Here is a 72,089-nt window from a genome sequence, read left to right as displayed (position 1 = left end):
TCTGTTTGGTCATGATTGCAGAATATATATCTAGAGAGAAGAAATAAACATGCTGTAAATTCCATTTTTTGGGTGTTTGAGGCTCATTAAGTCCTATACAGACTGACATAGCCTCCCTGTTAGAATGTTCAGAAATGAGGCTAACTGGGGCAGTCTCTGTGTCAGATTTGCGATGTCTGGTTGATTAGAGGCCCAAGTAACCACAGAAAAGGTAATTAACTTAATCAACAAGTGTTGTGCCAGGCATTGTCCTAAAATAAAAGATGAAGATAAGTGCCTATTCTAAAACGGTTTGTGATCAGGTGAAAACACCAGACAAAGCATGCTAGCAACTATCTCAAGTCAGATGCAACTCAGTACTATAATGGAGGAATAAACAAAGTATTAATGACTGGCCAGAGCAGAGGATAATTAACTCTGACTAAGGAAAGGAGGGCTGACCAGGGGGAATCTTAAAGGATGAGTGAGAATATATGAAGGAAGGGGCTGGAGTGTACATCCCAAGAGATATGAAAAGGAACAGAGTCATGGACAAGGAAGGAAAATCACCCAGTGAAAAGGACCCCAGAGCACTTCACAGATGAAGTGATGCTTCTATTGAGACTTGAAGGATATGGAGGTAGCAGATAGTCAGATGGAGAGCAGGGGAAGGGCATTCTAAAAAGAGGAGGCAGCACTGCACAGAGTGAGGTGAAAGAACATGACAGTGTGGGATGTCATGTGATATGGTTTGGCTGTCCCCACCCAAATCTTACCTTGTAGTTCCCATAATCCCCATGTGTCATGGGAGGGACCCACTGGGAGGTAATTGAATTGTGGGGGTGATTAACCTCATGCTGTTCTCGTGATAGTGAGTGAGTTCTCACGAGATCTGATGGCTTTATAAGGGGCTTTTCCCCCTTTTGCTTAGCACTTCTCCTTGCTGCCACCATGTGAAGAAGGACGTGTTTGCTTCCCCTTCCACCATAATTGTAAGTTTCCTGAGGCCTCCCCAGCCATGCTGAACTGTGAGTCAATTAAACCTCTTTCCTTTATAAATTACCTGGTCTCAGGTATGTCTTTATTAACAGCGTGAAAATGGAGTAAGACACTGGGGATGGTAGAAGATGAGGTTAGAGAGGTAGGCACAGCCAGGGCATAACAGAATATTTTTGTAGTCAGCTGAGTACTTTGTATTTTATCCTGATGGCTATAAGAAGCCACATGAGGTGGTCCAATCTATTTGACTTGGTGACTAGTGGGATCTGGGGAGGAGGTGTAAAGGAACCAGGTGAGATATGATGAGAGCCTCAACCAAAGATATAATTGACAAATAAATGGCCTCATGTGATCTCATAGGTTTCACTAGGCAGGAGAAAAAAATAGAATAATTCTCCTTCAGTAATATTATTATCCAGTGACTACTCAGCACCTTTTTTCATTATTTATGCAAATTTTATTGCCCCTATTCAATCATCAGGTCCTTGAAGGAAGATCAGAGAGACCTGTGTCTAATTCATGTTTGTGTTGCCCATACTTTCTAGCACAGATCTTGCACATATCAATGATGCTGTAAATATATATTGAATAAACAGAAACACAGAACTTATGTGGGGGGAGTGGGGCGAGAGTCAGTATTTAAACCAAGAGAAAGCCCTTCAACTTCCTCCTTTGCAGAGAGATTACTCATTATGCCATACTGCACATCCATAAGACATTTACAGCCTACCAGAAACCTTTAAAGGTTTCATAACATCCCTGCTGACCATCTTTTTGGAGATGGTGGGTACTAGAGTCTATATAATTTCTAGAAGATTCTAAAGTAGACTGCCAGACATTAGAAAATGATCTGAATTTATGAGTCAGTCACCCACAAGAGCTACATGCTTGTCAGTGGCAGGGCCAAAGTCAACAGGACCTTCTTGCCAAAGTTTCAAGTTACCCACTCACCTATTTATTGATATCTAAGGGTTTGGGGTCACCAGTATTCTCTAAAGTCATCTATTTGCAAACATGTTCCAAGACCAGCAGTATTTTGTATATGAAAGGTATCTTGCAATATACACTAGCTGAATGCAATGTCTGTCTTTGCCATGAACTTTCATGTTTTCATTTCAGTAATGCAAACCACAACAGTGCTATGATCAATCCTTATCATCAGCATAGAAGAAATTATCTAGTCCTAACCCATGTTCTTACTGGTTTAATCATTTATTTCCAGCTTTCTGCTCTTTGTTTATTATTTACGTAAGATGTTTTAGCTCTTTATGCTGAGTTAAAATGTAATCATTTTATTAATATTTTTTAAAAAGTTAAATTTCCAACCACAAATTATAGAATGATTAGTTAAAGACAGAAATCAGCTTTCAGCAAAATAACTAAGGGCATATCCTCTTCCCAGCATTTTTTAAAAAAGAAGTGTTTTATTTTAAAATATTTCTAGACTTACCAGAAAAATTACAAAGATAATGCGGAGTTCCCATATATCCTATACCCATTCTCACTTATTAATATCTTACATTAATATTGTCCATTTGTGATAAGTAATGAACCAATATTGATATATAGTTTTTAATTAAAGTCTATTATTTATTAAGATTTCCTTAGTTTTTAGCTAATATTCTTTTTCTGTTCCAGGATCCCATCCAACATAACTCATTAAATTTAGTTGTCGTGTCTCTTTAGGCCCTTGTTTGCCATGACTGTTAAGACTTCCCTTGCTTTTTATGACCTTGACAGTTTTGAGGAGTACTCCTGTCATTTCTCCTCACGTATTTTGTAGAATGTCCCCTAATTGGCAGTTATATGATGGCTTTCTCGTGATTAGTCTGGAGTTATGGATTTATGAAATGAAGACCACAGAGGTAAAATGTCATTCTCATCATATATCAAGGCTGCATACTATCAACAAGATTTATGACTGCTGATATTGACCTTAGTCACCTGCCTGGGGTAGTATTTGTTAGTTTTCTCCACTGTCAAGTTACTCCTCTCATCTTTTATTTGTATTTTATATTATTGTTATTATTTATTTGTTTATTTATTATTATTTTAGAGTCAGAGTCTCACTCTGTCACCCAGGCTAGAGGGCAGTGGTGTGATCATAGCTCACTGCAACCTTGAACTCCTGGGTTCAAGTGATCTTCCCACCTTGACTTCCACAAGTGCTAGGATTACAGCCTTTCTCCCCCACCGCACCTCCCCACATTTTTATAATATACTCTGGAAGGAAGTCACAATGCATAGCACACAATTAAGAAGCAGAGATTTATACTCCACTCTTTGATGGCAAAATATCTACAGAAATTATTTGAAATTCTTCTACCCAGGAGATTTGTCTATTGTCCCCCACTGATTTATTTATTCAATCATTTATTTGTACCAGTTTGGTCTCATGGATATTTATTTTGCACTTTCAATACTATTTTATTTTGTTACTCAAGCTGTTCCAGCCCTGGCCATGGAGAATACATCCAGTTGGCTCCTGTGTCCCTGTAACATAGCCCTGTCATTATTGGATTTGATTGAGCACTTTCTTACTTTTAGGAGCTACAAAATGGTCTAGGTTCTTCTTGTATATTTCCTGCTCCACCCTACAGTCTACGTCTCCAAGGAGCTTGGTTCTTTTATTGGAGAATGGTATTAGAAATACCTTGTTGCAGAGGTGTTACTGCTTCTAGGCTCAGCTGACAGAGAAATAACTTATATGTGTGTAAATTAACCCATGTCTATACACATATATCTATAAATCTTTCTCTTTGTAACCATCTGTATTTATATTAAGCTAAATATGAGTTGATACTGATGTCTCCTATCCCAACCCAGTAGCACATAGATAATTCTAACCTTCTCCCCCTTGCTTGTTTCCTCCCCCTCCTACAATGAAGAACCTGGCTTCTGCCGTCAGAAGGAATAAAAAGGATAGCACATGACACTGGGAACGAAAAAGAAAGCAGAATACAAGATGATATACAGATAAGGGAGATCTGTAAATATTTAGATTCTCAGGCAAGTGGAAAGATGTGAGAAGTGTTAAATTTATTTCATTCATTTATTTCGTTGTTCAATTCCAGTGTCCTGTATAGTACTTCCATAATTGTTAAGCCATACCCACATAGAAATAACTTTTTAAGTTTGAGTGCTTATATAGAGCTCTTTTTGCCTTTAATCTTACAGACTCGATTCATTTCCAAACTTACTTAGGTAAGCATTTTCTCCCACATCCCCTTCAGTAAGCTTATTTCATGTATTTGTAATACAGTTAGATTATTTTGTCATATTTTGCATTTCATCCTGGAATCCTCCAACCTTCTAAATATTTTTTAAATTTTGTGTAATTAAGTTTCTCTCTGTATGCTGTAAAGTTCTATGGGCTTTGACAAGTGCATAGTGTCATGCATCTAGCATTATCACAGTATATAAAAAAATAGTTTTACCACCCTTTAAAAAATCCCCAGTAGTTGACCTATTCAATTCCTTTCACCAAGAGTTTCTGGAAACCACTGGTCTATTTGCCGTCTCCATAAGAGTTTTGCATTTTCCAGGATATCACTTAAATGGAACTATACATTATGTAACCTTCTAAGACTGGCTTTTTTCACTTAGCAACATGCATTTAAGATTCATCTACATCTTCCTGTGGTTTGACAGCTCATTCCATTGTACGGATGTCACAGTTTAGCCATTCACCTACTAAAGTTTACTTCTAGTTTTTGGTAGTTATAAATAAAACTGCTATAACCTTCTCATGCTGATTTTTGTGTAGACATAAGTTCTCAACTCAGTTAAGTAAATACTTATGAACATGATTGCTGGGTCCTATCATGAGGCTATGTTTAACTCTAAGAAACTGCCAAACTATCTTCCAAAGTGGCTGTTACCTTTTTAAATTCACACCAGCAATGAATGAGACTCCTGTTGTTCCACAAAGTTCTGTTGATCCTTGCCAGCAAATGGTATTGTCAGTTATTTTTGGATTTTAGCCATTCTCATAGGTGTATAATGGTACTTCATTGTTGTTTGACCGCTTTTAAAAATATTAAAAGTTTGTCAAGAGTGGGGAGTAAAACTTAAAAACTAAATAAGAAATCTGAGTCACCAGCATGAGCCATGGAGAACAGTGTTGAGATAGCTCAGGCTATAGAAGAGGTGCTCCTCTTCCGGGTCCTATAAGAAGCGGAATGTAGAAACCACCACTTGTTTCCTCCACTTGACTTTAGCTCTTATGTACTCCATTATCAAATAAGAGAGCAAACAAAGTTGTGGGAGCTAATAATGCTTTACAGAAAATAAATGAGAAAGAGAGGAGAGAAATGCACAAAGTAACTTCTCAGAACACAGAAGAGATTATCCTTTCCAAACCAAAATGAAAAACATGCCCAAAAAGAGAAGAGAGGGCTGTCATCTAGATAGAGGAGATGATCCTAGAAACCCTGATGGCTCCTTTTTATTAATATAAGAGTACCTGGGATTTGTTTTAATCAGGTATGGTAAGACATGCAGAAAAGACAGTCATGAAGGAATAAGTTTTTGTACTTACAGATACCTAATAACAGGAGGCACAGCACCCTAGGTAGGGCTACATGGAGAAGGGTGAGTCAAGAGAAAGAAGGAGTGACGGGGGATCATGGACAAGAGCCTTTATTGAGAAGGGAAAGGCAGAGTAAGCAGGTTTTGGATTGGGTCGTTTGAATAATTTCAGCAGGATCTGGGGCATAGGGGCTGTCTCTGGTCATATGGTATCCTGTGCTGGCCTAGGGTGATTAGGACAGCGGGATAGTGGGTCTGCATATAAGAGCCAGATAAAGGAGGTGGTAGAGGTGTGGACTTTGGATTGGCTGGTTTGCATATGAAAGATAGGCTCCCAGGCAAATTGCTATCTCTAGGAATTTCATAACCCTGGGAGGGGCAGTTCCTTTCAATGTCAGCTAGACTCGAAGATGTTGAAGAATCAGACTAAAAAGACATACTTAATACACTTCTTACATAATTTTTATTGTTGGGTCTATTTTTGCTGAAGCTGCCTGTGACTGTCCTCAGTCTCTTCCCCCTTGACCTCCCTGGTTCCTGAGATCTGAGCAGTGTAAGCTTCTCCAGATGCTTGAGGCAACATTGTCTTCTTGAAATTTTAGTAAGGTGTGTTTGCTTCTGGTATTGATGGCTCCTATACACCTGTTTTGCACTTCATGCTTTGCAATGCATGTCAAGTACACCTGTTGTCTGACCCCCTGTGGCCACCCCCTGGAGGTGGAGAATTCATTTTTTACTTTCATTGCTCTTTAACACTTCTCACATCTTTCCCCTTGCCTGAGAATCTAAATATTTACAGATCTCCCTTATCTGTATATAATCTTGTATTCTGCTTCCTTTTTCGTTCCCAGTGTCGTGTGCTATCCTTCCCTCTAGGCCACTCCTGATGCTTCATTCATTCAACACATTTTGTCACACACAGACTGGAACAGGAATTGTGCCAGGGCCCAGGGACAGAGACAAATATGGTATCCTTGTGTGGTGGGAAGAACAGATAAGAGCATATGTTTTGAGGCCTGATAATGTGTCAGTCACATCGGTAATAATTGTTTCAGTTTCACTTAATCTTCACATCACACTCAAGGTGGGTTCTGTGATAACACTTAATCTTCACATCACACTCAAGGTGGGTTCTGTGATAACCTCCCCGTACCACCACCATTCTTACAAATAAGAACTCAGGCTTAGTGAGCTTAAGTAATGACCCAAGGTCACAGGGCTAGCTGATGGAGAGCAGGGGTCTGAACCCAGGTGCCTGACACCAGAGCACTTGCTTTTCATCTGGATTCCATGAGCCTCCCGCAGACGTAACTCAGAGCACTTTCCCATCCTAACCCTTGCAAGGATGAACCTCTTTTTTAATATAGAAACAAAATTATTTAGCAAAACAACCTGTCTACAGTAGGAGCCTCTGCTACTAACTAACTGGACAATCTTGAGAAAATCACTAATTTCCTTTAGTCTCTGTTTCCTCTGCTGTAAAATGAGAGGGCAGGACTAGTTCACCTCTAAGATCTCATTAAGCACTGATATTCTTTTAATTGATCAGCTACATCTGCGCCTCTATTTTAAATAACCATTTTGCTTTGAGGTTCAGGAACACAGGAGAAGGAAAGCCAAGGATGGCAAGGAGCTTACTTGGTGAAGAGAAACATCTTGAAATATTTTTAGCTGGTTTCTCGACAAAATATGTCCTTTAGTGTTGCAAACTTACTGTACTAAAACCATTGTATACTGACACCAGGAATAAAACAGAAGTGAGCCAAGACATTTTAAAGACTGGCATTCATTGACTTGAAAACATGCAAAATACAAACATCTCCTATTACCAAGCCACCACCTCCAAGGCTGACCGAACTCACAAGGGCGATCCTAGGGGTCATTCCATCCCAGCACCCTCATGGACTCCCCTCTGCCGGCCTCCCCAAGGCCAACAACAGCCTGGTGAAATAGCCCTGAACTACCAGTCAACCCGGGCTCCATCTTGAACACAGGCATGTGTTCCAGCCTCTGAACATTCTTCACGCCCTTCTCATTGCTGCATCACTATCCTTCTTGTCTTCACAATTTTATTCATTTCCTAGGGTGGCCCTAACAAAATATCACTATTTGCTATGAGTCTGCAATTAGGAAAAGGAAAGACAAACTGAAATAATCACTAGGTATTTCGCTAGGTTGCTTGAACAGCAGCAATTTCTTTCCTCATAGTTCTGGAGGCTGGAAGTCCAAGATCAAAATGCCAGCAGCACTGGCTTCTCCTGGGTCTTCTCTCCTTGGCTTGCAGACAACCATCTTCTCGCTGTGCCCCTCACACATACCGCTGGAGTCTGTGTGTGTGTGTCCAAATCTCCTCTTCTTGTAAGGACACCAGTCACATTGGATCAGAGTCCACCTATATGACCTCATTTAACCTTAAGCCCCTTTAAAGGCTGTATCTCCAAATACAGTCCTTTTAAGGTACTGGTGGTTAGGACGTCAACGTATGAATTTGCTGGGGGAGACGCAATTCAGCCCATGCAGTGTTGGAATTCTACCCATCCTAATCCTCCTCAGATGCATTTCCCTTCAGGAAGCATGAAACTCAGCCAGCTGGAATCTCTCCTTCCTTGAGACCCCATTTCTCCACTCCACCACTTAACAAAGGCCCAAAGGAGTGTAAGTTCCTTAAATGACAGAACAATGCCTTGTTTTGTAAATAGTGTCTTATGTTATTATGTCTCCCAATGGCATATAGTTTAATACCTCATTCAGAGTAAGAACTTCACAAATATGCAATAAGTGAACAAATAAAACACTGTGGTACCTCCATACAATGAAATATTATTCAGTGCTAAAAAGAAATGAGTTATCAAACCATGAAAAGATATGGAGGAATCTTAAGTGCATATTGTTAAGTAAAAGAAACCAATTTGAAAAGGCTACAGACTGTATGATTCCAACTATATGACATACTGGAAAAGTCAAAACTATGGAGACAGTAAAAAAATGAGTGATTGCCAGGACCACTGGGGTGGAATTGGGGAAGGAAGGGAGGAATGAATAAGTGGAGCACAGAGGATTTTCGGGGCAATAGAACTGTTCTGATACTAAATGGTAGATACATACCATTTTACATTTGACAATTCATAGAAAGCACAACATAACAAATGAAACCTAATGGAAATGATGGGCTTTGGGGGATAACGATGTGTTAATGTAGATCCATCAGTTGTAACAAAAGTACCACCCTGTTGTGGGATTTTATAGCAGGGAAGGTGTGCATATGTAGGGGTGGTGGGAAGATTATGGAAACTCTGTTCTTTCTGCTTAATTTTGCTGTGACTCTAAAACTGCCCGAAAAAAATAAAGTTTACTTAAAAGGAAACCCCTCAAAAATACAGTTTGTAATTGAATTGAATTTTCTGCACAGCCCTCATATTTTTGAAAATATGAGTATGGCTTCCATCTTTGGGTTTTCCATAAGCCCTGCTTATGTCTACCCCTCATGGAGTTTATATTCTAGTGGTATGGGGAGCGGGGAGGCAATAAACAAATAAATAGACAATCAACAATGTCAGGTGTTAAGTGCTATGAAGAAGAATAAAGGGGGTACTGGGATAAAGAAGGCCATGGGTGATACTTTATCTACAGTCCTCTAGGAGCTCAGATTTAAGTAGACACGGGAAGAAAGCTAAGGAGGGAGACACACAGGTATGTGGGGAAAGAGCACATAACAAAGAGTACAATAGGCATGACTCAATCAATTATACTTCAGTAAAGCTGGGAAAAAAAGGAATGACTCATTCTATACAAAAGCCTTCTACGTTGCCTCAAATCCCTTCCGGAAAGAAGAAATGTGTAAATCAACCATAAATGCCTTACCTACCCAGCAAGAACAAAACGACCTAAAATGAAGATGAAATGAAAAACTGTTTTTGGAAGTATAGAAGGCTATATAAATATACAGTAATGTTCTTTATGAGTCACTGGTTTGCACTAACAGGATCAAGTATGCATCTATATTTGAGGGTCTTATGCACAAATTAAATTGGTGCTGGCCCAAGTTCAAGAGCTAATACAAATGCCAAAAACGTATTTGGTGGTTATGGTGAGTGACTGTGTAACCTGCTTAGAACTGTATCCTAGGCCCATAGTCCCCATGCAGACATAGCCTCTCGTAGTATATCTCATAGTATACCATTTCCTGCTGCATTTGATTGGGCAAAGCTGAAATCTCCCAACCAAGATGTGACCTAAATTTCTTTCTTTACAAGGAAATCACTGGTTAGAAAATTCCTTAGCCTTGGCAATTAGTCAATCAAGTTCATTAGCACAGGTTGACATATTTCCAGGACTGGTGAAATTTTAATTGGGTAGCAAGGAGGGGAATACTCAAGTTTTAAGGAAATTCTCATCCAAAATGTTCTAACCTTCCAGCTTCTCCTACATTTTCCTTAAATCTAACTTAGGGCGATAATCGAGACCATACACACACGAATTCAGTCTGGATGTGGCATTTTGGAGGAAAACCCCAGCTGAGTACACACGAGTGTGCTTCAGCTTTGCCAGAAGAAAAATAGTTATGCATTATACATGGACTCTACAGACATTTTTTGTAAGCCTTACTTTAAAATGTTTGAATTTTCAAACTTAAAATGTTCCATGTGTTTAGTATTTCTTGTTTCATTAGACTAAAGAGAAGTGGTTGAAAATTCAGTCTCAGCAAACATGCGGTATATTCCAAGAATGTTTCATATATTATGATTTCTGTAGCTATGGAGTTTGTAAACATGGCTTTTACACTCATTACTGGTGGTAGTTAAAAGATCATTTATTCAATAAACACTTATTGAGTACTTACTGTATGCCAGGCCCTATTCTATGCATAGGAGATACAGCAGCAAATAAAGTTCATATATTTAAGGAAGCAGGCCATAAATGAATTTATAAATAAATACAATGCCAAGTAGTGAAGCAATTGTTCTTCCTGTTGTATTTAGGGAAAGGGAATGTGGGAAGGACCGCTATTTTAGAAAGAAAGCCTCTCCCTTGAAGTCTTATTTGAATAAAGATCTTACTGAGCCTTCTGCTGATTTGGGGAAGAACTGCCCCACGCAGACAGACTGGGCCAGGCTCTGTTGTCGGGAGTGCCTGGAACAGCCTGAAGGCCAGTGTGGCTGGAGCAGAGTGAGAGGCGAGCAAGAGTAGGAAATGAGATCTTACGTGAAACCCCCACGTCATAGGGTTCCTGCACACCCAAAGTGGAATGACTACTGAGTCCACAGTCTGGCTTCATTTTCTGGATGTTCAAGTGATGATAAGGAATTGCAAGGAAAGCCTGCTATCAAATAACAATCTCCTCATTAGGTTTCACATGAACACATACAAAAATGGACATTCTCTGTTTTCCCTCTCAGGACCATTTACCTTGGCATTTCAACAGCTTGAAATACTCTTCTTTACTCCTCTTCCTATCAAATTCCCCCAAGTTTAATTTAAGCTCTGCCCCCTGTGAGAATCTTCTCTTAACTCCTCCACCTGACGCTGAGTCAATCTTCTTTGTGACTTCTTTGTGACTAGGGGGTCTTAACCTAGGACTTCCCTGGCATCGATAGATTATTTACAGGAACGCTGAAACTGCATATGAAAAATTTAGTGTATCATTCAATATGTTTTTCCAAGGGTGTTCATAAATCCCATGAGATTTTCAAATGAGTTTGTAGCTTTAAAAGGTAGAGAACCACCAAGCATTCATGGAAGGTGCTTCTCAAACATTAAATCTGCATGCAAACTATCCACATTTCATTAGACTGAAGATTCTAATTCGGTAGCCCTGGAGTGAGGCTTGGTGCTGCTGGTCCTGGGACCGCACGTGGTAGCAAGAGACTAGAATGTGGTCAGCATTTGCTTGTGTACACGGGCAAGCTGCTCTCTGCACTTAGGTAGATCACAGGTTTCCGGACAGCAAGGGCACCGCCAATACTACTTGGCTTTTCTCCCAAGTAGGGACTAATAGAAAAACAGTCCACTGTTGGGCCTCACAGGTGTTCTACAGATAGCAGTCTCAACTAGGCTTCTAAGGTTACCACCAAATGTTTAAGGCTAAACCCTTCCAAAATTCACAGCAGAATCTCAAAACGCCTAAAATCTTTCTGAAGCGAAGTTTTTCCTCTCTTCCAGTAGTAGAGTCCCATAACATATTGAAACTTAAATCCATCAACTCTACAAGCTATTATAGTTAGCACGGGAAATGCACTCGTTTAGAATAATAATTCACTCTATGAGGGCATCATTTACTCACTAAAAATGTTCAATACAAAGAAATAACATAAGGCACAGGGTGTGGTGGCTCATGCCTGTAATCCCAGCACTTTCGGAGGCTGAGGCAGAAGGATCGCTTAAGGCCAGGAGTTTGAGACCCTGGGAAAAAAAAAAAAAAAAAAGGAAAGGAAAGGAAGGGGAGGGGAGGGGAACAGAGGGGAGGCAGGGGTGGAAGGGGAGGGGAGGGGAAGGGTGAGGAGGGGAGGGGAAGGGTGGGGAGGGAAGGCAGCAACCGAACCAAGATAAATCAAACCACCAGGCCCTTGAACGAGCAGGTCCTGGATAACTGTTCAGAGTTCAGCAGTGAAGTCTCATTTAAAAACGGCAGAGGGAGAGAAAGCCTCTAAAAGGCAAGGGATAATGCAGAAAAGTAAAAATAGGTTTTAGAATAAACCTGCCACTTCAGACAACCTGCCACTCTATATTTGCACAAACTGTAAAGAACTTATTTGGCCATGTAGAAATAAAGTACTTTTAACAGCAGCTAACAATAGATCACATAAAAAAAATTACATACAAGACATGTGTGTCAGGAATGTCTTTATGTGTTCAAATGGAATTTTTCATGTGGTATTTTATACATATATATATGCACACATATTATTTGGGCTTACAAAATACCATATGTAATGAAAACTATGCATAAATATGTATAAAAATACCTTTTTCTAAGTAGGCCAGCAACATTTAATATTTTTCAATAAATTAATATATAAAATATATACATTAGTGCCAAATGGAACATATATTTTGAAATATGAAACCCAAGTAAAATGCTCAGGAATCTGGAGTAGAATCCAGGTATCTGCCAAAGGAAACTTTGGACGAGTTGTCTTTTGAAGAAGGGAAACAATGCTGGGCTCTTATCTTCATGGACTGTTTTGCTTGTCAAACTTCTAACATCACTTCAGCCGAGTTTCTTATTTGACTTCCAACCTCATGGCCATTTGACCTGCCAACTATTATTTTTCTTTGAAGCTTTTAACACCCCACCCAAGTATTTTGCTTTCCAGATTGTGTCCGTTTCCTTTTCACTTCACCTTAAAGTCAGCCTGGGTTTACAACATCGGCTTAAGGTGCACCCTCTAGGGTTTCAGACAGACCTAGAGGACCGCGGTGATGACTGAAGCTAGATACCTCTCGGCAAAGCCAAGGTGCCCGGAAGGTTCTCCGCGTTGTGCCGGGATTTCCATCCAACCTGAGAGTCTCAAGGCAGAGACCAGGCCCCGAGCATCCGACTCCCCGGGGTCCCAGCCCCCTCCCCAGGCTAATCATGCGGGCTGGGACCTCCCAGCCGGAAAAAACCGCCCTTTCCTGTCGCCTACTCCTTCCCCAGGCCGATGACTCGCGGAGGAGGAAAAGACGGAGGCCGATTAAGAAAATTAGCATTCATTAACCCGGTTCACGCTCGTGCCCCGGCGGAGGGGAGGGGTGCGCCAGGCGGCGGCGCTGGCTGTGGCCGGCTGACCGGCAGGCGCAGGTGCCACCACGGGCGGAATTTTACGCTCCCGGGCCGGCAGCTGCGCCACTTGCGCCTCGTCGCGCGTCTGGGGCAGCCGCCACCAGCTTGCTTCAGCTTTAGGCAAATCCTTTTGAAAGACCCTGAGGGAGAGGAAACGCCTCCCTCTGGACAGGAGAACCTGTAGCGTCTGCTGTTCGTCGCTTGTCCAGTTGCTCAGCCCGGAGCTCCGGCATCTCCAGGGCGCGAAGTCCACGCTCCGGGTTTTGGCTGCAGCTCCAAGGGAGCGAGCTGGAAACTGACAGAACGCGACCCTCCCCCTCCGCGCCCACCAAAGCACTAGCTGCGAGGGGCCTGGGGAGCTGCGGCCTGAACTGGGAGGCGCGCTCAGGTGGCCTCGCTTCCCTGCCGGTCACCGCCCGCCACGCCGGAACTTCGCACAGCTAGGTCGGCCTGTTGGGATCGGGAGAGGTGGGCGCACGAGGTTTAGTGCTGGAGTCCGGGGTGCGGGCGGAGTCCTATTGTCCCCGTGCACCCGGGCGGCAGCACCTCCGGGTCCCTCTTTAAAACGAGCGTCCGGCGACCTTTCTTTGTGCTTAGGGAGTCGAAAGCGGCATCTTCTCCGAGGGAAGTCGCCTACTGGGGGGTAGCGCTGGAGAGGTAACAATGGGTGCCCGTTGTCCTCCGAGGGTCCAATGGTGACCCCCCCTGCGCGCGCGCCCGGCTGCCGGTTGGCCCCGGGCCAGGGCACAGGTACAGCGGCCGGGAGGGTCGGCCCCTGGGCCCGTGCCCTCCGCCCCGCCCCAGTCCGTCCCCGCGCCGCCGGCCCCGCCCCGCGCCGCCCCGCCCTCCGCAGGTTCAGTCCTCGCGTCCGGCCGCCCAGCTCTCAGTTGCGCGCACCTTCTCTCGCGGCCGAGGGTCAGCAGCGCGGGGTTAGCCCTGAGACCCGGCCACCGGCCTGGGGCGCCTTCACGCTGTCTCGGAGCGGATAATGCGGTGAGCAGGCACCGCGCCGGCAGACTCGGCTGGATCTGCGCACACCGGCCAGGGCTGCGTGCGTCCGCGGGAGGCCCGGGGCAGCGGCTGGGATTCTCAGCGGCGGCCGGTGAGTCTGGGTAATCCAGGGTTCCTTCCTCTACCTGTCTGTGAGTCTGTCCCGCCCGCGCCGTGGCCGCTTCCGGCGTGCGCTGGTGTTAGGCTGGGAAACCAGCAGGGAGCCGGGATACCGAGGGCATCGCTTTCACATCTAGTGTCCAACGGACCGAAGGGGACATAAAGCAAGCCAGGAGTGGGGCGGGCGGCATGACCGGGACTCAGAGCTCCACCATTTGTGCCCACCACTTTTCAGGGTGGGGCTGCGCGGCCCCATTGCACCCTCCGAGCTATTGACAGAGCCATTCTGGGCGCGTATAGCATTTTTCCATCTGAGAACAAGCCGCACTTGGCTACCGCGCCCCTCGCGTCGTGAATTGGTACCAGGGCCGCACATGGGTGCATCGCACAGCTCTGCCGTGGCATCGCCTGCCCGGTGCCCTCCTCTTTCTTAATGGAGGACATTGTTAGTGGGGCGCCAACCTGGAAATCTGGATATTGACTTTTTTGTTTTTTGACGGTGAACAGCTGAAACGTTTACAAGGTTTTTTGATTTTCGTTTTCCTCCCTTTCTCCTTGAAACTAAGTGGCTTGACACAGACAAGTATCAGACATGTGAGGACGAGTGGATCTGGCCAATCGTTTTTTCGTTATGAATTATTATACTCTATCCCCCTCCGACTTTGGGAGGCATGTGTTTCATCTTATAAATAGAAAGTAGCATATTTTTTGGCAGGATCTCCTTTATACTGTGCAGTCTAGGAGAGGTCAGTTTAAAAATAAATATGCACTTGAATGTTACATTACCGAGAGCCAGGCTGTGGCTGGGACAAGCTGCGTGGACAGCAGCATCAAAGCCGGGAGCGCAGCTGTGTTGAAAGGAGTAAAAGCCCCAGAGTGCAGCCCAGGCTGACAGTCAAGTAATTACATTTTGTTTAAAAAAAAAAAAAAAAAAGTGAGCGAATTAAAATGAGGAATGTCAGGAGGGTATTGCAACATGAATCTTTCCAGCCCTGGCGTCTTCGGAGGAGTGGGCTGCTGGTGTGTGCTGAGGGTATGGGGGGCTCTAGGGAGGGAACTGATGAATGTGTTAGGGAGACAAAGATTCCGTCCCCATCTCCCAGATCTTAGTTCCCACAATATCCAAGAGTTTCTGGGGAGTACTCCCATTTAAAAAGAACAAAAATTAGGAGAGCAGCAGATGTCTGTATTTTAATAGCAAAGCCAGTCTTAGGGACTTCCTCTTAACATCACAGGGAGAAAAAAGACTCGCCAGGAACCAGGGATGAGGCCCCAAAGATATACCTAAGAGAATTTAAACGACTCCTGTAATGTTCTAACTTACACAAGAGCTTTCATCTTAAAACCAGGAAAAATGTACCTTCTCTTGTTTTCTGGACAGTTCCAAAAGTCTGTTCTTTCATACCCCCTGCAATTTGTGTGAGTTCTTATTGGTAGTTAATAAGCTACACAGGTAGGTGTGTGATGCATACCCTTTTCAGAATAGATTTAGACCCTCAGAAGTAAGTTGGAGTAGTTGTGAAATGTTTAGCATTTTCATGTATCATGAACTACGTGATAAAGGCCGTTTATATAGTCAAGGAATGGTGGAAAGTTCTTCATAGTCTCCCAAATAATGTGGGTTTTCCAGTGGGCCTCACCCATTGAATAAGACAGCGTCAGCCTCTGAGTTCACAGATAAGAACTTTAGAGGAGAAATTTGGAAGCATTTCTGGATCCATGGCAGTTTCTGTTTTCCAGTGGTATCATCTGCTAGAGATTTACATGATGAAGTCTATGATTAGAACGTGGTGCTGAGGCTGTGGCAGCAGCTACAGGCTTGAAATAAGATGAGCTCCTCTTTCCCTCAATCTGAGCAGTGAAATTGTTTCGCATATCTCTACGGAACAAGTAAAAGTAGCTAGAGTAATGCGTGTTGCACACTTTTTGCTTTTTATTGTACATTTAAGTGTGGTGCAAGATGAGTAATACAAAGCCGTAACAATGATTGCAGAAGGGCTCACGTGAGTTCATTTGCCCTGTCTGCCCTCCAGCCTTTCCTTTAATGTGGTGTTTTGTTTTATGTCCAACATGCTCACAAAAGCTGTGCTTTTTTACATATAAAATTCCTGGTATTCAACGGTGTTGGGGATAAAATTGCTTTAACCTGTATCACCCAAAGATTTTTTTTTTTTTTTTTTGACCAGGCCATAGATTTTTCACAAATTCTTTGCCCATTAACTGTAACATTTATCCAGTGGGTGGAATATAATTTATAACCTAAAAACCTCCAAGAAGACTGCTCTGATTGTATTGTTATTATTAAGATTCTTGCTTTCAGTCTGATTTTATCTAGGCCTCATTTCAGTATATCCATATCCAGTATCATTTCTTACTAACCAGAATCCTGTGAACCTGTTTTTCTTTTTATTGATTGAATGAGCAATCTATTTTTAAATGCAGTATGTTTGCTAGAGAACAAGGATAGCCATTTGAAAGTACTGGATTCAGCCAGCCACAAAATCTTGTGTGCCTTACCAAGCCACAGAAGACCAAGAATTTTCCTAATATATTGCATTGTTCATTACTTTGGATGTTAAAAGCACTTCCTAAGTGGAGCCTGTCCTATGTGTCAAGCACTCTTCTCAGCCTTTTGATTATCTTATTTGTCTCTAGCAATCATCTTATGAAAGAACCGTTCGTATCCCCATTTTGCTGGTGTAGAGACTGAGGACAGACCAGTTATATAACTTACCCAAAGTTGTACAATAAGAAAAACCTAAACATTCATGTGCAGTTTAACAGCACAATATGTGCAGGCATGAGTGGCTAATCCTAGATGAAAGTCAGCAGGTCTTTGGGTTAAGGGGATGGGGAAAAAAAAAAACCAAAAAAACCAACTTTGAACTTCTGAAGCCTCTGAGTCAGGCTGCCTGGGCACATGTCCTAGTTCTGGCGCTTAACACCTTGTGACTTTGGGCAAGTTACCTCACCTTTACCTCAGTTTATTCTTTGTAAAATGGGGATAATATTATTTCCCTGAGGATTAAAGGAGTCAAAAAAGATTATGTACTCAGAACAGTGCCTGTCCCAGAGTAGCCACAATCAAAGGTTGAGGTTTCAATGTTGCTTTTGTTTTTTTCCTAGGTACTTAATACTGGTTCTGTCATGTAATATTCGTAACTATTCTTTGAGAGAGACAGTACAGTGGTCCCCTCTTATCCGTGGTTTTTCTTTCCAGGGTTTCAGTTACCCATAGTCAACCATGGTCTGAAACTAGGTGAATACGGGACATTTTAAGAGAGAGAAAGAGACCATATCCATATAATTTTTATTACATCGTTATAATTGTTCTGTTGTTAATCTCTTACTGTGCCTACTTTACAAATTATACGTTATCACAGGCATGTATGTATGAAAAAAAAACATAGTATATATGGGGTTCAGTACTGTCCAAGGTTCACACACCCACTGGGGGTGTTAGAACATATCCTTTGAGGATAAGGCAGATAATATATTGCTCTTCTTTTCCGGATGAGAACACAGGCTCAGAAAGGTTTAGTAATGTGGCCAAGGTCACACAGCTAAATAGCAGAAGCAGCGTTTGAACTCAGGTCTTTTTGACCTTATGCTAAATACCACACCCCTACCAACAGGGAGGAGGGGCAGAGAAGTTGTTAAATCTGATTTTTGTTATGACTTTCGACCTCTGGCAAGGAAATAATTTCGTATCACCCTGTATCTCACAGTTGAAGATAACAGCAATTGCCAGCCTTGAGGAACAATGTGTAAATTATTTTATTATTAAAGATGATTCAATCCCACATATATGGCATGAAAGTGGATCTAGCATGAACACTGCTAGGGTTAACATAAGCAGTTTATGCCATAAACGAAGATATTTACTAGGTGAAAATGTGGGACTCTATGGTGAGAAAGCAAGCCAAGACACAGCCAGGGACAAGGACTTCTGGGGGCTGGGGATGAAGGGAAGCTCTAGTGTAGACCGTGTGCTTGCTTCAAAATTCTGGGGAGCCAGGGGTTGCAGAGTCCGGTAACCACCTCTGGACAATCCCTTCCTTGAAGGCAGGAACCACACTACCTGGGCCTTCAGTCCCGGCACTCAGTGGGCGTTTTAGTCCATGTTTATTGATGTTGCTGCAAGAACTCAGCAGAAGAGGAGCTACAGGTAAGGTGAACAGAAAGGCACTGGGCTCTGTCCATGGCAGAAGTCAAGCCCTGTTACAGTTCGGCATATGCCGTGGGCCCTGCTAGATAAGAAACACAGAACAAGGAAACCTTTGAAACCTAGAGTGGTGCCCCGGAAAACCCAGAGGGCCTGCCTTGGCCTCCACTGCTTTGATGCTCTGGGTTTGTGATTAGCTGTGGGGATCAGCTCCAGAGACTTCTCAGACTGCAACAGGGTTCTGGAAAGGACAGCCCGAAGTAACTCAGGTAGCCTCAAAGCCAGGGGTTACAGCCTTGGAGCTGTCCAATTCCATTTGAAATCTTCTCCTGTCCCCACCCCTTAAAGGCTACAAAACAAAACAATACCCCACAAACCAGAATAAGTAGCCATGTAGTTCTAAAGCAATAGTCAGGTACATTTCTTTCCTTTTTTTAAAAAAAAAAAAAGCTTTCATTGGCCTCGATATACTTCAGTGCCAAGTTTCATCAGAGTCACATGATGATGGACTGAATTTGACAATACCTCTGGTAGAAAAGCAGTTTTCAAATTTTAACCATACAGTTTTATAATACAAAGCATGATACTGATATTTAAAAGATTACTATTTCTAAATAGCCAAGTAAATTGTGTGAAAGCTGATGAGTTCCAAACTAGTATTTGATTAGTCCTTACTACTTGCCTAAGTCATGAATTAAAAGAATTCTAGAATCCCAAATTTAAAACTTTTTGAAAAGGATTTTCAGTGGATTGGGTTTTATTTCCATATTGGATAAAATTATTAGCCTTCTAGCCTTCGGCCCTTTGTTAAGCCATGTTGCAGAGATCACACACCTGCAATTAGATAACAGGGTACCACCTAAAGTGTACCTCGAGCCATGAATGGCATAAAAATATTCTGTGGGACCCCAGTTTGATGAAGGTCCCTTTCTGCAGGACTTTTCAGAACATTTAAAAAGCCAGTGTATACAGTGGATCTCCACAGGGAGGTAGTGTCCAGAGTTTTTCAAATCGTTTTGCCCACTGAGCAGCTGCAGGACTAGCCTGGCAAACGCAGGACAGAAGCTACATAACCACAGTGTGCCTTACAGAGCCGAAACCACCCAGGGACATTTTAGTTAGAGAACCACAGGCGTTACAGAAAGAGAGCCGTGAGGATGTACCAGGAGATCCTGGTGAACACTGATAAAACTAATGGAGAATTAAGTAAGGGCAATCAAAAGGGGTGTCTGTGTGTGTGTGTGTGTAGGAATAGAGATTTAAAAAAATACAGATTCTGGTCTTAGCTCTGACCCAATTGTGTAACCTTGACCTCTTGGGGTTTTCTTGTTGTCATCCCTAAAACATGGCATTTGGTGGGAGATGATCTCAGATAATCTCTGACTCTAGAATCAGTGAGCCAGGATCAGTGGCACCTATTAGCATAGCTATCTTACTACTAATAATATAAGACTCTGAATTGAAAAACAGACCCATACAGATCTCTGGCAGAGCAGCCTGAGCAAGCATGGAAGGCAGGGAACTTCAAAGTCAGGCCTCTATTTAGACAGCTTACACATTTGGGAATCCGTCACATTCTGGTGACAACCTGAAGGTCCTATTTGTAGACACATCATGCCAATGATAGATCGTTGTCATGAGTTTAGTTGAAAAAGAACTTTTCTGTCCAAATACATCATAATCATTTAGGCTACATATATTTTTTAAAACAACCAGAGGCATTTTTGGTGAAATGTGGCTTTGCCATTCAGAATGTGTTTGATTTCTCAACCTTTGTATTTATTTTTTTAAACTTTTGTTTTGCCAAGGGTCAGTTCAGACTTAAAACATTGATTTTAACACAGTGGGAGATGAGGCTCTAAGCCTTTGGCTGACCGGCTGGTTAGTCACAAAACAAATCCTTCCCCTTCTTTGGGCAGGCTCCATCCCATCACCTGTGAAAAAAAATGGCAGAGTGGGAAGGATGGGGATGGGAAGGGAGGCCAGAGAAGTGTGTAGATGTTCTCTAGGCCCTCTCCTGGCCCTCAATTGTGATTCTGTTCCTCTTTTTTCTTCTATCACAGGCATTTCCTTAGTGTCTTGTACCTTCTCCTATTGTAACACTTATTACATTTAGATTATCATATATATAAATATATATATTTATATATAAAAATAATATATATATTTTTTTTGTGTGTGTGTATATATATATATATAAAGGGGAGTTTATTAAGGAGTGTTGACTCACATGATCATAAGGTGAAATCCCATAATAGGTCTAACTTTTAGGTACGGGGCTACATGTGCAGGTTTGTTATATAGCTAAACTCATGTCACAGGGTTTTGATGTACAGATTATTTCATCACCCAGGTACTAAGCATAGTATCTGATCATTATTCTTTCTGATCCTCTCCCTCCTCCCACTCTTCCCCCGCAAGTAGGCCCCAGTGTCTGTCGTTCCCCTCTTTGTGTCCATTTGTTCTCATTTAGCTCCCACTTACACGTGAGCATGTGCGGTATTCGGTTTTCTGCTCCTGTGTCAGTTTGCTAAGGATAATGGCCTCCAACTACGTCCATGTTCCTGACTGACACGAGTGGCTGCCTAATTGGACTACTGGCTCCTCCAGGGTAGGGACTGAATCTCATTTATCTTGTCATTCATCTTTTCTGCAATAGGATTTAATGACAAAGTGGGCAGTATAGCCCTTGCTATACTACCTGATTCTTTCTGCGGCGTATCTCTTTAAGTTGTTGGCAGGTCAGAAATCTCTGTCACTTACCTTGCTGTGTTAGTCAGGGTTCTCTAGAGGGACAGGACTAATAGGGTAGATGTATATAGCAAGGGGAGTTTATTAAGGAATGTTGACTCACGTGATCATAAGGTGAAATCCCATAACAGGCCGTCTGCAAGCTGAGGAGCAAGGAAGTTAGTCCAAGTCCCAAAACCTCAAAAGCAGGGAAGCCAACAGTGCAGCCTTCAGTGTGTGACCAAAGGCCTGAGAGCCTCCTGGCAACCACTGCTGTAAGTCCAAGAGCCAAAAACTGAAGAACTTGGAGTCTGATGTGTGAGGGCGGGAAGCATCCAGCACGGGAGAAAGATGAAGGCCAGAAGACTCAGCAAGTCTAGTCCTTCCACGTTCCTCTGCCTGCTTTTATCCTAGCCACACTGGCAGCTGATTAGATGGTGCCCACCCAGGTTGAGGATGGGTCGGTGTCTCCCAGTTCACTGACTCAAATGTTAATCTCCTTTGGCAACACCCTCACAGACACACCCAGGATCAATACTTTGCATCCTTCAATCAAGTTGACGCTCAGTATTAACCATCACACTAGTTTATTTTTAAGTCCTGCTGTAGTGAAGTTACTCATTCCCAGGCTACAGAACATTCAAATGCAAGGGGAATCACCCCCAGTCATTTGGTTGTGGTGATAGAGGTCATCTGAGGGCCCTGTGGAAATAGGTCAAGTCCCTGCTGGAACCTTCTCAAGATCTCATTGGAGACATTGGCAACCCCCACCAATGCTTTCTCATGCCCTGGGAGTGACTGAGGCAACTTGGCACCCATGTGTCCACTTAGAGCACAGAGTAAGGGTCCTTGTGTTTCCTAGTGCTGCCTAGACCTCTCGCCAGCCATTAACGAATGAATAAACGTGAGCCATTTATTTATTTGTTTTATTAGTGTCAGTCTCTCCACAGTGGAGTGCATCATTGCTGCAGCCTTAACATCTAGAATAGTGCCTGGCACGTAGTAGGCCCTCCATGGATGTTTGTTGTTGAATACATGAGGGACCAGCCAGGGGCTGGGGAGGCACATAGAAGGCTTTTTTTTTTTTTTTTTTTTTTTTTGAGACAGAGTCTCGTTCTGTCGCCCAGGCTGGAGTGCAGTAGCACGATCTCGGCTCACTTCAAACTCCGCCTCCCAGGTTCACGCCATTCTCCTGCCTCAGTCTCCTGAGTAGCTGGGACTACAGGCGCCCGCCACCATACCCAGCTAATTTTTTGTATTTTTTTTAGTAGAGACGGGGTTTCACCATGTTAGCCAGGATGGTCTCAATCTCATGACCTCGTGATCCGCCCGCCTCTGCCTCCCCAAGTGCTGAGATTGCAGGTGTGAGCCACTGCGCCTAACTGAAAGACTTTCTAGAGCCGGCTTCTCATGGGTTGAACCGGCGACAGGCATGTGGCTCACTCTATGCATGTCACAGCACCAACTGGAGCCTGGTTTCTTGCTCTCAGATGGCTTCAGAATGAAATGTCTTCCAAAAGAGTGTTGATTTTTGGCCTTCTATTAAGTTTAGCGAAAGTTTATGCTGGTGATGGGGCTTTGTTTTGTATTCCCTGTGGGCTCACCCGGGAATGGTGGCGCTTTACTTGAGCTTCAGAGAGATGTCTCTCAGGGCGGTGCAGGGAGTAAAGCAGGGACTTCTTTCAAATTCCATTCCTTTCTCAGAATGGGGAATTAAACTGTTGGACCCAGAACATTTGGGAGTTTTTCACACTATATGTAAAACAATCAGTTGAGGCAGCCAGATCCCAAGGTCTAAAAGGAGTAAGGTTAGAAGGAATCCCCACCATGAGCTTCCAGCTCATCGTCTTCCTTATGCAGCTGTAGCTTTTTGGAGTAATTAATAATGAACATTACCCCTTCCATTGATTTGGGCTCATTGCCTGCCAGGTGCTTTGCCAAGCACTTTATGCTCAGTGTCACCTAAGAAGACTCCCACCATCGCTGTTTGCACTTCATAGATGGGGAAACTGAAGCTCCCAGAGGGAGTCACTAGCATGGCCCAGGACCCTTAATTGAATACCAGGAAGGATGGGAAAGGAGGATGAAAATTGTATTCGCTGGTAGAAAGTATTTTGATTTTAAGGGTAGTCTTACTTTCATTAAAAATAATGCTTTTTTTTTTTTTTTCTTTTTTGGAAACTTCCTAGAAGCTAGATGTTTCTGCAAATAGAATGACAGAGCCCTACCATTTGACAGATGGAAGGGACCTTATCTCAGCCCCAGTCTCATTCTGACATGATAAAACCAAGGCCTTAATTGTTTAAGTGACACAGAGTATGAATCTTCCTCCTAGGCCCAGCTCTCTGTCAAACTTTTTTTTAGGCCAAGGGAAAGAAAATCTTAAGCCTGATATATAAGCAGATAATAACATAATTTCTTTGGTTAGAAAGAAGAGAGATTGGCCCTACTTATCAACTATTTAGGAAAATAACAATATGCCCTTTTGTTTTTTCTCTTCTCTCACACATCACCGGTTCTGGTGGGGTCTATCCAGAGACTCCCAGATGGCTATGAGTTTTTCAGCCACCTCCTCGTGCTGTCAGCTCCCAGTAGCCTTGCCATCCAGTTTATAAGCACCAGCAGCCAGAGCCTGCCCCATTCTGCGCAAATGGAATTACAGAATTTATTTTAACCCAAAAGCAGGACTTTCTATTTATCATCATTCAGTTCATTCCTGTGGACTTCATCCAGCCCCAGCTCTCGGTCCAGGTAATTCTGGACCCCAGTTAGCCATTGGCATATTGAGGCTCCCTCTGGGTCTCCAGTTTAGATTGATAAGTACATCTTCTGTGTCTTCCACGTCACTTGCCCTATCAATAAGATCCCTTTAAGACTTGGCTGAAATTGGCAGATTACAAGTAATCGACCCTTCTAGCAACTGTGTCATGTGCGTAAGCAAGTAAGGTGCCAGTGAACTTTTTATCAGTGCGGACTGAGCATGTATCTCTTAAGTGTTCAAAACCCAGACCTTTACTGAAGATAGATGTGATAGTAGTCACCAAGTAATTGTCTCTTCCTTTTGGAAAATCAAATCATTTGCCTGTGTGTGTGTGTGTATATATATACACTCACTATATATATATACACACACACAGTATACACACTATATGTAATATACATACATATACATAAATGCATACTACTCCCTATAGTTTTTCAAAAGGTTTTCATAAATGGTTTCATGATCAAAAGGAGACAAGTGATTTCAGGACCTTAGGCTCTTCCTTATTCATCAGGCCTGGAAATCTGGACTCCCATATGGTATGAAGTCCCTTCCAGTGATTACGGCTCCAGTCTGGCCTTCCATTTCCCTTTGACAGGGTTAGTTGTGCCCACTCCCTAACCCTACACCCTCCAGATCCCATCACTTCCAGCTCTTGCCACTTTGAGGTTCATTCCATTTACTTTTCTATTTTTTTTTTTTTTAACCTTAAGGTAGAGGCAAAACAGAAGTTGAATAAATCAGAGAAGGTAATATTCCCCCCTTTGGTCTCAGCTTCCTTTAAAAAGTAAAACCAAATGAACTTAAAATTAACTTTAAATGGAAGTAAAAGGATTTTCCTCTTAAAATCATCCATAAGGTAAAGTAAGTAAGTCACCAGAGAATTTAGGAGAAAAAAATGTTAGATTGTTTGTATTTATTTATGTCTTAAGGTCAGGGGCTACTGTAAGAGATCCCAAGTTGGTATTAAAACACCGCTTTTATCTGACCTATATAGCAGTTGGTGTAATTTTCCCAACTCAGGGATGTCTCATTTGTTCCCAAGGCTGGAAGAGCTCCAACTGGAGATAACTGATGCATGTAGATGTGAATGAGAAGATAGCCCCAGCCCTATGTCCGACGGACAGGGGAATTAACCTCTCATCAAGCTGGTGGTAGGAATCCCTTCCAATTGTGGAGACTGTCCACAGGATCAATAGGAACCATCTTATTAATGAGTGATACAGGCGAAATTTAAGGAGAAAATAGAAGTGTTTATTTTGGCAATTAGAATAGTTCCCCCTCCACCCTGTATTTCAGTAGACAATCTGGTTTCTCATTTGGGGAAAAGATACTGCCTTGTGTTTACATAGCACTGTAGATTTTCACACTCGGCTCTGACAACCTGTGGTTATTATAAAGTTTGGGATGATTATCTCCATTTTACAGGAAGGTAACTGGTACCCAGTGTATCAGGGCTTCTGCGTCTTACAGGACTGGCTCATAGTTTTGGCCCAGCTCTTTCCCCTCTAAGGCCAGGAACAGCAGTGAGTTAGCTGTTTGCTTGGCCCATACAATCGGTGTTTCATTTGGTTTGGTTTGGCAGATGTTTTGATAGGTTTATTTTTCCCCATGTATCTGATCTGTGCCAGTTATGTATTGATCTTCCAAACAACCCTTTCCTGTAGACTGTCCATTATAGTTTCTTGAGGCTCCCTTGTACATTTTAGGCCAAATGAGCCAAGTTCTCCCTTAACACATCTCATTTTGAAACGAGAAAAGAGCAAGTTCATTGTTGCTCCAGGGCCTCTTTAAGTTTGATTTAAGTAGAATCAGTGAGTTTGAATTCAGGGGACTGTATTGTCAAATTTTCCTTGAGTCTTACCTAAGACACTATTTGCACATTGCAGTCAGGGATAGGAGTCGTATCTCTTTCAAACAGCATGTCCACAAATATTTGCCTTAAGATCTATATTTTTTATCTGTATATTTGCCAAAGATCTGTATGGTCCTGTAGAATTACTCTGGCTTGCACCAATACACTGTTAAACTATTACCCTGCATGGATAGAGGAAGGTTAAAATGGCTTACAGATGGTAAAATGGAAGATAGCCTTTGCCACAAGAAAAGAGGAGACAGCTTCTTGTTACATGTTTGTTTTCTTCCGTAAGAATCATAGATTCCAGCTTGCATTTTCAGCAGAGCAGGCAGGGTTGAAGAGGAAGAGGCACAGCAGTATCTTTCAAGCTTTCTCATTTGTTTATCCATTCAACTTTTCAGTACCTGCTATGAAGAAGATCTCCGTTCTCTCTCCCAGATTATAGTCTGGTGGGGGAAGAGTTAAATAAGTAGTGATGACAATCCAGTGTGATAGTTGCTAGGTTTGAGGTGTACATAGGATGCCATGGGGAACTGGCAGGAGATTCAGCTGCAAGTGTGGCAGGCCCCCCAGATTGCTGAGGTGGGCTTCACAAGCTATTTTATCTTATCTCCAGGCTGTAGGGGCAGGCCTGCCCTTAAAACCCTTGAAAGGGTTTTAAAGCAGAGAGTGATAAGGTTACATGAGGATTCTAGGTTCCTCACTCTGGTGTAGATTGGAAGATAAGGTGGAGGGACCGGGGAGGCAGGGAGGTAGGTAAAGGGCAAATGTCCTTGTGCAGGAGAAAGATCATGGGGCCAGGAGTAAGGCTGATGGAGCAGGGATGATGAATGAGGAGAGACAGTCCGGACAGACTGATAGGACTATAGGACTTGATGTAGAGAGGGAGGCGGGGAGAAGGGATGATAGCTGGGTTTTGGAATTGAGTGACTTCTGCCATTTACCAAGAAAGCATAGTGTGGGACGCAGATGCCTGGGGCAGGCAGGCGGAAGAAAGATGGCAAATCCCGTCTGGGACAAGGTTTATGAGTATCTGAGGGAAGCAAAGTAGAGAGATCTGGAATATAAAGGAAGGAAAAGGCCACTGCTTCTCAAACTCTCTGGGAAGGGCCACTGTCTTTTTGTTTCCATTTCCAATCCATTGTACAGTACTACTGTGCACAAGGAATATGGAGCTTGGGCCACGCACAACCCCCATGCAAGGTCAACAGCATACAGCTCCCAAACTTGTCAATAGCCTGTTCAGTAAGAAAAAATCCATTGGTCACATGTTTGATGTTATGGCAATGTCAAAAAGATCTTGCTTTCAGCTTCTGTACTTATCTCATCATGGACTGCATGAACCCACTTTGGGTAGCACTGGTCTGGACTTAAGTAGATGCATGTGGGTTGAAGGTACTGATTTGGAAGTTATCCATAGAGGTGGTATGTGATTGCCGGGGGAATTGTTGAGGAGCAGTGGATGGGCAGCAGCCATCCAACCCTATGAAAATGCCAACATTTAAGACGGGTTCAAACTTCTTCTGTAAGGGCTCAGTTAATATTTTGGGCTTTGAGAGCCACATACAGTCTCTGTCACAGATTACTCAACTCTGACCTGATAGAGCAAAAAAACACCTTTACTGGGATTTCCCAACTTCAGCACTACTGAGATTTGAGGCCAGATAATTCTTTGCTTTGGGGAGTTGTCCTGTGCACTGGAGGATGTTGAGCAGCATTCCTGGCTTCTACCCACCAGATGCCAGGAGCACACCACCCCCAGTCATGAAAATCAACAGTATTCCCAGACGTTGCCAAATATTGCATAGGGAACAAAAATCACCCTCAGTTAAGAACCCCACTGAGCTGTAGACAGTACATAAATGAATAGGCATAGGTGTGTTCTAATAAAACTTTATCTATAAAAACAGGCAGAGGGCCGGATTTGGCCTAGCTTGTAGACCCTTGACTTAAGAGATGGTCAGAAAGAAAACTAGAAGAGCTTATTCAGTAAAATTTGAGGGTCTTCTGTGTCCCCAGCTCAAGAGGAGGCTCTGTAAGTGGCTCAGCATAAAGAGGAGGGAAGTTTTCTCAACAGTAGCACTCATTTATAGCCCTTTTGCTTACCTTATTATTCTTGAGCTCACCACCCACCTGGAAATAGCAGGCATGAAAACCACAAAACAGGAAAACAACAAATCACGTAATACAAGCCCTCCACAACCCCTAAGAAACCCCCCAAGCAAAGCAGTAGCAAGGCTGGATTACGTGAGGTACATTGGAGTAGACTTCCTCCAGGAAGGAAATGAGTCTGGAGCAGGTCTCAGAGGATGTTGTGAATAGAGGCTGATGGTAAGAAGGTGGGAGAGCTTTCCATGTAGGGAACACAAGGTTCTTAGTTTCAGGTTAGGAGGGAAATGCAGTGTCAGTTAGGAAGCTCGGGAGCTATTGTCCCAGTGAAAGCTGTGATTGTTCACTGTTGCATGCAATGGGCTTCCTCTGGGAAAAGAATGAACCGCACTTAACACGATTTTCTAAGAACAGGATGTTTGTTTTTCTCGTGGAGGATCAGGGGGCCTTTGTTACTTTACAATTCTAATCTTTATTTATTTATTTATTATTATACTTTAAGTTCTAGGGTACATGTGCACAATGTATAGGTTTGTTACATGTGCCATGTTGGTGTGCTGCACCCATTAACTCGGTATATACCCAAAGAATTCTAATCCTTTGACGTTTACCACAAAGTCAAATCCCTTTTGAGATTCTTTTTGACAATAGCCAAAAGTCCTAGTGAGTTAGAGATGGAGGGACCGTTGTCTAGGACCCTTTCTACTCATTCTTGGCTTCTGACGTGATCAGGTTAGCATCTCCACCTCTCTTCAGTGTTGAGCTCTTGGTGTGTCATTTTCTCTCGGTGCTGTCAGACTTCAAGATACGTAGTCTTCAGGTTGGCAGTCCTCGAGTTATCAAATCGGCAGTGGCTACAGAATGCAGCTATGGCTGGAATCCTAGCTCCTCTACATTTTGGGTGATTGACCAGAGACACAGGCTTCATCTAAGACTGCTTCCTAAGAGGTATGCTCTGAGCATTACATGCCTGCCTGGCCCACAGAAAGCACTCATGCTAGCTATTACTCTTTACAGGTGTAAATTCTTTAGAGAACAAAGCCTTTCAGATTTGTCAGTTTCCAGAGAGCCTCTGTAGACTTGCTCTAGGGTTTGGCCCCCGGGAGCAAGTCAACCTGGCTCTCATGATGGAAAGTCTAGCAGGGGTTATGGATTTAACACTTGTGAATTTAAAGTTTCCTGTGGGCCATGTGTTGTGGCAGGCAAAAAGATGAATAAGTTCATGCTCACAGAAGAGCTTTCAGCCTAGTTAGAGGGAAATCATTCAGCAAATATATGTGTACTAACACGTATACAAATAACACAAGGATGTTGGCAGTGGAAGTAGGTTGAGAGTAGAATGACGACCACCAGATTCCACATATAGCCAGTGCTGGTATCATACAGAAGAGCCATGTTTCAGCCCATCCAAGGAACATGGATTATTGTAGACAGCCCTAGCAGGGTGACAGAATAGCATGGAAGTCCTGTATTTGTCCCTTTACCCCATCAGAGAACTAGAATATTCAAGGGGCCTAAACTTGAGAATATGGCATAAAGGCAAATGGTTGGGAACTTTGCTCTCCGAGTTAGTATGGGTCAAATGACCATAATCTGAATTTCTGGACGTTGTCAGCTTATTATTTGGGATCATTTGAAATTACCATTACCAGAACTGGAGTACTGCATCGAATAATTGCTGACTTAAATATTAATAGTTATTTTGTGAGCAACTTAAGCACATTCCTTGCTTTTGAGCAGAGATTAGAATGAATATCCTGGCAGAATATTGCTGAAAACTTCAGAGTCAAGTTCTTTTCCTGTATTGATATTGTCCTTACAGCATCACAGACCAAGTCAGATCCATTAGTTATGGAAGCACGTGAGCAGTTCGCAGCAATGGCCTTATCAGAGATTCACATGCGTGAAACTAGAGTGCCTGCCTGGGTGCTCCTCACCAGCCCTGGTGCCATGCAAAACACATCCTGATAAATGAAGCAGGCATGAGAGGACTTGCCCTCCTCCTGCCTTGTTGTAACTGCCGGAGATCAATGTCCACGTTGACTCTTCCCCAGTAACTCATTTTTATAGGAAAAAAGGCCCTAATGGCCTCTGTTCAAAAGTGCAGACTTGGTACTATGTGAGGTGGACCTTCTGTCTTCCAATTTTGCTTCTAAAAGATCTTTCAAATTAGATCCCATAAAAGTGAGACGTGTACACAAATTAGCACTGAGTCTCACATACGGTATTTGTGGGTCTGTATATAATCAGGGTGGTAAAAGAACAATGAATTCAAGCTGTAGCTGAATCACAAACAAAAAGTCCCTTTAAAATCATGGAAGGTGAGATGTATCAGACTTTAAATGGGTCTGTAAAATACCGCCTGCTCATTCTGGCTAAGTTCATTTGCATAACAGAGCTCAGCAGCTGGGGAGCCAGCTAATAGAGTTTCATAGTCTGAAGCTTAGGGCTATGTCCTCAGTGTAGATGATATGGGGAGAGGGTAAGAATCTAAAAATAGAAAAGGCATCTTATCTTCTCAAATGGGTGGAGTTAAACAGACTGAAAATATGAAAAACATCCCCTTCGGGATGCTGGTTACTGGGTGCTTCTGGTTACACTGATTTTCGCCTTAGATATTAAACATTGAACTTAAATGAAAATCTAACACCATGGGTTTTTTTTCCCCTTTGCTTTTAAAATTATTCGGAGAAGCACTCCTGCAGAGGTTGCTGAAAGGATTGATGTGAGCGCCCATGTTGTAGAAATATTTTAGTGTTTCTGACCCCAAAGATCGGCCGGTCATTTCTAAATTAGTGAGAAGACTGCCACGTTCAAACAGAAAGCCTTTTCAAGGGAAAGTCTGTGTGCATTTTCCTATGGGAAAGTGACTTGGGACCATAAGGAAATTGGCAGTGATCATGTTCCCATATAGGAAACTCAGAGTAAATGGGAACGTGAACACCTCCCTTCACGCACTGTCGGGGAGGTGCAGGGTATCCGCCCTCGCCTCTGTGAGAGCCTCATCCCATGGCCATACTTGCTGTCCCCTCCCTACCACAGCCCATTCCATCTTTTGAGAAACCTGAGTTGTTACTCAGAGGAGCCAAAAACTGTTTCCTTGTAGTTTCTGCTTAGCTCTAGGGCCTCACAGAACAAGTTAATTCCTTTTTCATTACAATTAAATGAATCCTTCAGATCCTTTAAGATTAGTTTTCTTTCTATGAGTTTTCTTTAAGCTGCTCTATTCCTTCAGCCTCTTCTCACATGTCCCGACCAAGCTCCTTCACCTCCTCCCATTTGCCCTGCTCTGAACATGCAGGGACATGTTCCAGGTAGCCTTTATCCCTTCTAAATGTGGAGTCCAGGATCATGTTCTAGGCGCTTGGCACCGTGGAATTATCTTCTGGTTGGTAGCAGAGAGACATAGCCCACAGATGGTTGGGGGTAGGGAAGTGGCGGAGGGTACTTGGCCGAGTTGTCATCCTCCCCGAGGACTGTTGGTTCCAACATGCAGGGGGAGTCACTGGATACTCCGGCATGGGGCTCAGATGGTGCAGTGGCGCCGTGGCTGGCTGCATCGATGCGACTATGCTGAGGCAAAGTGAAAAGTGATCAGAAGCTGGAATGTCCTTGAAGGATGTGACAACCAAGCCAGAAAGGGGAAGTCGGATGCAGGCTCACTTCCTGCAAGGAGGAGAAAAGAACAGAGCCTCAGGTCCCTGGAGACAGTAGCACCCCTCACCCCACCTGCCCCTGTTTTTATACACGTGTGTTTTAAATTACCACTGCAACCTGTTTTGCAGGATGCAAATTTTTTTTTATTCTTTCTCTCCACTAAGAATCTAAAAACAATTAGTAGGCAAACCAAACATTCCTTTAAAATAAATGGAATTTTTAAAATATCCCAACCCCTTTGTTCTTTTCACAGTCCTGTAAGTTGCCAGTGCGTCAACTCTAAGTAACTTAGGAACTGATTTTTCTATCTGTCATTTTTTATAACCCCTTGATTTTCTCCTCCTCCTGGCTGCTGCCCTGTTTTGGTATTTTCAGCATCATTCTGTTTGCCAAAAGAATGGTAAGAAATGAAGCAAAGCACCGCTTCAGTTTTTTTCTTAACTGAATTGTTTATTACTGCTGTGATTATTTCTATTATTATCACTGTCATTTACACTTCAGTCAGTCACAAGAAACCAGAATTGTCTAGCCTAGTGCAACCCTGCTGTCTTCCTTATCAAAACCATGGCCATAGCTTCCTCTCAGGTCCTTTTGTATATTGAAACCCTTGGATTTCTCAGAAAACCTGTAAGGGAGCATGTCCGTTCTCAGCAGCATTGTGCCCACCTGTCTGCTTGCCACATGTTCTCTCTGACCTGCCACGACTGACTGGCAAGCCGAACACTTTTGTTGGCAAATCTTTTCTTTCTAATGCCCCAGGAACTAGAGCATTTTTTAAAGGAATCTAATTTCTGAGATGAATATTATATCCAACATCATCTACGAAGGGAAAGAGGAGCAAACCGTGATCCAAGAACTAGAAGAACATTTGTGGAACTAGAAAGAAACCAGGAATAATTGTGGAAAGTTCAAATTTCAGGGTCAAGGTTTTTGAGGAAGGGCTACCTATAAGAACCTTTCTGTCTGTCTTTTAAGATTTAGGTAAGAGAGTGGGTGTAGAGAAATGCAAGAAAACTAGAGAGTCAGGCAAGGTGATCCCATCTGTAATCCTAGCTACTCGGAAGGCTGAGGCAGGAGGATCACTTGAGGCCAGGAGTTCAAGACCAGCCTGGGCAACATGGCAAGACCCTGTTCTAAAAAAAAATTTTTTTTAATTAGCTGGGAATGGTGTTGTGCACCTGTAGTCTCAGCTACTTAGGATGCTGGGGCAGGAGGATGGCTTGAGCCCAGGGGTTCGGCACTGCAGTGAGCTGTGATCGTGCCACTGCACTCCAGCCTGGATGACCAAGTGACTTGACCCTTGGTTGCAGGAAAGGGGTTCAAGACGAGGACAGACAGACACAAGTGAGTGCGCCCAGCACCCTCAGATGGCTCAGTACCCACAGGTTAGTGCTGGTGTTAGAGTTTTAACTGAGACAGAAAGCTAAAATTCTCTCATCTGGGTTGTGGAACACCCAGGAGGACCCGCTCCCTAGTTGTAGTCTGGTAATTCTCTTCCGGCCTGTAAGCCCTTCCTGTTTAGCTCTTCCTTTTCTCTTTTCCCAACATCCCTTCCTCCAAGCAGGTCCTTCCTTCTGGGCAGAAGGCAGAGCCCTGGGGTTCCCCTGACTCATGCTGACTGTTCTGATGTGTTGGTCATCCACCAGCTGTCTCTTGGAACTCAGGTGTCTTCTTAAAATGATGAGGAGGGAGGCCGGGCATGGTGGCTCACACCTGTAATCCCAGCACTTTGGGAGGCTGAGGTGGGTGGATCACAAGGTCAGGAGATTGAGACCATCCTGGCTAACACAGTGAAACCCCGTCTCTACTAAAAGATATAAAAAATTAGTTGGACGTGGTGGCGGGCGCCTGTAGTCCCAGCTACTCGGAAGGCTGAGGCAGGAGAATGGCGTGAACCTGGGACGCAGAGCTTGCAGTGAGCCAAGATTGCGCCACTGCACTCCAGCCTAGGCGATAGAGACTCTGTCTCAAAAATAAATAAATAAATAAAAGAGGAGGGATAGGATTTCATGTCATGGCATTTAGGCCCATTCCATCATCAAAGGTTATCTGTGTGTCACTAGTCACCCTTGCACAAGCAGCTGTCCTCATGGGCCCAGGCAATTGCACCTGCCTGCACTTCCCTCCTCGCACGTGCCCTGGCCTGCAGCTTCTCCTGCATCCTCTCCCACCTGTTGGATTTTCTCACTTTCCCTTCTGACTACAAATGTTTCTCTTCTGAGATCTCTTCCCTTTTACAAAGTACAGATCCGTGCTGCCTCTTTGGTGAAAGCCTGATCACAGAAGGAAGAAGTGATCTGTCCCATAGCCAAGCTCAGGGGAGACATGGCTCAGGCCTTTTGTGAAGTCTTCATATACCCACACACTGCCATTGCAGATGCTTTTGGACACATTTTCCTGATGTTTGTGTTATGATCAGTAACTCCTAGTAGGCTTTTCAGGACCTAACAGCCATGTATAAAATTGGCTCTCCAAGAAAGCCTAATCTGAGCCCTGCATACACATTTGTGATTTTTAAAAAAATAGCCAATTCATTCACATGATTTGAAAATCCAAAATCATAAAAGGATAGTGAAAAATGTATTTGCCACCCTGTTCCCCCTCCATCTACTTCGCCTCTCTGTGGGCAGTCACTATGATTGTGTGTTTCCAGAAATACTTTGTAGATAAGCCAGTACAAATATAAATAGACGCATTTGCCCCTCTTTTTTTTTCCTTTGATGATGTACATCTTTGAGCTCTTCTCGGATGAGCATATTAAGCGCTTCTTCATTCTTTGTTAGATCTGAATAGTATTTATTTGTATGGATGCACTTAATTGAACCAGTCCTCTATAGGTGGACAATTAGGTTGTTTCCAACTCTTGACTGTTATAAACTGTGCTGGTTTGAACAGCCTTGTTATTTCTTACATATGATGTAACAAGTTGAGTTGGGTAAATCCCTGTAAGTGCCGTCTGACGTCAGAGGGCATATGATTTGCAGTTTTGATAGATATTGCCCCACTGCCTCTACTGAGTTTGGACCTGTTCGTACTTCAACTGTCAGTGTATGCAGGGCCTGTTTCCCATCCTCATCAGCCCAGCACATTGCCACACATTTGTGTTTGTTTTAAACAGGCTTTGGAATGCACCCCTTTCGTAATTTGGGAGCAGACAGAATTCCCAGGAGGGTACTCATTAAATGTCACGTCAAGACCTCAAAGCTCAGAGCCCAGACATGTGGCTTTGTGCTTGGTAGCCATGCAGCCTCGGCAGTGGCCAGACATCAGTTCTTCCGTAGTGATCCATTTGTAAAATGGGGATAGTAACAGTAACAGCTTCATGGTTTCCTCAGCTAGTCCATGTCAGGGGTTGGAACAATGCTCGGTACATAGAGAAGTCCTCAACAAATACTGACTTGTATTAAGTGCTGCTGGTACCCAGGAGATGCTCATACCCTCTCCAGGAGCAGCCACTTCTTGCCAGGGAAGAAACTATTCCATTAGGTTTCTGCATAAGTAATTGGCAAAGATTCTGAAAGAGCAGTGAACCCAGGAAGCAGAAGGGAAAACTGATCAAGTTGCATGGACTTAGCCCAGAATGTTCAGAAAGGAGAGGAGGAAGTGGTCAGTTCAAGAAATTATGGGCATTGGATTATCAGCATTGGATTGCCTCTGCTGGGATCAGGCATGTTTGCCCCTGAGCTGGGGAGAAAAGAGAACAGATGCGATAGGGGGACTAGATCAGAGCTGCCAGATACTCTCCCAGCAGCACAAACGTCAACATACCTAGAGTTGTAAAACTGACATTTTGCCCAAAACTTTGTTTTAACTTTCAAAGTGTTTGGGAGCTCTTAGGATTGGCACATAGTAGAAATTCAGTTCAAATTATTTTTTCTACAGTCTTAGAAGCCTATGCCCCATCATGCAGTAAATATGATGTAAATATTTGTAGAAAGAAAGCAAAATGCCTCTGAAGGCATCTTCTCTAGTATCTCCCACTCACCAGAATCTCACTACAGCTTAGGTAGCCTCCCCACCAACCCTTTTCTTACCTTTTTATTTTTTGCTGCTTCCCTCCAACCTTTGCCTCCATGCCACTGACATGAAGCCCAGCTTCAAGACGCGCGAGCCTCTGGTTGAGGCCCTTGGTGCTAGTGCCTGTGGCTGGGCAAGGACTGACCAAAGGCTGGGACTTGACCAGCATCGTGCTCCCTGGTAGGTGCCCAGCCAGGAAGCCTGCAGACTGAGCCCTCCTCCCCTGCACCCTCAGAGAACAGCATGCATTTCCTCCCCCTTTGCTCTTCCTCCTCACTGTCCCAAATCCTTAGAGGGTGGATGTGAATGATCCAGTCAGAGTGGCAGGGACTCCGGCTACATTTTCATGGGATTTTTTTTTTTTTTTTTTTTTTTTTTTTTTTTTTGAGACAGGGCCTTGCTAGGCTGTAGTGCAGTGGTACAATCATAGCTCTCCACAGCCTTGAATTCTTGAGCTCACCCAGCCCTCCCACCTCAGCCTCCCAAGTAGCTAACACTACAGGTGTGTGTGTTACCATGCTCAGCTAATTTTTTAAGAAAGTTTTTGTTGAGATGAGGTCTCATTATGTTTCCCAGGCTGGTTTCAACCCCCTGGGCTCAGGCAATCCTCCTGCTTCAGCCTCCTGAGTAGCTGGGACTACTGGCGGGTGCCCCCATGCCCAGCTACTTTTTTTCATAGACACAGGGTCTTGCTACATTGCCCAGGCTGACCTCAAACTCCAGGCCTTAAGTGATCAATTTTTTTTTTTTAAATAATTGGAACACCCTACCCTGGGACCTGGCCTTGCATAACCCTGCCTCCATCGGCTGACCCCAGGCAGTCCTGGCATGCCCTTGAGTTGTGGTGGACAAACTGTATCTTTCCCTGGCAGCTGCCTTCCTGGCCATGTGTGCTGAGAACACCACTCCTGTGGGCAGCTGTTCCTCAGGCCACCCAGCTGCTCCTGCAGGCAGTCAGCCACAGTGTGCCCAGAGGGCAGGAAGGCTACCTCTGAACAGCAGGGGTCCTAGGCCAGGACTAGGCATTGTATACTCATACAGGAAGGAAGTTCTGAGATTTTAACAGGAAGAACGTGAGCTTTAACTTTTGTTACCACAACAAGACCCAAATTAGAGCTAAAACTATGAGAGCGAGTGTCAGGACCCACGATCATGTCATTGTTGGCAGCTCCATGGTCAGCCCACTCTGCATGAGTGCAAACCTCCTGGTACTTCCTCTGCCTCCTCCCCACACCCAAAGCCAGAGTGGGGCTGGCTGTCTCCCGTGCATTGTTCTCAGGCTTCTCAGGCCTGGGTTGCTGGCCAGCATGCTGACACGCTGAGCTAGCTGCTTCCCAAACTGAGTTAGCTGTTACTGAGCCAGTGGGTGGTGGAGCACAGTTCTTGTCACCTGCCACTGGTAAATGAATTTAAAACTCTTGCTGAAAGGAAAGAAATATGGGGCAGATGCAGACAGCCTCCAGCTGCTACAGAGCAAATGTGGCTCCCTTCAAAACACCAGCTAACCCACCCAGCCCTTGGAGTATTTATCTGCAGGCTCTGCGGCCAGAGGGAGGAGCTCCTGAGGGAAGAGGTCATGGTAGAGTCATCTGGGGAGTTCCTGCAGTGGGGAAGGGTTTAGCTTCTCTATGTCAGCATCAGAGGTGGAGGATTATTTTCTAAAGATAAGAGCATCTCATCGGCAAAAGAGGACATTACATCCCCAATGCCTTCTTATAGCTCATGCCCTCCTAATCTTACCATATAGTATGTGCAGGGAGGATGTGTTAGCTTTCTACACTGGTAACAAATGACCACAAACTTGAGGGCTTACAACATTTACCATCTCACAGGTTCTGTGGGTCAGGAATCTGGGTGGGGCTGAGTTCCAGCATCTCACTGAGTTGTGATTCAGTGTGAGCCAGGGTGATGGTCTCATCAGAGGCTCAACTGGGGAAAAGATCCACTTCCAAGCTCCCCAACATTGTTGGCAGATTTCATTTCCATAGGCCCTCACACAGTGTAACTGCTCACCTCCCCACAGCCAGCAAGTCTTCTCCCTTGTCAGCTCAGATGGAATCTCCTATAATGTAACCTAATCAGGGAGTGACCTGTCACCTTTGCCATATTCCCTTGGTTAGAAGCCAGTCATAGGTTCTACTTACAAAGTCATTAACACCAGGAGGCAGATCATGGGGGCTCCCCTCGAATTCTGCCTACTGCAGGGAGGATATAGCCTTATCAGTAATGTTTCAGAGGTGTTCCCAAGTGAAGGCCCAGCCTGTAATAGAAAATCACAATGTTGTCTCTTTGAGGTGAAGCAGTTTTGTTCATCTCCTCCCACCTCAGAATGCCTTCAAATCCTGATATCTTCGACAGCCCAATACTTTGCCACAACCCGATTCCAACTCTAGCTCTCTTGTTTATTGGCTATATGTTATTGAGAAAAGGTAACTTTCTGGGGGAAGGGCCTATCCTGAATCTCCATTTTCTTATCTGTAAGAATGTATTCCACTAATATTTTATAGGACAGTAGCATATAAGTTATTGTCAATTATTAAATAATTCCAGCACCTTTCCTTGTAGGACTATTCATTTTATTGCATTAACTTATGTACGTATGGAACTCAATGAAATATCATTAGTCTTGCTAGTATGCACATCAAAGCAAAAGGAAAATGTATTTTAAAACAAGTCCAGTTGTATTTAAGGAGCTGAAATCACTGATCCTATGCTTACAGCAATTCTTAGAATAGAGGAAAATGACTACAACTGTAGACATGTCCAGAAGATGTGTTCATGGCTATGTCTAAAAAGTACTGGTGTCACAGATTTGGGGTTTTTAGGTCTTTCTCTTTCCTGTTTTGTTTTCTCTTTCAGATTAAGATGAAAATTTTTATCCACTTACTGGAGGGAAACAATAAGTTTGCATTAGTTGGAACTGGCCCTGCCATTATTTACAGGCTCTTGTGAAAAGGGAGGCCCTAGGGCACCCAAATGACTCTTTAGATTATAACCTGCTTTGGTTTCTTCTCCAGGTTTCTCCTGGTTGTGGTCAAGACTGGATGATGTAACTGGCTCTCTAGCAAGCCTCACTTGGCCGTAACCTCAGGAAGGTTCTCTGACCCCATCTCATTTCAAAGCCACTTCTGAAGCCACTTGAAAAAATGATGTGACAGTTCCTATCAAAAAGGATTATTCAGAAACATATACCATCTGTGAAGAAAGTGGCCCTTTTTTCCACTTGCAAAATAGACATTCTCAAATTCCAAAATGCCAGCCAAGACCCCAATTTACCTGAAAGCGGCCAATAACAAGAAAGGAAAGAAATTTAAACTGAGGGACATTCTGTCTCCCGACATGATCAGTCCCCCACTTGGAGACTTTCGCCACACCATCCACATCGGCAAAGAGGGCCAGCACGATGTCTTTGGAGATATTTCCTTTCTTCAAGGGAACTACGAGCTTTTACCTGGAAACCAGGAGAAAGCACACCTGGGCCAGTTCCCTGGGCATAACGAGTTCTTCCGGGCCAACAGCACCTCGGACTCTGTGTTCACAGAAACACCCTCCCCGGTGCTCAAAAATGCCATCTCCCTCCCGACCATTGGAGGGTCCCAAGCTCTCATGCTGCCCTTATTGTCACCGGTGACATTTAATTCCAAACAGGAGTCCTTTGGGCCAGCAAAGCTGCCCAGGCTTAGCTGCGAGCCTGTCATGGAGGAAAAAGCTCAGGAGAAAAGCAGTCTGTTGGAGAATGGGACAGTCCACCAGGGAGACACCTCGTGGGGCTCCAGCGGTTCTGCATCTCAGTCCAGCCAGGGCAGGGACAGCCACTCCTCCAGCCTGTCCGAACAGTACCCCGACTGGCCAGCTGAGGACATGTTTGACCATCCTGCCCCATGCGAGCTCATCAAGGGAAAGACTAAGTCAGAGGAGTCCCTCTCTGACCTTACAGGTTCCCTCCTCTCCCTGCAGCTTGATCTTGGGCCCTCACTTTTGGATGAGGTGCTGAATGTCATGGATAAAAATAAGTAACAGGATGCCAACTTTTTTTCCTTTGGGGTAAAAGGTACAAAAACTAAACTAAACTAACCACAGTTGAAGAGAAGGGCTTCCGGAGCTGTATTTGCAATTTTGTGATGGGTTTTCTAAAATAATATTCTTACAAAGTATTTTTTTACCTGGTATGCCCTCCTTGCAAAAACAATTTAGGAAAAAACAACAAAGCAAAACCTATCTTGGCAAAAAGAGGAAGTGAGTCAGAGCCCATTTTCAGCAGGCATTGGTGATGTTCGGCTCACACATTGTTTGCAGACACACAAGAAATCTGGGTTGGCCAGGATTGGCACTAGCTATGAAGGGCTGAGCGAGTCACACTGAGGAACTTTATGGAACTTTACAGCACTCCGACATTTTCTGAGCAAGAGGAAGTCAAAATTTATTTAACACCTAAGCCTTTTTGTAGACTCTTTTCTATATTGCTTGGGCTCACCATAGCGAATTCTCCAGTGTTAAAATTTTTCTGTTTTCACATTTGAACTTATGGGTTTTGGGGATTTTCTTGTAGTTCTTATATATCCCTCTATATCTATATTGCAAAATTTTGACTGTCAGCTACATGTTGGTAAGACACAGGCAAAGTATTACTGTAACTAAGTTATTTTTAAAGTTAAAATATATTTTTACGTGCCTTTGGCTTTTTATTGCAGAGTCTACATTTTATAGATCCTACATCAGATGTCACTTGACTTGTTTCCATTGGGATTCCACTGTAAGCTGTGTATGTGTGTGTTTGGAAAAGTATATTCATACTTAGTTTTTTTTTTCATCTGTTATCATACCTTTAACAGCAACCAATAACGAATTGTAAAGTATAAAGGCGCAGGTTACTCATGATGCTTCTGCAGAGACTGTGGGCTACCCCACATGATGTTTTTGGAAATATAGGTATTTTAGTACAGTACATACTTGCATTACATAGGTACTTCAAACAACACAATAAAGAGTAAATGATAAAGTCAACTTGCTTGTTTATAGTAATAAACAAGACCATAAAAGAATAAGTCTAGCTAGAGAAGTTGCTTCTCTGAAATGTACGTGAGGCTTTAAGGTAAGAGATGCTTTCCATCTGCTCTAATTTTGATTACTTCCTTATGGTTTGAGAGGCTAGAAACAGCCTCTCTACTTTAGGAAAGATGAACATGTGAGGTCAGATTTTTTTTTTTTTAATTTTAAGTCAACACTGATGCCACCCTCTGAGTGCTCATTTCTGAGCATCTTCCTGACTTGAACCCTTCTACAGCAAACTCTTGCAAGTCCAGTTTCATCCCTGTAAGGCAAATGTCTGTTCATGCAGAAAGTGCCATATAGACAAATGAAGGCAGCTAAAGTGAGGGCAGTAGAGAGCACTTACCCCATCCCAAGGTGCCAGAGATGCCCTGAGGATGGTGGTTAAGGAAACAGGAGCAGGAAATGTATACACAGATCTTTGCCAACCACTCCTTCCCCATCAAAGAAAAACACTTGCACACAATAACTACCAGCTCCTTCTCTCAAACTGGTAGTTCTCCTTGAAATGTATCTCAGAAATGACCTCCTCTCCCAACCACTTCAACGATTCTTTCTTTGGGTTTGGGGTTCTTGCAATTCTGTCATCTAAAATAACCTTTGGACTGCAGGTGAAATGCAATTAGGACAACTAACCAAGTAGACGAAACAAATTCCCCTAGGCAGGGGTGTCCTGCTTCCCTGGACCACACTGGAAGAATTTTCTTGGGCTACATGTAAAATACACTAACACTGACCATAGTTGATGAGCTTAAAAAAAATAAAAATAGAAAATTGCAAAAAAAAAAAAAAAAAAAAACTCAGACTGTTTTAAGAAAGTTTAAAAATTTGTGTTGGGCTTCATGTAGGCCACAGGTTCGACAAGCTTGTCCTAGGGCATTGCATGCTTTCCTTAACTTCCCAGTTGTATTTCATTATCCATGACTCTCCAGTGTTCTTTTTCTGTTGGACCACACCCATCACAGTTCATAGTTCCAAATAGAAATTTCCCAGCTTATTTTAAATCTTGTTAATGAGGAAGAGTCCAATGTATCTCATTATTTGTAGCCAATTTTAGACTCTTTCAATACCTCCCCCCATTTTAATTAGTACTGATCATATTCAGTCTTTCATTTTACTCTTCATCTGTAGCGTGACCTCAAGGTAAAGATGAAACTATTTCATGAAATGGGGAGGAATGTGGCTGCGCATTATCTCTGCTCCCTCTCTGGTAAGTACTGGGGAGAGAACAGCCCTGCCAGTACTGGGTTGGTTTGATAGAGTCTAAATAATCACGCATCCTGCCTATAGTTAGCCATTTTAGTTTCTGGGAGTCCTTTCATGTACATTTTCTTCCATTAATTGAATTAGGTGTAATTGAGATGGCAATAAATATGTCCATATTAGAAAGAGGAAACAAAGCTACATCCGGCTTATAAATGATTCACTTCTCCCAAGGCAGCCTTTCCAATGCCTGGTCCCTTCCCCAGAGAGCAGGTGGACAGCTGGTGGTGGCTTGCTTTCCTGCAAAGAGGCACTTTAGACCTACACCTGCTATGAGCTGAAGTGATGTTCTCATCCTGTGAACCTTCTCCCACTTTAACCAAATTTATCTTTACTTGTTTAAAGATAAGGAAACCCAAGATGTACTTTATTTGCAAACTCAAAGCAAATGGCGAGCCACCTGTGACCCAATAACCAGAAAAGAAACCAAGCCATTTGTGTAAGTAGAGACCCTTCTTGTTGAGGTAGGCAAGGCTCTTGTGAGCGATTTTTTTCCCCCTAGTGAGATCTAGCAAAAGACAAGCTATATTATTTCTGCCTGAAATTTTCTGCCTGAAAAGAGCAAAATATCAGGATACTTAGCGCTTCACAAATATGAAGTCATTAGCACATTTCAGTGAGCCAGAAATCACTTAACAGCACACACACAAGACTACACTGGTTGAACAGCAAAGAGAAACCCGGGTCTCCAGAATCACAGTTTAGTCCTATATTACTGCAAGTGACCTGTTTTTTTCTGAAGGCTCCCTGCAAATGAAGTCCTGGAATGGAAAAAATCTGTAAGTCTATAAATTAACTTGATAAATATTTTAGAACAGACAAAAGATAATACTGAGTGATGTAGTTCTAATCCTCCTCCTAATACGGAACCTGGCAAGACTGAATCATTGTACTGTGAAATATATAAACACAATAGAATGAGCCAACATGATGGTTTCTCTCCAGTAAGAGTTTTTCTTTTGGAAATGAGGTTAACATAGCCCCAAATGTAGCAATTCTCATAAAATCTGATTTTAGAATTAGCCTCCCAGATTAATCTGAATGATTGACTTATTTTTCTTAGGCAAGTCAGTAAGCCATATAATCAGGGTTATTGGGTGCTGCCCTGTGTCCCCACCCACTAGAGAGCCATATCCAGCAAAATAAGAGAAGTTTCCAGATGCCAAATGATAAGCCACCATCAACCCAGAGGGGAAACCTTCTGGTTGGTTTGGCTGTATGAGATTCAGGAAGGCCAGAATACCCAAAATTACTCATACCACATTAACTTATTGGTACTGGCTAAGCAATACATGTATTTCCTAAAGAAGGAGATGGTCTTTCTGGTAGATTTATGGACATACTTGTTTCATCTGACTGTAAATATATTGCATGCTTTATTCTGATGGTGCACTGTTTCATCCAGCAAGCTTTTCATCTGAGAATGTTTAATGTTGACCTTATTCTTAGAGCAAGTAGATCTAAATATTTTTCAGCTGAGTTGTTAGGGAGTCATTATTCTGTGGTAAAATGCTGCAAAAAAACATGTGGAAGAATGGGAACTATGCTTACTTTATGAAGTGATGTATAACACAATGAAATCTGTTTTACAACTACTGTGCTGCATTTAATTATCTTCCATTTTTGCTGTTAAAAAAAAAAATCCGTTAATGATGTCACTTCCATTGGCTCCCAATGGAGGTCAGTAATCCATCCTCTGAAGGTCAGCCAAATTTCCCTCATGGAAAGCAGATCGACACGGGTGATAGATAAAAACATCTGCCCAAACCAAAGCCATCATGCAGAATAGAGTTAATATTCCAGAGACTCATCACTCAGACAGAGATGTCTGCCATACATCAGAATGAGCAAAGCTAAGTGCAGAATAGAGTTAATATTCCAGAGACTCATCACTCGGAGATGTCTGCCGTACATCAAAATGAGCAAAGCTAAGTAAAGTGGGTATTATGCTCACCATAAAGTGATTATTGGAGTATGTCACAAAGTATGCATGTGATTCATTGCCAAAAGGATCATTGGGGGGAAAAAAGGAAGTTGAGTTCTGGGGAGGGAGAGACCTGGGGCAGTTTTGTGGAAGAGAAGGACCCAAAAGGTACCTTGAGGGTCTGCTGAGATCATTTTAGAGAGAAGGGGCATTCTTGGAAGGAAAAGAATATTATGAGCAAACCAAAGGATACGCTCACATCCTAGTAGTGCTTCTATTCAAAACAGTCCAGGAACAGGGGTTGGCGTAAAAAATGCCCACTTCTAGGTCTGCAAGATTGGGACCCACTCCTGAGAAGACTCCAGTGGAAGAAGAAAAGATTCTGGAATCAGACTACTGAACAGGTGGTTCCCGGGATAGATATTTGTATAAAATTAGCCAACATTTTGTGAAAGCTCATGCCCAGTCTATAGTGCCCAGAGACCTGAAGGCCAGAGTAGGGACACCTCAATAGTGAGGCTGATGTTGAGGTGCTCAGGGTAAGTCACTTAGGAAGATGAAGGAAGAGGGACTAAGTGTCTCCTGGAATAACTCCAGATGAAGCAAGCTGGTATTACAGTCCCTGGGCTGAACACACTGGGCAGCTGTTCCACCAGCAGTATCCCAAGGAACTTTTTCTTTGAGACGGAGTCTCACTCTGTCACCCAGGCTGGAGTGCAGTGGCATGATAGCTTATTGCAACCTCCGCCTCCTGGTTTCAACTGATTCTCCTACCTCAGCTTCCCGAGTGACTGGGACTACAGGTGCCCACCACCATGCCTGGCTAATTTTTATATTTAGTAGAGGCAGGGTTTCACCATATTGGCCAGGCTGGTCTCTAACTCCTGACCTCAAATGATCCACCCACCTTGGCCTCCCAAAGTGCTGGGATTACAGGCATGAGCCACTGTGCCCAGCCCCAGGAACCTTTTTTTTTTTTTTTTGAGATGGAGTCTCACTTTGTCACCCAGGCTGGAGAGCAGTGGTGCCATCTCGATTCACTGCAACCTGCGCCTCCTGGGTTCGTGCCATTCTCCTGCCTCAGCCTCCCTAGTAGCTGAGACTACAGGCACCTGCCACCATGCCCGGCTTTATTTATTTTATTTATTTATTTATTTATTTTTTTTTGTATTTTTAGTAGAGGTGGGGTTTCATGATGTTAGCCAGGATGGTCTCGATCTCCTGACCTCATGATCCTCCAGCCTCGGAACTTCTTTCAAGCCATCTTTTCCCAGGCTGGCTTACACTTTGAGTATCCCCAGGATTAAGGAAGAAAGCTCCCCAGGAAACAGGATAATCCAAATGTCATTGAAGAGTCTCCTGGGTCATTAGAACCCAAGAGAGCCAGGAGTTCTGGCTTACAAAGTAAGAAAAACAATTCAATTGAGTAGAAACAAATAGCCCCAGAGGTTATCTCAAACTCTAAGTCCAGATTCATGAAACTGAGGCTCAGCCCAGACTTCCCAGGACCTGCCTATTCCCAGAGGTGATGTCTGGACTGTCCACCCCTCAGGGAAACTCATACTCACTCCCAGGGTGAGTCCTTACCCTAGAAGGCACTTCAACAAGATGGTCATTATCAGCATAGTACGTGGTCCCCAACATTTACACCACAAATACCCACAAAAATACAGATGGTTCCCAACTTAGGATGGTTCTTAATTGAAAACACATTTTCTACTTATATTTTTTAACTTACAATGGGCTTATCAGGACGTAGCCCCCACCATAAGTCAAAGATCATCTGTAGTGAAAAGATTCTTTCATTACTTTTGGGTCTTGAAAATCCCAAAGAATCCCTTTGAGGTACTGTGTCCATAGAAAATTCCCATCTTTAAGTCCCAGGAAATGTGCATTAGAACTCCAAAGGATGTCATCCTTATACCCGTGGCCAGCATTGCTACAAGTGAAATAGGCAGAACTTGTGTGACCCTAGAAAAACAGTACTGCTCAAAACAATTTCTTCTACACTCAGCTGCCCCAGGGCTAGAAAATCTACCCTTGGAGATGGGTTCCTTTTTGGGTGAGGCTTTGTATTAGGCATAGAGTCCCCTTAGAATAATTCCAGGATTAGCACATCTGCAAGCCACCAACAATGAAATGTGAACTCACTTATCAGATGCCCACTGTGGGAGCACAAGTCTCTAGCAACTGGCCTGGGACAAGGTAGCAAGAGAGACCGGGAAAAGCATGAAGAGTGAGTTCATGTAATGCATAATTTTGCCTGGGACCAAAGAAAAACAGGCAGTGAAGTGATGAGCTTTAGGTTTCTAAGAGATTTACCCTGAGAGCAAATGTGGCCTTCACCAGAGGAGATAATGAAGGTTATTGTTGGCTGGTCTCCCTAGTGCCAGAAGAGTACTTGCAATTACACCTAATTTTGAATCAACCAAATTAGATGGTACAGGAGATTAATATAAAACTCTCCATAACTGACACGTTTCCATACACCCTACAGGCTAGAAGACTTCAAGACAGTAATGCCTTTAATGCCAAATGCTCATGTTTCTAAGTCACTGTCTGGTCTTTTCCTCTGCCTCATCCCCCACTCTTAACAATAGCATCTTAATGACATGATTGCATTGAGGAGATTATTATTTTCTCCTGACATCTCCTTTATAAGTTCTTTCTGCATTCTAAGGAAAACCATTAGCAATGCCCCAGAAACAGATAAAACTTCAGAAGGCTTGAAACGACATTAAAAATTACATATTGAGTTTTTCAGAATAAGCAGTAATGTTCAGACACAACTTTGTACAGTAAGCAGGGCATTGTTAAAAGTAGGAGAAGGAAATCACAATTATCTTCCAAACCTGACTCCCATTGCATGAAAATGAAATTGGGATGGGACTAGAAACAAGAAACAAAACACTTGTGATGCTTTGGCAGATTTTTCACCATAAATGGCAAGAAGGAAAAGCAGACAAACACAATCTTAGATATTAGATTAGCAGCCAATAAAGTCCTCCCATCCTAGTACCAGACCATGGGTCCTATGACTAAATAAAGCACTGTTTGTGAAGCTTCAGTAATCGCTCTCTTAAAAAAATAAAAATAGTGGTAGGTTCACCGTTGATTAAAATTGCTCATTTTCAACACATCTGGCACTCTGGACTTCATAAACATGTTGAATATTCATCAGGTACCTCAGGTAATTGAGAGAAAAAATTGTAAAAGCGTCATGATAGCAAAATATAGACAAGCAGCAGACCTGATTGTGTGAGACCAGGGAAAACAGGACCTTCTTACCAGAGCCCACACTCCTGGAGACTCTTCTAACCAGAAGTAAACAAAGTATTCAAAGTGAAATGGCTTCTGGGAGTGGGATACCCACCCCTCTAACCAGCCATGAGATAAAATGCATGGGAGAAACTTCTTCCAACCCCTGGATCATCTGAAACTTCACCTCCCCAGGGAGACTCCTTGGTTCTGTAGTCCCCAGCCCCTCCCCTCAGGCGAAGGTCATGTGGGAGGACAGAGCCATGGGTCTAGATTATGGTATCAAGGGTGTGATCTTGTCTGAACACACCCAGCAAAAACATCTTTGTGTCTCCTGCCTGTGCAACAAGGGCTCTTCTTGTAGGTCAACTGTTAAATATCAAATGATATATTATCATTTGTTAAAACATCAAATGATATATTACGAACAATACTCCTGTGGTTGGTGGAATAATGGCCCCAAAGATAGGAGATTCTAATGTCTGGAATCTATGAAAGTCACCTTATTTGGTAAAAGGGACCTTACCGATACGATTAAGTTAAGGATCTTGAGATGGGACATTATTCTGGATTATCTGGGTGGACCCTAAATGCAATCACAATTGTCCCTTAAAGAGAGAGGCAAAGAGAAATTTGATCAGAAGAGTAGACAATGTGACCACAGAGGATGGAGTGATGGATTCAGAAATTAAGGAATGCTGCCTGCCACCAACAGGTGAAAAAGGCAAGGGGCAGATTTTCCTCTAGAGCCTCTGGAGAGAGTGCAGCCTTGCTGACAGCTTGATTTCGGCCCAGTGATACTGATTTCAGACTTCTGGCCTCTAGAATTGTGAGACAATAAATTTCTGTTGTTTTTAGCCACCAAGTTTTTAGTAATTTGCTGAAGCAATTACAGGAAACTGATGCAATACCCAAGCACTGGAGAAAATACAGAAAAATGGAGAATGTTAAGGATAACGAGGTAGACTGAATGATGTTCCCTTAAAATTCATATGTTGAAACCCTAACCCTCAGTGTGACTATGTTTGGAGCTAAAGCCTTTGAAGAAGTAATTAAGGCTGAATGAACTCATAAGGGTGGGACCCTAATTGGATAGGACTCATATGCTTATAAAAAGAGGAAGAGACATTGGGGATGTGCGCACACACAGAGGAAAGGCCATGGGAGGACACAGCAAGAAGGTGGCCATCTGCAAGCCAAAGAGAGAGGTCTCAGGAGAAACCAAACCTGCTGGCACCTTGACCTTGATCTCCAAAACTGTGAGAAAATTAGTTTCTGTTAAGTTACCCCGTTCCAGTTCCTGGTATTGGCAATTGCAGCCCTAGCCAACTAATACAGAGGGTTAACAGGGAAGACCCCCTTGAAGAGTTAGGTCTTTTAAGGAGATAAGGCCAGGATGACCCCACTTCCCAGGTCCTTAGTCTTCCCTTAAGAAGGGGAGTTTACACTGACTTAGTGGTGCTCTGGATGGTGACAAGGAAAAGGAGAACATTCCAGGCAAAGGCTCAGCAGGAGAAAAGTCTAGCCCTGCACCAACATTACCAGAAAGCACCTCCTACTAAGAGCACAAGAGAAAGCTGCTTTCATGTGGCACATGTTCAAGCAGGGTAACAGTGTCTAGTCAGACACAGGTATGATGCCTGAGCCCACAGGCTAAGTCGACTACCTTTAGGAGGGTCACCGTCACTCACAATTGATCGCTGGGGGATAACCTTAAGCATATGCATGGTGGGCAGACTTAGGGGAGATGGGGGGAAATAAAATATTTAAAACATGTTTTGAGGCTTGTTTCCAGCCCCAGACAGCATTTGATATTGGCAGAGGCCAGATTCAATCCCTGTCATCCAGATAACAACAACAGAGAAGCAGAAAACACTGCAGAGAGGATGCTTCGTTGTTGCTAGGGAGATTGTCTTCCAGGAGCTCTTTGCCTAAGAAGTACTTCTTCCATACAGACGCCAGGCAAAGTTAAATAGGCCCTCCGAGTATGCAGAGGGCAAACTGAAGAAGAGGCCAGAGGGTTTGCCGAGACCCTGATGCAGGGGGCATTTAAATACCATTCAGGAAACCAAGTGACAGAGAAGTCAGCCAATGTGGTGGAGGTGGAGCCCCATCAGGCAGTGCTTCCCACATCATGACAAAGAATTATGACATTGGGACAGCACCACAGGGAAATGAAAGGGCTGTTGTGGCTGGCCCGGGCCCTACCTACCTGCCACAGGTACTGAGGGTACAATGCCTCAATGTCCTCATAGCACATTTCACACCTAATGTTTGTATTCTGGGAAGCCTCTCCTCAGAGTACATCATCTCACTGGCCCCTGGCTATTTACGGGACTACCCTGTAGCTCTCCTGAGGGCTCCGAGTCCTCTCTGAAGGCACAAGTGGGTGAAGGAATGGGGATACCAAATGTCACACCAGGTGAGACATGACTGCCCTGGTGGCAGTGGGGGTGGCAGTGATAGGGGCACAGCAAATCCTTCACCTCTAACGGGGGTGATGTGGTTTGGCTGCGTCCCCACCCAAATCTCATCTTGAACTGTAGTTCCCATAATCCCCACGTGTCATGGGAGGGACAAGCAGGAGGTAATTAAATCATGGGGGCAGTTACCCTCATGCTGTTCTCATGAGTAGTGAGTTCTCACAAGATCTGATGGTTTTATAAGGGGTTTCCCCTTTGCATTTCTCTCTCCTGCTGCCATGTGAAGGACATGTCTGCTTCCCCTTCTACCAAGATCAGAAGTTTCCTGAGGCCTCCCCAGTCCTGCAGAGCTGTGAGTCAGTTAAACCTCTTTCCTTTGTAAATTACCCAATCTCGGGTGTTTCTTCATAGCAGCATGAGAACAGACTAACACAAGAGGTGAACAAACCCAGAGCAAACCCAGAAAAGCCTGGGAGCCCTGGGAGCCAACTAGTGATTTAAGAAAGAGCAAAAGTATTCAGTGTGACAGAGATAAGACAAGGAGTAGAATTGAGACTCTGCCTCTGACTACATGACAATAGTGTTTACCAGTCTCACTGACTGACAGGGCTTTCTGCAGAGAATATGCTCGAACCCCTACCTCTGAAAACCAAACCCAGTCCTGCCTCAAAAATGTGAGCCGCTTCCACAACCTTGAGAGGGGGGTTTACACCAATGTCTCCATTTGCTCACCTCACATACACTGAAGTCACTTTCCTCCAGATCTACTGCCACCATTCCTTGAAGCTATGCTTGGCAGTCACCAATGAACCACTTTCCTAAAGTCACAGATGTCCCCCACCCTACTTCCCTTCCTTCTCTGTAGCACTTGACTCTCCAGGGCACTGCTCCTCCTCTCACTCCCTTCTCTCTCCCCAACTACACCACTGTGAATCCTTCCCGGTTCTTCTTCTGCTACTGACCCCATTGCTACCATGCACCCTAGGGTCATTTTCATTCTTCTGCTTGGTGATGTCTTGTTTCAGAGCTTCAACTGCCAGCTATTTTCTGATGACTCCCACATCTCTATCTCCTACCCAGATATAACTCCTGGGCTTCAGACCTGAATATCCAGATAAGCCCTGGACATCTCTGCTTGTTTGGCCTGCCAGAACCCCAAATTTACCATATTTCAAATCAAGTTCACCACCATCAAAAATATGCTTCCATCCTTCTCCTCCTGTGCTTGAGTGGCAATCCCATCCAACCAGCTTCTCAGGACAAAACCCAGGAGGTGACTCCTTTCTCCATACAACCCTCTTCTTTTGCCTCCTAAATATTTCTCACGTCCAGTCTCTTTTCTCCAATCCCACTGCCACTGACTTCATTCAGGTCCTCATCATACCTTGCTTCTATTACATAGCAACAGCTTCGTAACTATTTCACTGTCTTTAGTATGACCCCTGCCAATGTTTTTCATTTTTAATTTTGTGAGTGATGGGCTCTAAAAATATTTTTAGATACTTTTAAAAAACATTTTAAGCTTCGCTAACTGAACATCTAAACACATAAAGTCCCAAATTAACAATCTTCAGAAACTCTCCTTTACTATATAAAGCCCAAACTCCTAAACAGGTATACAAGGCCCTCCATGAACTCTTTGTGCTAGTGGCACAACCTGGATGTAAAATCCAATGAAAAATGAAAGTCAAATACTCACTCTGCTCAACACCCTAATTCATACAAAGAAGGTGGAATTGAATCTATGCTGCTAAGGGTAAAGTGGGTTAGCTGTATTAGTCTGTTCTCACGCTGCTAATAAAGATATAACAGAGACTGGATAGTTCATTAAATATACAGGAAAGAGGTTTAATTGACTCACAGTTCTGCAGGGCTGGGGAGGCCTCAGGAAACTTAGAATCATGGCAGAAATGGAAGCAAACACATCCTTCTTCACATGGTGGCAGCAAGAAGTGCAGAGAAGAAGGGGAAAAGCCCCTTACAAAACCATCAGATCTCATGAGAACTTACTATCACAAGAACAGCATGCAGGTAACCACCCCCATGATTGAATTACTTCTCACTGGGTCCCTCCCATGACACATGGGGACTATGGGAACTACAATTCAAGATGAGATTTGGGTAGGGACACAGCCAAACCATATCAGAGGAGGAAAGAAGATAAGCATCCTTGCTCCTGATTGGGGTACTTCATTCAGAACTTCTTCCTTTAAAGTTCAACTTTCTTAAAACAGAGATCACTTCTCTCCTTTTCCCTTCCTAGCAACTGATAGGATAAGATTGGATGGAGGCGTCCTTATGGTTGGAAAGCAGCATCCTCTTTTTTTCCCTCTTTTAGAAAACCAAGCAGGAACCAGGTAGAGTCCAGGAGAGAGCATCCAAAGATGGATGTCATCTTAATTGCTTCTGAGTTCAGAGGAGGCAAAGGGTTCTGACATCTTGCCCACAGATTGACCCAGGTCCATGACCTGGAATAGGCACTTTTGTGAGGTGTCAGGGACAAAGCCTTAGCTGGTAATAAATAGCATGTTCTTATTCTGGAGTATTCCTCAGGAACCTTCTGTGGTAGCAGGAAACCAGACAGGATTTGGGTTTTTAAGATCTTGCCTATCTTATCTTGTATCTTTGTAGATGTGACTAACCAGTAGGTCTTCAAACTGCCCCCAAATAAGCATTAACCTTTGGGTCACCCAACATTATACTGGCTTTCCTTAAAAAAAAACATGTTATGTAGCCCTATTAACCTAGAGCTCCATGGGGACTGATCTCAGTGCAGTTACAGTGAAAAAACAAATCAAGATGTAGCAACAAAGAAGAATTAAAGCATTTAGAATATTTATATTCTTCTCTTAACTCCCAAGAAAATCCAACTCATAATCCATAGCTCTGTTAGAATGTTCCTGGAGGGGAGAAGAGGAAGAGGGGCTATGAAGACTTATGCATTAATTTTTTATCTATTGTATTGCATAATAAATTTGTCTATAATCACACAGAAGGTCTTTGCCTTAAGTCCTTATTCCCTCTCACAGTTATTGTAAGAGCCTCTGATTCCAATAGTACCCACTCTAAGTCACCACCCTGACTAAAGGTCCTTATGAGGTCTCCATAGCCAGGATACAAAGTCCAAACAAAGTCTTGAAAATGGCACTCAAGTCCCTTCGCCTTCTGGCCTCATCCCTTCTCACTCGTGCCACCAGCCACACACATTTAGCTTCTCCCTCATTTATCATTGCAGAACTCCCCAAATACCAGTCTTTTCAGCCTCTCTGTCTTTGCATGAATTCCTCTTTTCCTAACCCATTAAAACCTCTGTCACCTTCTCTGTGAAGCCTGTGTTAGAATCAGCCATTCCCTCCTCTTGGGCCGCATTGCATTTGCAGAGGCCCCTCTATTCAGTGGGTCTCCCGAAGTGATCCAATCAAGTCCATCCTCCTGGTGAGAGGGCACATTCCTCCAACCTGACTCCCAGCCCAGCACAGAAGCTGCTGCTGAATGAAGAATGAAAGAATGAATAAATAGATAAAAAGCAGAGACTAAAATTAATGCTTCTCAAACATGAATTCTTTTTTATTAGTCCACAAGAAATGGCTTATCAGTAGTCTTTACCGGGTACAAGAAATGCCATAAATTCTGAAAAAGAGTTTTGAGAAAAGAACAAAGTACTATGCATTTTGCCAGTGTATTAAAATGATAGAGACTAATAGGACTGAAACATTTATTAAAAATATATACTTACAAATATGTCTAAGGATCTGGATTGTTTTTCCATATTTACAAGTTTTAGTTATTTACCTTATAAAAGAAAATAGCCCTATAGAAAGTTATTTCGTTTGCTTCAATAAGATACAGCCATTACAGGCTTTTAAAATGTTGGCTTAAAGGACGAGAATGTGATTTGGATCCTGCAAGCACTTAGAATTCTGAACAAGCCTAAACAAACATTTTTAATCAGTGTTAGTGCTTTAAGAAATTTTTAATCTGCTACTTAAGAGACACTAATGTACAAATTGGCAAAAAAGAAAATAAAAACCTGTCACCTTTCCCACACATTATCTAAATGTGCTAAAGCAAATGTATTTCAGATACCCTGCCCTGCTGTGCATGAACACATAATAGGATAGGACGTCATCAGCGACTGAGTGTATATCCTAATTGGTGTCATCAGCTATTTCTAGGATAGCCAAATAGTGTCAGAGATAAAGAAATATAAATTATCTGTGAAAACAAAGAGGTATGACATGTAAAAATTTACTGTAGGGCCTCCTGATCCAAAACAAAAAATGGATCTTACACTATCAAAATATTTTTAAATGACATGTTATTTTAGGTCAATAGCTTTCTATAGTCAGAATGTAGACACATGGGAATGAATTATGCCCAGCACCCCCAGTTATCTCATCCAACACTGCAGCTGTCACAAACCACAGGACACTTGATCCATAAGCCAGTAAAGAACCAAGTTCTAACCACAGACACTCAAGAGTGCACCACAAGGCATCTAGAAGAATTTCCACTTGTGCCATCCTGGGCATCTCGGTGTCCTTAGCATACTGTAACCTGATTATCCAGACAAGATTGAGAATGAAAGCAAGTAGTCCTGGACTCTCTCTCCTGTATCAGATATGTAGCCCTCTATTTGGTGAGTTCTATAGTTCCTAAAGCCAAGGACAAATTCTGTGTAAACATGCTGCTTATACATTAAAACAAAATGTTTATCAGTTATGTATATATGTGATATGTGCGTAGTGTAGTGTATATGTACAGAGTGTGCATGCGTGTGCATGTGTAGAGTGTGAGAGAATGTCTGACAGGCTAAGACAGACAGATGACCAAAGAGACAGGGAAAGGCAAAATTACCTCTTGGAAAGAAGCTGAGGGCTACAAATATTACAAAGCATAAGTGATTTTTGAAAAGGAGGAAAGAACACCCTAAATGAGAAACAAACAAACAAACAAAAAAAAAACGTGGGAAAGCACCAATGTGAGGAAAAGACAGGAGGAACTGCAAGTGGAAGCAAGAGTGACTTCATAGAACAAAAAATGAGGCAATACCAAGCAGGGCATTTTTATGGTATGTGTCCCTGGAAAACATTTTCTGCCAAGTCCCTGTCTGTATAAAGAATTTGATTTAATGTTTTACAAAATTCACAGGACTGAGTCATGACTTATCAATGAAGATTTAGAATAATAGGTAAAGGATAGGTATTTTTGTATTTGCTTATTGTTCAGTACAAGGGAAGATTTTTTTGACAGTTTTAATTTTTTTATTATACTTTAACTTCTAGGGTTCATGTGCACAACGTGCAGGTTTGTTACACATGTATACATGTGCCATGTTGGTGTGCTGTACCCATTAACATGTCATTTACATTAGGTATATCTCCTAATGCTATCCCTCCCCCCGTCCTCCCCACAATAGGACCCAGTGTGTGATGTTCCCCTTCCTGTGTACAAGTGATCTCATTGTTCAATTCCCACCTATGAGTGAGAACATGTGGTGTTTGGTTTTGTTCTTGCGATAGTTTGCTGAGAATGATGGTTTCCAGCTGCATCCATGTCTCTACAAAGGACACAAATTCATCCTTTTTTATGACTGCATAGTATTCCATGGTGTATATGTGCCACATTTTCTTAATCCAGTCTGTCACTGATAGACATTTGGGTTGATTCCAAGTCTTTGCTATTGTGAATAGTGCTGCAATAAACATACATGTGCATGTGTTTTATAGCAGCATGATTTATAATCCTTTGGGTATATACCCAGTAATGGGATGGCTGAATCAAATGGTATTTCTAGTTCTAGATCCTTGAGGAATTGCCACACTGTTTTCCACAATGGTTGAACTAGTTTACAGTCCCACCAACAGTGTAAAAGTGTTCCTATTTCTCCACATCTTCTCCAGCACCTGTTTCCTGATTTTTTTAATGATTGTCATTCTAACTGGTGTGAGATGGTATCTCATTGTGGTTTTGATTTGCATTTCTCTGATGGGGAGTGATGATGAGCATTTTTTCATGTGTCTGTTGGCTGTATGAATGTCTTCTTTTGAGAAATGTCTGTTCATATCCTTTGCCCACTTTTTGATGGGGTTGTTTTTTTCTTGTAAATTTGTTTGAGTTCTTTGTAGGTTCTGGATATCAGCCCTTTGTCAGATGAGTAGACTGCAAAAATTTTCTCCCATTCTGTAGGTTGCCTGTTCACTCTGATGGTAGTTTCTTTTGCTGTGCAGAAGTTCTTTAGTTTAAGTATATCCCATTTGTCAATTTTGGCTTTTGTTGCCATTGCTTTTGGTGTTTTAGACATGAAGTACTTGCCTATGCTTACGTCCTGAATGGTATTGCCTAAGTTTTCTTCTAGGGTTTTTATGGTATTAGGTCTAACATTTAAGTCTCTAATCCATCTTGAATTAATTCTCGTATAAGGAGTAAGGAAAGGATCCAGTTTCAGCTTTCTACTTATGGCTAGCCAATTTTCCCAGGACCATTTATTAAATAGGGAATCTTTTCCCATTTCTTGTTTTTCTCAGGTTTATCAAAGATCAGATAGTTGTAGATGTGTGGTGTTATTTCTGAGGGCTCTATTCTGTTCCATTGGTCTATATCTGTTTTGGTACCAGTACCATGGTGTTTTGGTTACTGTAGCCTTGTAGTATAGTTTGAAGTCAGGTAGCATGATGCTTCCAGCTTTGTTCTTTTGGCTTAGGATTGTCTTGGCAATGCGGGCTCTTTTTTGGTTCCATATGAACTTTAAAACAGATTTTTCCAATTCTGTGAAGAAAGTCATTGGTAGCTTAATGGGGATGGCATTGAATCTATAAATTACCTTGGGCAGTATGGCCATTTTCACAATATTGAGTCTTCCTATCCATGAGCATGGTATGTTCTTCCATTTGTTTGTGTCCTCTTTTATTTCACTGAGCAGCGATTTGTAGATCTCCTTGAAGAGGTCCTTTACATTACTTGTAAGTTGGATTCCTAGGTATTTTATTCTCTTTGAAGCTATTGTGAATGGGAGTTCATTCATGATTTGGCTCTCTGTCTGTTACTGGTGTATAAGAATGCTTGTGATTTTTGCACATTGATTTTGTATCCTGAGACTTTGCTGAAGTTGCTTAGCAGCTTAAGGAGATTTTGGGCTGAGACAATGGGGTTTTAAAATATACAGTCATGTCATCTGCAAACAGGGACAATTTGACTTCTTTTCCTAATTGAAGACCCTTTCTTTCTCTTGCCTGATTGCCGTGGCCAGAACTTCCAACACTATGTTGAATAGGAGCGGTGAGAGAGGGCATGCCTGTCTTGTACCAGTTTTCAAATGGAATGTTTCCAGTTTTTGCCCATTCAGTATGATATTGGCTGTGGGTTTGTCATAAATAGCTCTTATTTTGAGATACGTTCCATCAATACCAAAATTATTGAGAGTTTTTAGCATGAAGGACTGTTGAATTTTGTCAAAGGCCTTTTCTGCATCTATTGAGATAATCATGTGGTTTTTGTCTTTGGTTCTGTTTATATGCTGGATTACGTTTATTAATTTGCATATGTTGAATCAGCCTTGCATCCCAGGGATGAAGCCCACTTGATAATGGTGGATAAGCTTTTTGATGTGCTGCTGGATTCGGTTTTCCAGTATTTTATCGAGGATTTTTGCAATGATGTTCATCAGGGATATTTGTCTAAAATTCTCTTTTTTTGTTGTGTCCCTGGCCAGGCTTTGGTATCAGGATGATGTTGGCCTCATAAAATGAGTTAGGGAGGATTCCCTCTTTTTCTATTGATTGGAATAGTTTCAGAAGGAATGGTACCAGCTCCTCCTTGCTCCTCTGGTAGAATTCAGCTGTGAATCCATCTGGTCCTGGACTTTTTTTGGTTGGTAGGCTATTAATTATTGCCTCAATTTCAGAGCCTGCTATTGGTCTATTCAGGGATTCAACTTCCTCCTGGTTTAGTCTTGGAAGAGTGTAAGTGTCCAGGAAATTATCCATTTATTCTAGGTTTTCTAGTTTATTTGCATAGAGGTGTTTCTAGTATTCTCTGATGGTAGTTTGTATTTCTGTGGGGTCGGTGGTGATATCCCCTTTATCACTTTTTATTGCATCTATTTGATTCTTCTCTCTTGTCTTCTTTGTTAGTGTTGATAGCAGTCTATCAATTTTGTTGATCTTTTCAAAAAACCAGCTCCTGGATTCATTGATTTTTTGGAGGGTTTTTTGTGTCTCTATCTCCTTCAGTTCTACTCTGATCTTAGTTATTTCTTGCCTTCTGCTAGCTTTTGAATGTGTTTGCTCTTGCTTCTCTAGTTCTTTGAATTGTGATGTTAGGGTATCAATTTTAGATCTTTCCTGCTTTCTCTTGTGGGCATTTAGTGCTATACACTTCCCTCTACACACTGCTTTAAATGTGTCCCAGAGATTCTGGTATGTTGTGTCTTTGTTCTCATTGGTTTCAAAGAACATCTTTATTTCTGCCTTCATTTCGTTATGTACCCAGTAGTCATTCAGGAGCAGGTTGTTCAGTTTCCATGTAGTTGAGTGGTTTTGAGTTTCTTAGTCCTGAGTTCTAGTTTGATTGCACTGTGGTCTGAGAGAGAGTTTGTCATAATTCCTGTTCTTTTACATTTGCTGAGGAGTGCTTTACTTCCAACTATGTGGTCAATTTTGGAATAAGTGCGATGTGGTGCTGAGAAGAATGTATATTCTGTTGCTTTGGGGTGGAGAGTTCTGTAGATGTCTATTAGGTCCGCTTGGTGTGGAGCTGAGTTCAATTCCCGGATATCCTTGTTAACTTTCTGTCTTGTTGATCTGTCTAATGTTGACAGTGGGGTGTTAAAGTCTCCCATTATTATTGTATGGTAGTCTAAGTCTCTTTGTGAGTCTCTAAGGACTTGCTTTATGAATCTGGGTGCTCCTGTATTGGGTGCACATATATTTAGCATAGTTAGCTCTTCCTGATGAATTGATCCCTTTACCATTATGTCCTGGCCTTCTTTGTCTCTTTTGGTCTTCGATGGTTTAAAGTCTGTTTTATCAGAGACTAGGATTGCAACCCCTGCTTCTTTTTGTTTTCCATTTGCTTGGTAGATCTTCCTCCATCCCTTTATTTTGAGCCTATGTGTGTCTCTGCATGTGAAATGGGTCTCCTGAATACAGCAAATTGATGGGTCTTGACTCTATCCAATTTGCCAGTCTGTATCTTTTAATGGGACCATTTAGTCCTTTTACATTTAAGGTTAATATTGTTATGTGTGAACTTGATCCTGTCATTATGATATTAGCTGGTTATTTTGCTCATTAGTTGATGCAGTTTCTTCCTAGCATCGATGGACTTTACATTTTGGTATGTTTTTGCAATGGCTGGTACCTATTGTTCCTTTCCATGTTTAGTGCTTCCTTCAGGATCTCTTGTAGGGCAGGCCTGGTGGTGACAAAATCTCTAAGCATTTGCTTGTCTGTAAAGGATGTTATTTCTCCTTCACTTATGAAACTTAGTTTGGCTGGATATGAAATTCTGGGTTGAAAATTCTTTTAAGAATGTTGAATATTGGCCCCTGCTCTCTTCTAGCTTGTAGAGTTTCTGCCGAGAGATCTGCTGTTAGTCTGATGGGCTTCCCTTCGTGGGTAACCCGACCTTTCTCTCTGGCTGCCCTTAACATTTTTTCCTTCATTTCAACTTTGGTGAATCTGACAATTATGTGTCTTGGAGTTGCTCTTCTCAAGGAGTATCTTTGTGGTGTTCTATTTCCTGAATTTCAATGTTGGCCTGCCTTTCTAGTTTGGGGAAGTTCTCCTGGAAAACTGCAGAGTGTTTTCCAACTTGGTTCCATCTTCCCCGTCACTTTCAGGCACACCAATCAGACGTAGATTTGGTCTTTTCACATAATCCCATATTTCTTGGAGGCTTTGTTCATTTCTTTTTGCTCTTTTTTTCTCTACATTTCTCTTCTTGCTTCATTTCATTCATTTGATCAATAACTGATACCCTTTCTTCCAGTTGATCAAGTCGGTTACTGAAGCTTGTGCATTTGTCACATAGTTCTTGTGTCATGGTTTTCATCTCTATCAGTTCTTTTAAGGTCTTCTCTACATTAATTATTCTAGTTATCCATTCATCCATTCTTTTTTCAAGGTTTTTAGTTTCTTTGCGCTGGTTACATAGTTCCTCCTTTAGCTCTGAGAAGTTTGATTGACTGAAGCCTTCTCTCAAGCCTTCTCTTCATCAAAGTCATTCTTTGTCCAGCTTTGTTCCATTGCTGGCGATGAGCTGCGTTCCTTTGGAGGGGGAGATACACTTTGATTCTTTGAATTTCCAGCTTTTCTGCACTGCTTTTTCCCCATCTTTGTGGTTTTATCTGCCTTTTGTCTTTGATGATGGTGATGTACTGATGGGGTTTTGGTGTGGGTGTCCTTTCTGTTTGTTAGTTTTCCTTCCAACAGTCAGGACCCTCAGCTGCAGGTCTGTTGGAGTTTGCTTGAGGTCCACTCCAGACCCTGTTTGCCTGGGTATCAGCAGCAGAGGCTACAGAAGATAGAATACTGCTGAACAGCGAATGTTGCTGTCTGATTCTTGCTCTGGAAGCTTTGTCTCAGAGTGTACCCAGCCATGTGAGGTGTGATGTGTCGGTCTGCACCTAGTTGAGGATGTCTCCCAGTTTGGCTACTCCGGGGTCAGGGACCCACTTGAGCAGGCAGTCTGTCCGTTCTCAGATCTCAGCCTCTGTGCTGGGAGAACCACTGCTCTGTTCAACGCTGTCAGACAGGGACTTTTACCTCTGCTGAGGTTTCTGCTGCTTTTTGTTTAGCTATGCCCTGTCCCCAGAGGAGGAGTCTACAGAGGCAGGCCGGCCTCCTTGAGCTGCAGTGGGCTCCACCCAGTTCAAGCTTCCTGGCAGCTTTGTTTACCTACTTAAGCCTCAGCAATGGCGGGCGCCCCTCCCCCAGCCTCGCTGCAGCTAGATCTCAGACTGCTGTGCTAGCAATGAGGGAGGCTCTGTGGGCGTGGGACCCTCTGGGCCAGGTGTGGGATATAATCTCCTGGTGTGCCATTTGCTAAGACCCTTGGTAAAGCACATTAGGGTGGGAGTTACCTGATTTTCCAGGTGTTGTGTGTCTCAGTTTCCCTTGGCTAGGAAAAGGAATTCTCTTCCCCCTTGCACTTCTGAGGTGAGGTGATGCCTCATCCTGCTTCAGCTCTCGCTGGTTGGGTTGCATCCGCAGACCAGCATCAACTGTCCAACATGCCCCAGTGAGATGAACCCGGTACCTCAGTTGAAAATGTAGAAATCACCCTTCTTCTGTGTCACTCATGCTGGGAGCTGGAGGCTGGAGCTGTTCCTATTCGGCCATCTTGGGCGCCACTCCTCAGATTTTTTTCATAGTGTCTAGGCACCATCACTTTCTGTGCAGATGCCAGAATCCTCTGTGTTTATTGTTGGATGTGCTAATTCCACATTTCTCGCTGGGAGAAAAGGGTAGCAATGCTGTTATTACAACACCAACTCTTCAGCATTTGTTTGTACTGAAACAGATTTTCTAGCCTCTGGATTTCCTTAATATCATTTATTTAATGCTGGTTATATCATCAATCATGTTGTGTCATCCCCACTGCCACCCATGAATCCTGGCTTCCAATGATGCTCTCAAAGGAGGGCGGTTACTGTGCTTTGGAGATGATGACCACAAAGTCAAGTCTTGCCCAGAGTATGCAGGAAAATGTGAATGTTAATTCATTTTCTGAGAATGTTAAATTCACTGTTTGAAATTTTATAGCATAAATATAGAAGAGCACATTTTCTGACCATATCTTCTCTTGAACTCCCTAGGGTAATTCCTGCATTCCTAGAATGTGATTTATTTTAATGCTGACAGCACCTTTGCCTTCCACACACTATCACCATGGGGAGGTGGGGGGAACCCATGGGTAGAAAAAGAATGGTCCTATTTGTGCAAGAAATGTCCACCTCTCACCAACATGGCTTAAGAACAGAGAGTTCATGTCAACACATTGATACAGGCAACACATTGATTGGAGGGCCTCAAGCAGAAGGGTCTGCTAGCATCGCAGAGCAAGTGTCAAATGCTCTTTGGGGACAGACAATGCTCTGGAAGAATGCTCAGGGAAGGGGTCTGATTTTCCTGGTGCTAGCGATGGGAGGGGCACAGGGGAGAGGGTGAGTGATGCCACCTTCACTGCCCTGGGGCGCTATAGATTGGAAGCCACTATTTATTTGGACATGGAGCAGTGAGACCTGACACATGGACCCCACATATCGCTCTAGTCAAGGGCTGGCAGTGGGCCATGAGAACCTCAGAGCCCTCAACTTATGGGTTTTATGTAAGTGAGAGTCATCAAAATCAACATATCTGCACTTGCCTGGTGACTCAATGAGAAAAACTGGGCTATTCTGGGGAGTAGTAGCTCATCAGGTCACCTACCTGGAATCAGGGCCAGGTCAAGGACCCCAAAATAAACCCACAGATATGAGTCCTGGAGCTCCTTGGGGCATCAGGTCAGCCCCACATAAGAGTTGGGAAGTAGAGATCAAAGAGTACTCCAAAGGGCAGAAATGGGGACCAAGATACTTACTGGTCCCAGCTCAGGGCACCCTGCCCAGATGGCACTGCTACTCCAGCTGTTCCCAGAGGAATTTTGAGAATGTTAGAGGAGGTACTCCAAAGCGTGGGAGGCCCTGAGATGCAGGGCCTGGGACAGCCAGGGTCCAAGGCCCGTACTGACATGAAGGATGACCAGCCACATCTGTTACCAATGGGAAGAGTTATAAAGGAATCCGAGGTACAGGGCAGTTAAGCAAACTGTCCAATATGCAGCTACTAAATGGTAGAATCCGATCTGAACCCAAACAGTCTGACTCTAGGGCCTGTGCTCTGTGTTGTAAATCTATCTAAAAAGATGACTTTATAGTCAGACAGTTCAGGATTTGAATCACTATCCTAACAATTACCACTCTGTGGCCTTGGGGTAAAGCAGAAATAACAGTACCTACTCCATTGGATTGTTTTGCAGGGATCAACTAACTTCTCCTGTAAAGGGCCAGCTGGCAAATTCTTCAGGCTCTGTAGTCCACAGAGTCTCTGCTACTATAGCTGTAGCATAAAAGTAGCCATAGACAATGCATAATTGAATGAGTGTTGCTGTGTTCCAGTAAAACTCTGTACGAAAATAGAAGGTGGGCCGAGTTTGGCCCACAGGCCTTAGTTTGCCAACTATTTGTTTTGAGAACTAATTCAGATCATGCCAATAAAGGTTTTATAATAGTTACCTGCACTTGGTAAACATTCAATACATATTAATGCTATTATTATACCAACAAAATGTCTATATATTAAATTTGTTGGTTTAAGGTTCCGGTGTGCCTGTCACTTTTTAGTCTAATTGTTTTATAGTTATATAGTACATACTTGAAGGAAAATGAATAAATGTTTCATTACTCAAATTCTTATTTCCGTTATTTTTCAAAACTTTTTAGCGTTATTTTCCACTGAAAACCGTGATTGTTTTTGAAATATGTGAGTCAAAGGAGCTAATGTCTTAGTGTAACTTTGTTTCAAAAATGTTTCCATTCCTTCATATTTCTATTTCCGTAATATAAAATGAAATTTTATATGCTACAAATCAATTTTTTCAAATCTAAATAACATTTAGGTAATGTATAATCAGCTTTATCATCACTTATGAGTGATTCCCAGAGTCATTTACAGATAATATTGTTTATTGGGAATCTACACAGCACCTTTCTTTCATGAGCAGCATTTGTTGTCTTTGGAAGATAATTTTTCCTCCATTTTATTCCTGTGGTTTAAAACAGCTACTATCAGTGTCAGCTGGTCCTGGGGGTGAGCACTGGGCCCAAGCTGTGAGCAGTGAGGGTTGGTTGCTTCTGCTGGTCTTGTTTTCAGCTGTCAGGAGGATGTCTGTCAGACAGAATGGAATCAAGTACAGAAAAGCAGAGGCCAGCGATGGTGAGACAAAGGCTTAGGATCATTGATTCCTCATCCAGATTATCCCTAAGGTCCAGCCACAACCCTATGTTCCCATGGTTTGGTTATGAGAGACGATTCCTTTTCTGCCTAAGCAACTTTCCTTTTCTGACTATGGCATCGCCCTTGAGTGATGTGAATCACCTCCACTTAGTTTATCCCAAGGGAAACTTCCTCATCTGCTTCTCAACAGATGTGTGGGCTTGGCATCATAGAAAGTAACTTCTGGAGAACAAAACTCACTTGAGGGCAGAACTCAGCTCAATGTCTTACACTTTTTTCATCCAGAAGACCAGATGGAACCAACTGGTTCAAGAAGAGGATGACTTTAAATGACCAGGCATGGTTTTTGCAATTATCTTTTATAACTAGTATAACTGGGAACATTGTATTCAATGAGAAAAAAAAAACAAGGAAAACTCTAAGTTGTTATAACTGGGCTAAGAGATATAATGGATCATCTAGTAGCATGTGGCCTATACTCAGGGCTTTGTAGTAAAACAATTTTAGAGAAACCTAGTAAAAAAGAAGTCACAGAACTCTGATTTTTTTTTTTTTTTTTTAATTCTGTGGTTCTCCCTTGGTTTTCAGGGATTCATCACATGGTCATTTGGTAAGCAGATAAATATGACTACAGATTTGGGACAATGGTCCTAGTTCTCCCTGTATCCCCTGAGCAGACTGCTGATTTTTAGAGTTGAACTTAGCAGGTTTCCTTAAGGGTGAGAAGAATCCAAATATATTTCCATCTGCTGTTAGGCAGCAGGTGTGAGGGAATTATCAAGATCTCTTGGGGCCAGAGATGTGGGTTCAATCTCTGCCTACACTATTTAAGTAGGCTACACAAAATGTTCTGAGCCTGTTTCCTTTTCTGTACATTGAGATGGTGAGATTATCTGCTTCACAAGGATGAACGAGATAATATATGCAAAAGGAAGGGTATAGAATATTCTTAACCACTTGGCTTTAAACAATCTTCTACAGTGAACAACTACCTTGATTTTCTAACCATCCAAGGGCCACAGTCATTCAGATATTAGTATGAGTTCCACCGACTTATATGCTCCTTCTGGGATTAGCTCTGAGGAAATGGACACTCTGAAGAGGTAGGGGTTAGGATTATTTTTGGAGGTGAGGTACAGAAAAAGGGAGGAAGAATTTGATGGCATTCCAAAGGAAGATAAAATTGGACATTTAGAGAATAGGAAGGAGGCATCTATCAACAGCAAGAATGAGAGGGTTGTAGAGGAAAGGGCCCCGAACGAATATAGAAGAAAAAGAAGTTGGAGTTCAAAGAACAGCTTCATGGTTTTCTAAGAATGAACACTGGGGACTCGGCTCCTGGCACTCCAAAAAGCCCATTACACTCTCTACGCTTCCCTCATGACCCAAAGGCAGGCAAGAACTCATGTCATACCCTCCAATCAGTGCATCTATGGCAGGAGAAAGAGAGTAAAGATTAGAGGGTCTTACCTGGCTGAGACCCATCTCACCACAGCCACACCTGACCCAGAAAATTAGCAGGCCATGCTCAGGGCCAGCTGCAGTCTGCCGAGCTGCAGAACAGATGCTGCGGGCACAGGGTTTCCTGTAAAGCACCATTGTACCTCTCTGCCAGGAAGTGCCTTTGAAAGGCAAAGAAACAGACCAGACACCCAAGTTCATAACTAACAAGTGTCTAATCCTCGCAGTGTCTTGCTTGTACAGCTGGAGTGGGTGTGTGTGACATCTCCCCCACCCACACGCTTGCCAACCGTAATACTCAAGAACTGTTTCATGAAGGACGCAGAAGGGAGTCAAACACCACCAGGGACTTTTTACAAAAACGATTTGAGCATGCCCTTCCTCTGAGTGCTTGGTCCAAATACATTTATCTTGCTAATATTCCTCTGTCAGACTAAATTTCAGACGACAGAACTCTACTTTCCAGAATCTTCCACATTGTAACTGCCTATTAATTACCTCTGCTTTGTCAGCTGGCCTCACACACAGGGCCTAAATGTTTAGTCTGCAGTTTGTGTAATCATTCTTCTGCTTCATAATTACTCTCCAGAATTACTTAGCTGAGGGCCGCACCACAAAGTCTGTGCTTTTCATTTTCTCATAATGGCTCATTATCAGGTCTGCATCCATAACGCCTTGCTCAGGGGTTTAAATGAATCTTTATATAGTACTGGTCCTTTGGGCAAATTCCCAATTTTACAACTGCTTCTCAGGCCCTTCGGCCAGGAGCCAGGGGAGTGGGTTCTGGGGGTAGTGAAGGATCAGAGACGCCCTGTTTCTACTGTACACATGGAAGGAGGAGCTTCCACACATCCTGAGGCAAGAGGATGTCACCACTCCATTTTCCAAACAGACCCTGACCAAGCTGGAGTAATGATGAGCTTGGAGGAGTCTGCACCACCGCCCTGCATACTCACCTGCCAGGCCTCATCTTACGCTGGATTTCAGGAAGCATGGGCCTGCCCATTGGGAATGAACTCCTGGCTTCAAGGGAAAAGCAGAGAGGGAAGCCTAAGATGACTCAGCGGGAAAGGGAGATGCAGAGATTTTTACTGTGTCAGAGCAGGTCTTTCATGGTGCATGGAGAAGCACTTATCCCACCAATTAAGACCCTCTGGAGTCCAATGCACTAGCTATTTCCAGCACAGTCTCCAATTATTCACCATCCCAAAACCTCGTATCAGCCAGGTTGGCTTACTCATCTCACTCTCATGGATCTTTCACCACCTCTGTGATTCCACTCATGCCTTCTGCCCACTTAGAATGCCCCTTTCAATACTCAAATCTACCTCCTCCAGGGAGACTGTGTCCAGGAAGACTCAGAGGCAAATAATGTCTTGCCTCTCTGAAACAACGTCATATATTCTGTGTGTAAATTAACCACGCTCAGCTTTCTCCCTCCCTTCTATTGTTAATTTAAAGTGTCATTCATATTTTTATGATTACTTGACTTTGCATTGTTGATATATTTTCTTCACAAATATAAGTTCCTTGAAGGCAAGGTTTTTGTCTTATTTTTCTTGTCTCTCCCGGCATCGACAATACTCAAACATCTCTGTTTGATTTAGTTCATTTGCTGCATTATACCCCGAATTTACAGGTTTTTTGCCCCTGTAGCAAAAACCAGAGTAAGAAACAGTGGATCTGTGATTCAGCCACTTTAGCAACATTTAGATGTTTACTTCATTTATTAATCTGTACTATAATTTTAAGAGTCACATTTGTTTTCTTACTCCTGTATTCTAACCATATGCCTACTAGCAGAAGTATAAGAAAGCTTGTTTTTTTCCCCCCTCGCCTCTGGCTAGATCGAGAGCCAACTTGCTCTCCACCCTGTGAGAAGGGGAATTAGTCATGGTTACTGAAAAAAGGAGAACATAGTCTAAGTAAAAAAAAAAAAAAAAAAAAAAAAAAAAAAGGAGAACCTATTCAAAGTAAATTGCTTTTCACTCAGAATCTGAACACGCACAGGAGCCTGAATTTGTAAATATTTACTGTCACTTATGTTAAAAAATATTGACTTCCTAAGCTATTTGCTGCCAAAATATTTCTTTCTCACATGCCTACCCAGAGTTTTGGCCTATAGCTGGCAACACACCCTCTGCCTTAGGTTAACCTCATAGCAAGGGTAAAGCTTTAAGTGTACTTATGTGGAGAGAGAGAGAGAGAAGAAGCTTGAAAAAAATAAAAATGGCAACATAGCTAATGATAATAGTACTATTTCCAATAGGGTCTGAAGTCTACTATATGAGTTAAAAGTGAAACATCAGCCTAACCAATGCAAAAGCTTTATGGAGTCTGAGCAAGGATGACTAATCTCCAAAGCTGACAGTTTCACAGCTTACACAGGCTTCATTCTGCTAAAGTGTGGGGAACACCCACCATCTCCACCATAGTCCCAGACCACATTATGGCGTTGTATACTCATTCTCAGAACTTCACAGGGAAGATTATGGCAGAGCTGGAATTCTCACTGAGGACACACCACTCTGAGCCCAGTTGCCTTCCATCCCCCCACCCGTCTTCTGGCTCCTTGAGCCTGCATGAACAATGTTTATTTTCATGTTGAATCAACCTGGGTTCAGAACTTTGAGCTCCACAAAGAAATCCACTAACAAAACCATAAGAAACAATATCTTCACTGCAGATGCTATGGAAGAGTGGGGAAGAGTGAAGTAGGTTACACTGCCTATCTCATGACCACTATTTATCCCATCAAGTGCTTCTGGTCTCCCTGAAGCCACCTCCTAGGCCACTTGACCACTGTGAGTTATTCTCAGAGCCCAGCCTCTGTGTATTACCCAGTTCCAAAGCTGCTTCCACATTTTCAGGTATTTCTTACTAGCAATAGCCCCTCTCCTCAGTATCAATTTTCTGTCCTAGTTCGCGTTTTGTTGCTCTAACAAAATACCAGACTGAATAATTTATAAAGACAAGACATTCATTTCTCACCATCACATGGTGAGAGGGCAAAAGCATGCCAGCTAAGGTCTCTCTTCTTCTTCCGATTAAGCTACCAGTCCCATCATGGGGACTCCCACCCTGATGACCTTATCTAATCCTAATTACCTCTGAAAGGCCCCACCTCCAATCAACATATGAATTTGGAGATTACGTTTCCAACACATGAAATCTGGGGACATTATCAAAACCATAGCATCTCCCCAGCTCCCCCTTACTGTGACCTAACTAAAACTTTATTTTCTGAAAAGCTAATTCTTCTTCCTTGTTCCAGTGAAATAAAAAGAGCTAAGACTTTCTAAGTAAGAGTAGAAGCCCTTCTGGTTGGATTGGAGGCAGGAGCTCCTGAGATGACTAAAAGGATTCAGTCTTGCTCCCTTGCCTCTCTACCTGGTCCTTCTATTTCTACCTCCCAGCCCAGTTTGAATCCTTGCAATAGCAGTCAGATATGGCCATATAATTTGTAGGACTCAGTGTAAAGGGGAAATGTGGGGTGGGTCCCCTTGTCAACAATTATGAACAATTTCAAGACAGCAACCACAGCACATTAAGCCAAGCATGGGACCCTCTTGAGCAAGGGGACCCTGTGGAACTAGATAGGTCACATGCTCACGAAGCTAGCCGTAATAGGAAAAGTCACAGGACTTGCAGCCACTTACATGAAATGTGTGCCATTTGTGACTAATTACTGTGCAGCAGTCACAGTTGTACATTTCATAATTATGTAAGTGAAAATATGTAATCATTACATAAACACTGCTTTGTAATAATACAATGCAAGGTATTGTTTTTACTAACTATGGGGTTCATTTTGTTGAATGCCATATTGACTACAAAACCAAACCCTGTTCATATGCAGACAGCCTTCGGGGGACCTGGGGCAGTGCATCTACTCACAAATTTTCATTTGAAGAGGCTATGAATGATGTGACTCGAAAGAGGCATTGCCTTAAAAATCCACACCAACCATGACCACCAGTAGTGAATTTAGGAACTGAAAATAAACCTTCCATTTAATTCAGGGCAAACTAGGGAACTGAAATTTTACTATAGGTCATATTAAAAGAAGTGGTTCTTCAAATTTTGGATTTTATAGACCAATAAAATCTCTAAGAAATTTAGAAAATGAACATGAAGTTGACACATTTTAATTTTGCCATGTAAAGACATCAAAAGCCATCAATTCATTTGAAAATGAACAATTATGTCAGAAAAATAACATTTTGAAATATAGTTCTGCAAGTTAAATGAATTTAGTATTATGAACAACTTACATTGTCACAGTGTTTAGGTGAAAGCTTTTCCTCCATCAGCATGCTGGGTAGACTGACATTTATAAACTATAGGTCTAGGGGCCAGTGGCTACAGGAATGTTTATATAGAGAATTGAAATATTATTTTGCTTTAACTTGCATGATTCCTTAAGGCCCATGGCCAATTCTCTGCTTTGGAGATGCAACTTATTTGGATATTATTACCCAGATATCAGTTTCCCCTTTTCTTTGCTGCTCAGCTCCAATCCTGAGAGATTTGGTTAAACCTGGCCCAAACTCCAAATCTATGTCTTTGAACCCCAAGGAGGCCATCTCATGTTCTCTGAATAGCTGTGCCTTGGTTCCCTGTCTCCAGGTTCCTATATTCACATGGAATGTCTAATTTGAGTCCATTCATTGTTTCCATTTAAAAAAAAAAAAAAATCCGAGCTTCTTGGGGGGGCGGAGCAAGATGGCCGAATAGGAACAGCTCCAGTCTCCAACTCCCAGCGCCAGCGACACAGAAGACCGGTGATTTCTGCATTTTCAACTGAGGTACTGGGTTCATCTCACTGGGGAGTGCCGGACGATCGGTGCTGGTCAGCTGCTGCAGCCCGACCAGCGAGAGCTGAAGCAGGGCGAGGCATCGCCTCACCTGGGAAGCGCAAGGGGGAAGGGAATCCCTTTTCCTAGCCAGAGGAACTGAGACACACAACACCTGGAAAATCGGGTAACTCCCACCCCAATATTGCGCTTTAAGCAAACAGGCACACCAGGAGATCATATCCCACACCTGGCCGGGAGGGTCCCACGCCCACGGAGCCTCCCTCATTGCTAGCACAGCAGTCTGTGATCTACCGGCAAGGCAGCAGCGAGGCTGGGGGAGGGGCGCCCGCCATTGCTGAGGCTTAAGTAGGTAAACAAAGCTGCTGGGAAGCTCCAACTGGGTGGAGCACACAGCAGCTCAAGGAAATCTGCCTGTCTCTGTAGACTCCACCTCTGGGGACAGGGCACAGCTACACAACAACAACAACAACAACAAAGCAGCAGAAAACTCTGCAGACGCAAACGACTCTGTCTGACAGCTTTGAAGAGAGCAGTGGATCTCCCAACACGGAGGCTGAGATCTGAGAAGGGACAGACTGCCTGCTCAAGTGGGTCCCTGACCCCTGAGTAGCCTAACTGGGAGACATCCCCCACTAGGGGCAGTCTGACACCCCACACCTCACAGGGTGGAGTACACCCCTGAGAGGAAGCTTCCAAAGCAAGAATCAGACAGGTACACTCGCTGTTCAGAAATATTCTATCTTCTGCAGCCTCTGCTGCTGATACCCAGGCAAACAGGGTCTGGAGTGGACCTCAAGCAATCTCCAACAGACCTACAGCTGAGGGTCCTGACTGTTAGAAGGAAAACTATCAAACAGGAAGGACACCTACACCAAAACCCCATCAGTACATCACCATCATCAAAGACCAGAGGCAGATAAAACCACAAAGATGGGGAAAAAGCAGGGCAGAAAAGCTGGAAATTCAAAAAATAAGAGCACATCTCCCCCGGCAAAGGAGCGCAGCTCATCGCCAGCAACGGATCAAAGCTGGACGGAGAATGACTTTGACGAGATGAGAGAAGAAGGCTTCAGTCCATCAAATTTCTCAGAGCTAAAGGAGGAATTACGTACCCAGCGCAAAGAAACTAAAAATCTTGAAAAAAAAGTGGAAGAATTGACGGCTAGAGTAATTAATGCAGAGAAGGTCATAAACGAAATGAAAGAGATGAAAACCATGACACGAGAAATACGTGACAAATGCATAAGCTTCAGTAACCGACTCGATCAACTGGAAGAAAGAGTATCAGCGATTGAGGATCAAATGAATGAAATGAAGCGAGAAGAGAAACCAAAAGAAAAAAGAAGAACAAGAAATGAACAAAGCCTGCAAGAAGTATGGGATTATGTAAAAAGACCAAATCTACGTCTGATTGGGGTGCCTGAAAGTGAGGGGGAAAATGGAAGCAAGTTGGAAAACACTCTTCAGGATATCATCCAGGAGAACTTCCCCAACCTAGTAGGGCAGGCCAACATTCAAATCCAGGAAATACAGAGAACGCCACAAAGATACTCCTCGAGAAGAGCAACTCCAAGACACATAATTGCCAGATTCACCAAAGTTGAAATGAAGGAAAAAATCTTAAGGGCAGCCAGAGAGAAAGGTCGGGTTACCCACAAAGGGAAGCCCATCAGACTCACAGCAGATCTCTCGGCAGAAACTCTCCAAGCCAGAAGAGAGTGGGGGCCAATATTCAACATTCTTAAAGAAAAGAATTTTAAACCCAGAATTTCATATCCAGCCAAACTAAGTTTCATAAGTGAAGGAGAAATAAAATCCTTTACAGATAAGCAAATGCTTAGAGATTTTGTCACCACTAGGCCTGCCTTACAAGAGACCCTGAAGGAAGCACTCAACATGGAAAGGAACAACCGGTACCAGCCATTGCAAAAACATGCCAAAATGTAAAGACCATCGAGGCTAGGAAGAAACTGCATCAACTAACGAGCAAAATAACCAGTTAATATCATAATGGCAGGATCAAGGTCACACATAACAATCTTAACCTTAAATGTAAATGGACTAAATGCTCCAATGAAAAGACAGACTGGCAAACTGGATAAAGAGTCAAGACCCATCAGTCTGCTGTATTCAGGAGACGCATCTCACACGCAGAGACATACATAGGCTTAAAATAAAGGGATGGAGGAAGATTTACCAAGCAAATGGAGAATA

General features: G+C 43.0%; 1 protein-coding gene across 2 annotated transcripts; it reads left to right on the top strand.

The window, feature by feature from the left end:
• Positions 1 to 12,477: 12,477 nt before the first annotated feature.
• Positions 12,478 to 43,588, top strand: CDC42EP3 (CDC42 effector protein 3). Of its 2 annotated transcripts, none has more exons than XM_003908514.5 (2): positions 12,478 to 13,714; positions 38,698 to 43,588. In XM_003908514.5, exon 2 carries the CDS (start codon positions 38,933 to 38,935, stop codon positions 39,695 to 39,697), a length of 765 nt encoding a protein of 254 aa, XP_003908563.1. In that variant the 5' UTR covers positions 12,478 to 13,714; positions 38,698 to 38,932; the 3' UTR covers positions 39,698 to 43,588. The 2 variants fall into 2 exon arrangements, with proteins under 2 accessions (XP_003908563.1, XP_003908562.1); XM_003908513.5 differs by having other exon boundaries at positions 12,478 to 14,372.
• Positions 43,589 to 72,089: the final 28,501 nt, after the last annotated feature.

The sequence above is a fragment of the Papio anubis genome, chromosome 14 (genome assembly GCF_008728515.1).
Source record: "Papio anubis isolate 15944 chromosome 14, Panubis1.0, whole genome shotgun sequence".
NCBI lineage: Eukaryota > Metazoa > Chordata > Mammalia > Primates > Cercopithecidae > Papio > Papio anubis.
The sequence above is the reverse complement of the archived record's forward strand: the minus strand, read 5'-3'. Positions and strand labels throughout refer to the sequence as shown.

What these genes read in the sequence shown, in the direction of transcription:
- CDC42EP3 (XM_003908514.5), top strand. Translation starts at nt 38,933, where the DNA reads ATGCCAGCCAAGACCCCAATTTACCTGAAAGCGGCCAATAACAAGAAA.